Here is a 59657-nt window from a genome sequence, read left to right as displayed (position 1 = left end):
CTCCGGTCCCATGCGTTCGTTTGGGGCATCGCTCCGGCTGCTCCCTCTCCCGCCGCGCAGGAGCGATGCCTCTCTCTGGCTCTCCCTCCGCGCAGGCTGAGGGAGGGAGGGAGGGGCGCGTGTGACCCGTCTCTGCTGGGAGACCAAACCCAGCGAGGCAGAGTCGCGCGGAGGCGCCCAGGCAGCGCTGCCGGCTGCGAGGAGGAGCGCCAGGCAGCAGCAGGAGGCGCGGCCTCTCCTCGCCGCCGCCGCCCCGCCTCTCGCCGCCCGACTCGCCCGCCTCCCTCCAGGCATCTCGCGGCACACGAGGCAACGTCTCACGGCACACTCGTGTGCCGCGGAACACCGGTTGGGAAACACTGTTCTAATCATCTACTGCTGGAGGTAAGTAATTTTGACATATCTAGGAATCTGTAGCATGACTAGATCTTTCAGTTGCAGAGCATTTTGCCATCAAAGGAGGCTGGCCATTGGTACTCTGCATGCGTCACTGTTCTTTGCTTTCCTTCTTCAAATCAGGAGATACACTCCGAACACAGATTTATGCATAAACCTATTTCCAGTTGCATTCTACTCGCCTGAAGTTAAGTAACCTTTCCTCTCGCTTATCCTCAATTCATATAGTCTTTCTGTGCAATGATGACTCTTCTGTACCAGCTCCTTGTAAAAATAAAAACTTGTCAGCTTCCTCCAGGCCAAACAAGGCCCCAAAGTATAAACAAAACTCAGACAGGAGATAACCAATCAATCTTAGACATTTTAGAGCCCCGTCAAGTGAAATCACAGCCATCAATCTCCAGGCCTCAAGAGGCGTGTGACAAGTGGCCAGGAAACTGAGTCACCACAGGGATGCTTCTGCCTTCTGGACTCAATGTTGTTTAGAAGCAATTGGCACAGCAGTGTCATCTGCGTTTCGGCTGTCAACATTCAATTTCTTTTCGCCCTACCCAAAAGGAATAATCTGCAAACCGTGCAAGATATATAAGGAATGACAAGCAATGCAACAGATGGGGGAGCATGTTGGGTGGTCTGCTTCAGTGGTCTTTGGCTAGACCCCATGTGGAAGCTCTGCAAGAGTCTCAAAGCGGCAGAGAGGTGTGGGGACCACATTTCCCAGGAGTGTGGTTCAATGAGACACGGTGCTGCAGTAAGGTAGTTCATTAATTATTATTATTATTATTATTATTATTATTATTATTATTAATGGGCTTTGAAGACGCTCAAACTCAGGATGAAAGGGAAAATTATTATTATTATTATTATTATTATTATTATTATTATTATTATTAATGGGCTTTGAAGACACTCAAACTCAGGATGAAAGGGGAATTTTTTGCTAAGAGGAAGGCACGCTTGGCAAACCCTCAAGGTGATCACCTTCTGCCCAGAAACCTATGTCCCCAACTGTGGAAGGACGTGTGGATACAGAAATGGCCTCCACAGTCACCTACGGACTCACTGTTAAAACTGTGTTCATGGAAGACAATCTTACTCTGCTATGCTGCTATGAGTGATAACCGAAGAAGAAGGAGAAGGATGAGGAGGAGGAGGAGGAGGAGGAGGAGGAGGAGGAGGAGGAGGAGGAGAGATATAGATGTAAATAAATCTTACATCAAAGAAAATGACACCAGTCTCCATTTTCTTTGTTATAAGATCTATTTACATCTCTATCATCTATCATCTATCTATCTATCTATCTATCTATCTATCTATCTATCTATCTATCTATCATCTATCTATATCTATCTATCTATCTATCTATCTATCTATCTATCTATCTATCTATCTATCATCTATCTATCATCTATCTGTCTATCATCTATCATCTATCTATCTATCTATCTATCTATCTCTCCTCCTCTAGTTTGAAGGAGACCAAACCCAAAGTACTTGATTGTACCCATGAAATCTCTCACCACTCAGAGATTAGGGTACATACCTTGAATCCATTCCGGAAGTCCGTTCAACTTCCAAAACATTCAGAAACCAAAGCGTGGCTTCTGATTGACTGCGGAAGCCGTGGAAGGCCCATCGGATGTTCGGCTTCCAAAATTCTGGGTTAGCAGAGTCTGTAACCTAAAGCGTATGTAACCTGAAGCGTATGTAACCCGACTGTATTAGGTTTTGCTTGTCTCCACTGACTGGGGAAAGCCATGCTACCTGCCCAACTCCGTACTGCAAAGCAGAATCATTCCACCAATGCCCCAACAACAGATCAGCAGTCCCACATAACTGAGATCTTGACGTGCTACAAGTAGAGAACAGCTGTACATGCCTTCACCTGCCGCCTGCAGAAATTGCCTGTAAGGCCCGCAGCGCCAGTGACATTGCTATCCTGTTCCACTTTGCAGAGCTGACATTTAATTTGTTCCCCTCAAAATACTTCTGTCTGAATGTTGATCTCAAATATGGCCGGGCCCTTCTTCAAATATTTGAAAGTGTGCTGGATATTTCACATCTGTATTTGACATCCGGTGCATTCGATTCTTTCAATATTTGAAATCTGACTGCCATTTGAAGGCAAGCTTGTAATGATATGCAGCCGCACCGACGGTTTAGGATGAAATTTACAGCCTGGCGAGAATTGGAAAGGAAAACAAATTAAGTGAAGCCAATAAATCCAAAGCACCCAGCTTTCCAATCTGAAGGTGAAACAGACGGTTCGAGATGTGAACGAATTTGAAATTTAGTGTTCAAATTGGGAATGGCAAATGGTGGGAGTCTAGTAAATATTGAATCTCAGCAAATATTTCAGCTCAATTTTCAACCCTTTTCTGGAATAAATTGCAATTGTGGGGGTGGGTTGTTGTTTTTTTGCCCCTTTTCACCGCAGAAGCAGCTGGAGCTGGTATTTTCAACACCTTCTCCTCTGTGACATTAAAGTGTTGGACCTCCATGTAGTTTTTTTTTTACAGGCAAGGCCCTCTGCTTATAAGTAACTAGACCAAGGCTCACCAACTTCAATTGTCTGGTAGGAACATTGGGAATTTTGCAAGTGTACGATGGGACACCACCCCCTCTGGGTGCATCTTTCTCCCCTTCCCTAGGTAAGTCCCCCCCACCCCCCACCCCCAACACATTATACTCAGACAGAATGCACATGAGCAGCTATGCAGATACATGCACACCTTGTTGCTGCTGTTGTTTTTCCAAGGGAACGGGATAAAAGTTGGATCCAGGAGAATTAGACTGGATCCCGTGTTGAATTTGCACAGCTCAGTGGTAGACCAAACACTCTGCATGCAAAGGAACCCAGGTTCAATCCCTGATATCTCCAGGAAAATGCCAGCCTGGGACCCTGGAGTGTTGCTGCCGGTTAAGATGGGCTAGATGAACCAAGTTTGAGGCAGTGCCCTAGACATTGCTGACTAGTTTTGGGAAGGGGGCAGAAAGAGAGCAGATCATATGACCCGAGAGAACACTTAGTATGCCCTAGGCTGGGACAGCATAGCAGTACAGTGGTACCTCGGGTTACATACGCTTCAGGTTACAGACTCCGCTAACCCAGAAATAGTGCTTCAGGTTAAGAACTTTGCTTCAGGATGAGAACAGAAATCGTGCTCTGGCGGCGTGGCAGCAGGAGGAGGCCCCCTTAGCTAAAGTGGTGCTTCAGGTTAAGAACAGTTTCAGGTTAAGTACAGACCTCCGGAACAAATTAAGTACTTAACCTGAGGTACCACTGTACACCCTCACTTTGTGCAGCTCTGGAAGGAGCGAACATGCTTTATGGCTGGATTCTACCCCAAGAGACACCTGAAAAGGTGGTCGCAATCACAGGACTGGCCTGACCATGAGGCCAGGCAAAGCAGTCACCTTGAGTGGCAGAATCCCAATGGGTGGGGGCCCCCCCATAGCCAGTCCCTGCTGCAACAGCTTAATGAACCCATGTAAATGAGGCTTTCATGGAGCGGGGGGCAGCAGCACACTTCTATTTGTTAAGTTGTGGGTGAACATATCAGACGACACAGCAATTCTTCAAACAGCTCTTGTTTATTCACAGGCCAGAACTGAACTGAACTGAAGGGTTCAGCCAGCCAGCTTATATAGAGCTCCACTAGAACGCAACAGTAACCATTTTCTGTAACTATCCAATCACTGAACGTCACTTTCAATCCCTTATTTGCATATGTGGACCTGAGTGAAAACTATCTACAGTATCCCCCTGCTGGCCCAGGGTGAGAACTTCAGTACATAACACTATTGCTATGAGGAAAACTGCTCCTTTTCCCTTATGGGGTATTCCGGAGCCTGTATAGAGTCCTTAAATGGGTTACCCTGTCAGCAGGAGAAAAGAACAGAGGCCAACCAGAGTATACTGAGAAGCAAAGCGGCTAGTAAGCCTGATATTTATTAAAGGAACTGTTGCAACAGGGTCCCCACTCACCACACACAGGTGCGAGGAGAACCCTGAAAAATGGTGTGCACTTTTGAAATTGCCCACCTTGTAGCCCAAGACCCCCCTCCCCACAAAAAAACCCCCACATCACAGAAGGAGGCGGTCTACAGCAGAAATCCTGCCCGCCAGGATACTTGATAATGGGCACTGATTGCCTTACCTGGGCAGCCTGGCCATTCTTTTGTGATGGTTAATACTTTAGTTCCTGAGTCCAGGTCACAGGTTCACCCTATTCCTTCGCAAACACGCCCTTAAGACAGGATTTGCAAGCAAAAAGATCAAGCTGAAATATTTGATAATAAAGGGAAGAATCGGAGACATAATAGCTGAAACGTACAATTTAAAACAAGTTTTGAGAGAAGGTGAAGTATTGCTGAATAAGATTTTGAAACGGGAACACAGAGAAGGGAGATGTGAGGAGGTCGATGAAACAAGTAAAAGAAAGATAAAGTTATGGAACATTGGATGTATGTTTTAATGTTATTGTGTGTTTTTATGTTGTATTGCTGTATTGTTTTCTATGCTTTTTCTTTATTGTATTGTAATTTGTTTTGTTGTTTTCCTGCTATTCTTTTTTCTTCTTTCTGTAATTTTTAAACCTTTAATAAATATCATTTTAAAAAAAGGATTTGCAAGCAAAAAGACAATGGGAAGGCTTTCGCCATTTGCCTCCCTTACTGCAGAGAAACATTTGAGATCATGGGGAGAGTCGAAATGGCTTCAGGATTGCTCTCCCATACTATTTCAGACACATGGCTCCTATATTTAGATATGTGTACATTTATGAATATTTTTCCTTTATTTGAGACCTGAAAATTCTTATAACACTATTTTTTCCTCAGGTGGTGAAACAAGCCAGGCCACCGCTGTTTGGTTGACAGGCCCCAGTGTGATAGGAATTTTGAGGTCTTAGATTCAATGTTCATAAGCGTACCAACCAAGCACATACATAGATCAGCACAGGAAGACCGACCTGAAACCATTTTGATTCCCAAACTGAGCAAATGTTTTCTCTGCAAGGTCAAAGGAAAATGGAAAAGGATCCCCATTGTCTTTTCCTTCACAAATCCTGTCTTAAGGGTATGTCTGTGTTTGAATATGGTGTGAGCCTGTGACCTGGCCCAGGAACTAAGTATTTATCATTACAAAAGACTGGCCAGGCTCCCAAGGCAATCCAGTCAAGTAACCTGCCAGACAGGAGATAAACAACGAGAGGAGAAAAACAACATTCAGATTTCTGTTTTAGACCGCCTTTTCTGTGATGTAGGTATGATGTATCTGGGGGGTGGTCTTAGGTTACACCCCTTCTGTGATGTATGTATGATGTTTCTGGGGGTGGTCTTGATCTACAGGGTGGCAATTTCAAAAGTCCATATAAGGCCTTGCGCCCCATTGTTCTGGGTTCCTCCTCCTTTCCTGCGGGTGAGGGGAGCACCCTGTTGCAACAGATCAATAAAGATCAGGCTTACTAGCTGCTTTGCTTCTCAATATTCTCTGGTTGGCCTCTGTTATTTTCTCCTACCAATAGGGAACCTACGTAGGGACTCTATATGGGCTCTTGGATACCCCATAAGGGAAAAGGGCAATTTTTGTTTACAACACCAGCATCTGCCAAACCTTCCCAACCTTCTGTTCTGGCCATTCAGCCTTCCCCTAACCAGCCTCCCCATCCTATTTCCTTTCTCTCTCCCCCCCTTTGCTTTTCTGCCACCCCCACTGAAACCCTCACTTCCCTCTGCCTGCTTCACGTGTCCTACTTTGGGACAATGCAGCTGCGGCTGTAATTATGGCGCCATTTTGGATGGCCGCACAGGCAAATGCCATTGTGTAAACAGTACCTGGCCTGATCGGTATGCAACGCTTGCTGTTGATGTCAGGCATTTCTCCCAGAAGCCGGTGAAGGTGAAGGCTCCAGCCCAGCCGGGACGTACACGAGCCACACGCACGTGTTTTTACGATGCTTTCCCAGCAAGAATATTGAAAGTGATGTTTTAATGGAACAATCAATCTGAAATAAATTAGTACTACAAACTAATAAAAGCTTTTATTGCTCGCCTTGCCGAGATGTTCTGAAAGCTCCGTGCCGTTGGGAGGCTGAGGTGGGGAGGGCTGCTTGACTGCGCTCATGCTGAGTGACTCATTGATAACTCCCGCTCGGGCAGAGCAGGAGGGGGGCATTTCACAACTAGCTCCACTCCTTGGGAAATGTTGCCTGCACATACATATACACATGCATCTCAGCCATGGTGTGAAGTATTTGGGGAGAGAGGTTGAAGCTGAGGGAGGGTGCCTGAGCTAAACATAGCCTCCAACATTTCTCTGATGAAAATGAAGGTAAAGGTAAAGGGACCCCTGACCTTTAGGTCCAGTCGTGGCCGACTCTGAGGTTACGGTGCTCATCTCGCTCTATAGGCCAAGGGAGCAGGCATTTGTCAGTGGACAGCTTCCGGGTTATGTGGCCAGCATGACTAAGCTGCTTCTGGTGAACCAGAGCAGCACATGGAAATGCCGTTTACCTTCCCACCAGAGCAGTACCTATTTATCTACTTGCACTTTGATGTGCTTTCGAACTGCTAGGTTGGCAGGAGCAGGGACCGAGCAACAGGAGCTCACCCCGTCGCGGGGATTCAAACTGCCGACCTTCTGATCGGCAAGTCCTAGGCTCTGTAGTTTAGACCACAGCACCACCCGCATGCCTCTCTGATGAAAATAGGGACATCCTATTCCAGAATAAGAATAATTCCATTATTTATACTCACTGGGTTGCCCCAGTTATTCTGGGCATCTTCCAACATATATAAAAACATAATAAACATTTAAAAACTTCCCTATACAGGGCTGCCTTCAGGTCTCTTCTAAAGGTTCTATGGTTACTTATCTCCTTGGCCCAGGTGTCGCATAACTCCATACCCTCCAATGTTTCTCCGATGAAAATAGGAACGCCTTAGGAAAAGTGGGACATTCTGTGATGATGATGATAATGATGATGATGATGATAATGTTGTTGTTGTTTAGTCATTTAGTCATGTCCGACTCTTTGTGACCCCATGGACCAGATCACACCAGGCACTCTTGTCTTCCACTGCCTCCCGCAGATGATGATGATGATGATAATTGTATCCCGCCCATCTGGCTGGGTTTCCCCAGCTGCTCTGGGCAGCTCCCAACAGAATATTAAAAACACAATAAAACATCAAACATTAAAAATTCCCCTAAACAGGGTTGCCTTCAGATGTCTTCTAAAAGTCAGATGGTTGTTTACTTCCTTGACATCTCACAGGAGGGTGTTCCACAGGGCGGGCATCACCACCGAGAAGGCCCACTGCCTGGTTCCCTGTAACCTCACTTCTTGCAGTGAGGGAACTGCCAGAAGGCCCTTGGAGCTGGACCTCAGTGTCTGGGCTGAATGATGGGAGTGGAGATGCTCCTTCAGGTATACTGGGCCAAGGCTTTAAAAGTCAGCATCAACACTTTGCATTGTTCTTGGAAACGTACTGGGAGCCAATGTAGGTCTTTCAGGACTGGTGTTATATGGTCTCAGTGGCCACTCCCAGTCACCAGTCTAGCTGCCTCATTCTGGATTAATTGTAGTTTCTGGGTCACCTTCAAATGTAAGCCACATAAGAATAAGAATAATTTTATTATTTATATCCACTGGGTTTCCCCAGCCACTCTGGGCAGCTTCCAACATATATAGAACCATAATAGACATCAAACATTAAAAAACTTCCCTATACAAGGCTGCCTTCAGATGTCCTCTAAAGGTTGAATGGTTACTTATCTCCTTGGCCTGGACGTCGCATAACTCTATACCCTCCAATGTTTCTCTGGTGAAAATAAGGACACCTTAGGAAAGGTGGGATATTCTGCGATCAAATAGAAACTGGGATGACTTCTGTAAATCTGGGACAGCCCCTGGAAAACAGGAACACATTGACTAAAGGGACCCCGACCATTAGGTCCAGTCATCTCGCTTTATTGGCCGAGGGAGCTGGCGTACATGACTAAGCCGCTTCTGGAGAACCAGAGCAGCGCATGGAAATACCATTTACCTTCCCGATGGAGCAGTACCTATTTATCTACTTGCACTTTGACATGCTTTCGAACTCCTAGGTTGGCAGGAGCAGGGACCGAGCAACGGGAGCTCACTCCGTCGCTGGGATTCAAACCGCCGACCTTCTGATCAGCAAGTCCTAGGCTCTGTGGTTTAACCCACAGCGCCACCCGTGTTCCATCCCTGCCAGAATGCTTCTAGCAATCGGAAGGTTAGGTGGCATAGCTCAAACAAAGCATTACCACCTCAGTGAGAACTAGGTCTTTATTGAGAACTTGAGGAAGGCTGGCTGGTTTTAGACATGGTCTTCTTGGTTTCTGTGTAGTCTACTGGAAATTTTGGCAGTTCGTTACCACCAGCTGCAGCCTTTTCAATTTAAGCTATAAATCTGAAAAGACATTTTAATGGTGAATGTTTATATTTACAAGCTTGGTCCCTATCATTACAAGATTTTAACCCTGCCTGCAGTGCCAATTAATTTTCCCGTCCTTTTTTTACTGCGTCAGCTTCTGCTTTTAATTTTTTTTAAAAAATTATTCCTTTTTGCAGCATCCAGCATGCATAAGACCTTTCCAAACTGCCGAGGAACAATGAAATACGACTCCTAGTGCATATATGCATACAAAGTTTGATTCAAATATCTTTCTTTAATGGCAGAACTGTGTCTGGGGTGGGATCCCGCGTAACTACCAAACAGTTGCAAGTAGAGGAAGGTGCGATGTGCAGCAGAACTCAGGTGCTTAACCCTTCCTCCACCTGCTGCTCCCCCCCCCCAGCAACCACCTCCCCCCAGTGGCATACGGTGAAATGTTTTGTAGGAGAACATTTATGGCCAGAGGTGCCAGATTGCAAGGGCGAATGTGGGGGCGGCAACATCCGGACATCCTGGCATTGCGCCTCCCTTCCTAAGCCAGGCAGAAACGTCCTTCTCAGGACAGCAATACCTCAGGGACTGCCTCTTTCCTCTCTTTTTTAAAAAAATTTGTCCTTATTGATTTAAAATATCATCTTTTATATATATTACAAAGTTACATCAAAATTAAACACAAAAATATAATAGAAAGAAGATAAAGAAAATAAAAATAAAAAGCAAAAAAGAGTTAACAGTAAGAAATGAATATTGGTTCTAACATCCTATCTTTTCTAATAAAGTCTTCTGAAAGAAACTCCCAATCGTTCTCGTTGTACTTTTTCTATTGTCTTAATTTTATTGCACAGTTTGTTTTATAACTTTTCCTGTATATTCATCTAGTATATTTATTCCATTTGTTTATTATATACTAGTATCATTCAGTTCTGCTAGGATAGCATCATTATAGAGAGCCAGGGTGGTGTAGTGGTTAAGAGCGGTAGACTGGTAATCTGGGGAACCGGGTTCGCTTCCTTGCTCCTCCACATGCAGCTGCTGGGTGACCTTGGGCCAGTCACACTTCTTTGAAGTCTCTCAGCCCCACTCACCTCACAGAGTGTTTGTTGTGGGGAAGGAAGTGAAGGGAGATTGTTAGCTGCTTTGAGACTCCTTAAAGGGAGTGAAAGGCGGGATATCAAATCCAAACTCTTCTTCTTCTTCTTCTTCTTATTACAATATAATCTTATATATTCTTTGAATAGTCCCCATTCTCTGAAAAACATTTTATTTGGGGCTCCTCTGACTTTTCAGGTCAGCTTTGCTAATTGGAAGTACTCTAGCATGAGTGATTGCCAATCTATTATTGTAGGTGTAGTTTCACATTTCCAACTTCTGGCTATCAGTATTCTTGACCGCCTCTTTCCATATGAACCTACCTGGACCCTGAGATCATCTTCTGAGGCCCTCCTTCGCGTTCCTCCTCCTTGAGCGGTCCGGAGGATGGCAACACAATCAAAGAAGAATGGCAACTTAAGTTGACGGAACACGCACAACTTGCAGACTTAACATATAGAATAAGAGAACAAGAAGAACATACGTTTAAAGAAGACTGGAAAACGTTGATTGAATATATGGGAAATAATTGTGTGCAGCTGAAAACGCCGGCAGCATTAAGATAAATTCAACAGTGTAAATAAGTTTTGATGGATGCAATAATGGAATACTGAATGGTATAGTTTTTGTAAAATATGCAGGGATTTGCGATATGTAAAATGAACCATGGACAGAGAAGAAGGGAAGTCCTTGAGATCTTATTAATGTCAAATGAGAAAATTTAATAAAAATTATATATAAAAGAAAAGTTGTTTTGGCGATTTCTGCCCGCACACTGCAGTATTCCGGATATATGACAACCCTATTTATAGCATGTGCACTCTTTGTGTTGATTGCCAAATTCCACATTCCTGCCATGGCTGTGTCCACAATGGCATAATAAGCAGATGCAAACACCACAGAATCTTCATATAGTCCTCAGCAGTGGGTGTGGATTTCTCTGCCATTTTACAAAATCCAATAATGAAAATGAAATCTCTGGGCCTCTGTGTGTGGCTACCTTGACTGCATGCTGATTGCATTTCCTGAATGATGTCATTGGGAGAAACGCACACCACTCTCCTAATCTCAGCTGCAGCATCTGAGGGGCCTTTGAAACTTTCCATCTTCCAAAGTCACCATTATTCCCAGCAGCATCCTTCAGCTGCAGCACCGACATATCCTCGGCGATATAACAAAAGATATATGACCACTTAGAGGAAGGGTTTACACAAGAAGACGGATTTCTATTGCTCCCCAAACATCCAGCATCATCTGTTACCGTAGGTGACCTTATACATCGTCCGCATGTGTGGCTCCTCTTAGTCTCGACGATGAATCATACTTCCTTCGGAAGGGGAATGAAGCTGTATGGGAATGAGAATGGCTTTGCGGGCCTTCCATAGCGTAAGCGCTTTCCCTTAGAGCTCTGTTTACCATGTCAGGAAAGATCCAAGAGCTGGCTTGTTCATTTTGTTGTTTAGTCGTTTAGTCATGTCCAACTCTTCGTGACCCCCTGGACCAGAGCACGCCAGGCACTCCTGTCTTCCACTGCCTCCCGCAGTTTGGTCAAACTCATGCTAGTAGCTTCAAGAACACTGTCCAACCATCTCGTCCTCTGTCGTCCCCTTCTCCTTGTGCCCTCCATCTTTCCCAACATCAGGGTTTTTTCCAGGGAGTCTTCTCTTCTCATGAGGTGGCCAAAGTATTGGAGCCTCAGCTTCAGGATCTGTCCTTCCAGTGAGCACTCAGGGCTGATTTCCTTAAGAATGGATGTGTTTTATCTTCTTGCAGTCCATGGGACTCTCAAGAGTCTCCTCAAGCACCATAATTCAAAACCATCCATTCTTCGGCGATCAGCCTTCTTTATGGTCCAGCTCTCACTTCCATACATCACTACTGGGAAAACCATAGCTTTAACTATACGGACCTTTGTTGGCACGGCTTGTTCATAGAGGCTAAGAATATTGTTGTGATCGTTGTTAGGATGAAGAGAGAGAGACTTTTCTTGCAGAGCCTTGTGGTGGGGAGATAGAAAGGGGAGGATATGAAATTTGGGCAGGAAACTGCAGACATTGAGCGCCAGTTGGATCTAGCCAGGACCCCCAACTTTTATTGCCAGTGAATCCTCCAGGTATTCTGCCTCCCCTTTGGCATATCTAGCTAAACTTGAAGTCCCAGCTGTCCTTGAAGGCTGATGTAGGAAGATTGCTTATGTGGAGAGGCAATGCCCCTGTGACTCTGGACAAACAGAAACAACAGAGCATGTGCTTCTCCAGTGTCTTTAGTATAGAGACATTCATACTAGCCTCCTCTTACCGTCACAAACCAAGTGAAATGCCATGAAAATCCCTGAAACGAGAAGTAATTGACTGGAAATGACCGCTCCCCGCTTAAAACGGGGGGCGCCCTTTGCGTGGACGCGCGCAGCCCCTGGATCTGGAGCGGCTCCATCAGCATAGGCTTGGCTTTGCCTTCCCTCAGGTGGGATACCTGGAGGTCTCCGCCTACCTCAGTCAGTTGTCCAATCCCACCTGGGGGAAGCGTTGCCAAGGAGACCAGGCCAGGTAGGGGAGGGATTACCTGCCCACACAATAGAGGGAATCCTCACTTGGCTCCAGAGCTTATTATCTTGTGGAAATAAACTAAATAATAAATATCAAAAAGCTTCAGGGAAAAAATTAGAAAAACCTAAAATAAAACAAAGCCTTAACGAGATGCCGGCTACAAACCTCATTTCACTGAACTATTCAGTTTCTTCAGAAGGAAATAGAAAAATCATAAACTTTAAATGACCAAAATTCAAAAAAAGGGGGGTGGAACACCCAAAAATTCTGAAGTATTATAATCCTAGCTCAACCTAGGTAAAGCAAATCGCAATAATAAAGGATTGAGGACTCAAAAGTACAGTTTCTAATACCGAATTTACAAAAAAGGTTTGAAAACCTAAATGGCAAGTTTTAAACAAAGCCCAACTTGAAGAAGGTAAAGCACAGTAATAAAGGGTTGAAGACTCAACTGTGAAAATTCTAGTGCTGCTTTTACAAAAAGGTTAAGAGTTTTTAACATCAGCAGTAACATCTAGACCATGGGAGCGTTTCAGCCCTGTTCTTAAGTTTGTTTAAAATCTAAAACAGCTTATCTTGTATTCCTTTCTTTGAATTTGTGCCATTTAGGTTCTTAAACCTTTTTGTAAAAGCAGCACTTTCTGAGCACTCCGTATCTTTGGGGAAGGTGGGAGTGAATGCTGTCCAGAGACTGTGAATCTGTCCATGTGAGAGTTAGGGTAAAAGCAAAATCTTTGTGACATCAGCCATCACTACACCAATCTGACCCTAATCTCTTTTTGTCCCACGTCTTAAGTGCGCTGGTTGCTAGGTATGCAGAGTTTTCTGAGCAGAGGGTGGGTATTGGCCATATTACTGTTGATGTCACAAAGCCATGAGTATTGGGTAAGGTGTTTGTGACAGAGGAAGCAGCAAATGTGATGGAGACAGCAACTGCACAACAGACCTCAATGGGCAGGGTGTGAGGATGCAACCATAAACCTCAGAATTGGCAGAAAGAGGGTGCTATTGGGTGGCTGAGAAAGGTGGTGCTTTGGTGAAGTGCAGGACCAGCTCCAGGTATGAAGAGGCTTGAGTTTAGTGGTCCATTGGTGGCCCCTGGAAGGCTCACCTGGTGATGGGGGCGGTAGGCAGCAGCACTCAGAGCAGTGCCCGAAATGATGTCAGGAGCATTGTGGGAAATTAAAATGGCTGCTAAAATCAGGCTGCTCATGTCCGACAAGTTATTTTAAAGGGGGTGGGGGTGGCCAGGGACCATTATCAGCAATGGGGTCTGCTGGGATGCTGTCAGGCTTCAGGAAATCATCTTTCTCCCCTCGTGGCAGTAGATAAGAAGATCAAAGAAAGGAACGTCTTACCAATTAGAATCTTTAATAATCACAGTGAGAGAACAAAGAACCCATCTCCTAGAAACGGCGGTGCTCCCAATTAAGGATCACTCCCCCTCTCCGTCCCTATTAATCTACGTCACTCCTATGTCTTGTAAACTGAGCTTGTACCCTCTGTTTTTTTCTGTTTTGACACTTTCTGAGCTCTCTGTGACTTTGGAGAAGGGGGATGAATGCTGTCCAGAGACTGTGAATCTGTTAACCCTCTCTCTTCCAGTGTTTCTTCTTCTAGCTGTTCCCTATCTAGTATTTCCCAGCTTCTGCCTTCTGAACTATGCCCCTCTGCAAACCACTGTTCCAAATCTATACCATCCTCCTGCTCATCGGAAGATTCAGGACCCGGAGCAGGGGGTGGCTCCTACCATTCCTCCTCAGCACGGTCCCTGACACACGATCACAGACTAGGACTTGTCAGGAGAAGCAACGGAAGCTGCAAATCTAAAACTGAGCAGAGAAAAACAGAGCTCAGATGAAAGTGTGGGAGGTTTCCGAATTATTTGGGGGAGGCACAATCTCCAGTTGAAGAAGGGTTTATACCGTTCCATTTGGTGATGGAATTAAGCAGACAGAGGAGAGTTCAGATGAGTGAAATGTCGCCTCAACTCTAATCAAAGAAAGATGTTCAGAGCTTTCTGGGAATGCTAAATTACCTGGGGAAATTAACTTATCCACAAACGCAACATCTCTAAGGAAACCTTTGGCATATAAAAATGAACGATGCCAGGATGAGCAAGGGGAGAAATCATGAATTACTGTCAAACAACAATGTACAAGAACTGGTATTAGTTTTCTTCTCCAGATAGGCCCATCAAAACTTCAACTGATGTGTCACCGTCTAGGATGGGAACAGTATGTCTACAGAAACATGATGCCTTCTGCCAGTGGGGTATTCATCTAAATCAATTACTGACACAGAAACAAGATACACATATTGAGAAAGAGTAGATGGGAATCTTGTTTACTTGTGAATGCTTTCATCAACATATATCTAAGGCCAGACTTTTCAGGTTGAAACAGACCACAAGCCCTTTATAGCATTGTTCAGAAAACCCCTGAATGACTATACCTTAAGGACTCAAAAGAAAATCAAACTGCACAAAAGTATTATTTGGCTGTAAGCAATACATCCAGTAAATTTATGTTTGCCGCTGATGTTTTTTGCAGAACTATAAATCTTACTTTGAAGGCAAAGGGGGGGGGAGGCTTATTTTGAGGGACAGAATTATTAGATTTGTCAAAGCACACCTAGAAGGAAATAAAAGAATAAAACAAATCAAGGTGGAAGCAGAGGAACAGAAAACAAAGCAACAGAAAAAGGCTCTTTGAGAATGGAAAATGATTGGCCATTCAGGAGTAGCCAGAAAGACCAAGATGCCATGTCAGAGACCACATTTGCTTTGTTGGGGGAAACTTTCATATTACCCAAGCTGGCATGCATGTACCCAGTCTGTGCATGTAAGTTTTCCCTAACAGGACAAGTTATTATAATAGATAGATGTTAGATAGATAGAGGATAGATAGATGATAGATAGATAGATAGATAGATAGATAGACAGACAGACAGATAGATGATAGATAGATAGATAGATAGATAGATAGATAGATAGCCCTATACCCACAGGTCTCTGCCTTTCTCTCTCTCTCGGCTGAAATGTTTATTTGTTACGCGTCTTTTTTTTTAAAAAAAACATTTTTATTTGATTTTACAAATGTAAATTTATTGAGATTACCAAAGGTAAAGGGACCCCTGACCGTCAGGTCCAGTCGCGGATGACTCTGGGGTTGCAGCGCTCATCTCGCTTTATTGGTCGAGGGAGCCGGTGTACAGCTTCTGGGTCATGTGGCCAGCATGACTAAGCCACTTCTGGTGAACCAGAGCAGTGCACGGAAATGCCGTTTGCCTTCCCGCCGGAGTGGTACCTATTTATATACTTGCACTTTGACGTGCTTTCAAACTGCTAGGTTGGCAGGAGCAGGGACCAAACAACGGGAGCTCACCCTGTTGCGGGGATTCGAACAGCCGACCTTCTGTTCGGCAAGCCCTAGGCAATACCAAGTACATATCCATAAAAAGAGATTTCTCTGAATCTCGAGACTTCCCCCCATCCCCTCCATGGGTCCTATTGTCAACATTTCCAACTGCATATTATTTCAAAGTCTATATTTTGTATCTATCCATATTGCCCATAGCATTTGTTACATTACAAGTGAAGTTAAAATCCTGCTAATGTTTTCATCTGCTTACAGTGGTCTCCTACATAAATTAAAATTCTTTCTTAAAGCTTTTGTCGTCTTGGTTTCTGAGTTTTCCGGACAGTTTTGCCATTTCGGCATGGTCTAGGGACTCTTCTTTCCATCTCTGGGCTAGTAACATCCGTGCTGCTGTTGCCGCATACATAAAGAGTATTTTTTGCTCCTTTGGGATGTTGGTACCCACAGGTCTCAGGGCAGTTCACAAGATAAAATCACAATATCCACCACTGGCATGTAACAGCCCTCCTAGAAGGTTACACAAGGCCCTCAGACTGAAAAAGGATTTCATTTTTTTTGTTTGTTTCTTGTACAGGTGGAAATGATATACATGGGTGAGGGGAACTTAACCCTCCCCGTCCTCACATACCACATTCAATTACCCTCCCTTTTCCCCCAGGTGAGTTCTGATATCAGATGAGAACCAGGCTGAGAGAAAATTGTCTGAAGAGATAGGGATGTAAGGCAAAGCACCAAAAACCAGTGGTCAAGAACCAATATGGCTGCCTCATCCATGCCTACTTTGGCCCTCAGAGAAGAAGTACCAGTGTAGAATTTCTCCAGAACCTCCATTCGACTTCATAACACCGGTTACTGGCAGGCATGGAACTGCAAGGTCCTTTCGCTTGCCGTAAGAGAAGGAAACGATAGGTGCAATTTCACCAATAGATATAAAGTGTATATAGTAAAGTGTATATAGTCTTTAGCAGAAGGATGGTTGGATAAATATGTCAAGTAGAATTATATTACTGTTAAGAATTACTTCCAGGACATTTCAGCTCATACCTCAAGCCTTCATCAGCTGAGGTAAAATGAGTTGAAATGTTCTGGAAGTAATTGCTAGCAGCGCTGAAGAGATAAGAGTATAACTTCACCTGACAGGGCTAATCTCAGCGGACGCCTCCATTTGCCAGCCTTTAATCCTTCCTCAGATGAAAAGAGAGAAGACATCTATGGTCCCAGGCAGGAGTGCAGCTGATAGAGAAGGCTTCTGGCTCTCCCGAAACATCCTGAGGGAAAGTCTGGCCCAGATTTTGGATGTCTTTGTCAGTCTTGTCAAAAGAAGAAGAAGAAGAAATTGCTTTCAGAACAGTTATGTCATGCCACCCTGAACATGTTGAGATTTGTAGACTGGAAGAATTGGGACCGCCAGATTGTTTCCAGGAGGCATCTTCTTTTGTCACTACACTCGAAGGCAGGCAACAGAGAAGCCCTCAACTAGAAAGGATCGCCTCCTTCTCATGGGGCATGGACAACTTCCCTTGGGGTGAGCATAGACGCGCCAGAGTTTCTGCTTCTAAAACCTGCACTGCTTCCCCAGGCATGCTTCTTTAGGGGTTTCACAGCTCCAAGGTTGTGGAATTTCCTCCTGTGCAACAACCTATACATTGGGCTGGCTGCAGGGGTGTCAACTTGAATAAAATAGGGGGGGCAGGTAGGTCCCACCCTGCATAATCGATCCCATTTGAATGGAAATACCCATAAACTTAGGGGGCACCTATTTTCATCAGATAAATGTTGGGGGGTATGGGATTAGGCCCTCTGGTAGACCTAGATGCCAATTCTGTCCCCATATCTACTCTGGTACAGTCGTACCTTGGCTCCCGAACGCCTTGGGTGTCAAATGTTTTGGCTCCCGAACAATCGAAAACCGAACTTCCAACAGGTGACAATTCTACAACTGAAATCAAGTGAAACATGTCCATGGGAAATCAGAGACACAGAGAGATAGACAGAAGGAGAAGGAGGAGGAGGAGGAAGAGGAGGAGGAGGAGAGAGATCCATGCTTACCAGGCATTTAAAAAACCCCACAGAAGAGCTTTATCCCACGCTATTAAAATGCTAACTAAGGTTCTGTGAAAGCAAGGGATAGGTAGCCTGCAAGACAGACTCTAGCAATGCCAAATACCCATTAAGATTAAGGGCTGCATTAAGATGAAATATGAAAAGTGCACATCAGGTTAATGAAATTATCCAACAGCTACTCTCCATAATGAAACACCCTACCTGCCTCTCATCAATCAAAGACCACCTTTGTGCACCTCCAAGTCCTGGAAGCAGAGTCCTCTCTCTATAGCTTTATGCATGATGGAGCCGAGGGGAACTACTGAAGAAACATATTGAGGTGGAAACGTAGGCCAGACAAACAGAACCAAGCAGCAGTCATGATGCAAGCATGGAATGGTAAATGAGGAATCTTCCGCATGAAAAAAACAAAAACAAAGAAACAAACTGATAATTCTTCCCAAAGGGCAACGGATAATATACTTTCCTGGGGAATAGTCTGACTCAGTCTGTCTATGAAGACCAAGCACTTTTCCAAAACTCCACAAGTGTTCAGTGTAGCCTACTGAGAAGTATATATCTCAGTATACACACAATGAGAACACTTGCTAAGCATGCTAAGACTTAGACTAGTGTCAATTTTATCCACCACCTTCTTTGGCTTCTGAGATTTCACCAGCCATTGTCCGAATACTGCTCTGCATATCTTTCTATCCATAAGGGTTAGACACTTTAAAAAAACACCACACGCACCAAAAAACTGTGGTTCTCAGGAAACTGAATTCTTCAACCAATTCTATTGGCTGCTCATTTTCTGCCATCCTTACCCTTCCCACAAATCAAGAACATTTAAAAGAACAGTTCCACTGCCCTGACAATGACCCTGTAAGGCAAGTTGGTGATGACATGGGTGCTAGCCAATTCACACATCCTGCACAGTACAGCTAACCACACTGTAAAATTGCAGGATTTTTTATTTTTTTAAAAAAAGCTCTCAAAAGGACTGAAAAAGGCATGTTTGTACTGGACTGTGTCTCCTTCTCTTAAAAATTACATCTGTTTTCACAATTTGGTCAGATCCCCTTTTCGCCTAAGGTCTGAATGCATGATGAAAGACTTAAGTAGACCAGTGAAAAAGGAACTCTTCAGACTTAGGAAACTCTGAATTCACAAAGTCAAATGAGACAAGGCTGGGATTTGCTCGAAGCTCTGTGAGTGGGTGCAACTGTCTGCCACCACCATACATGACCGTATATAATGCGATTACATGGCTGCCGGATTAGCCACATAATTGTCCTTTTTGATTTTGCCGCTTTATAATTGTGCTCTTTAACAAGACAGGCTTTCAGAGGAAAGAAAAAGGATTAATCCTTTGGGCTGAGAAAGTAACCTTCAAAATGTGATCTCAAAAGTAAACCATTTCTTGGAATAATTCCTGAATCGGCAGAGAAATAAATGCAAACGACTTGGTGCTTAATTTTGAAAAAGGAAATTCTCATCTATATGGAAGCGGTGCCTTTTCCGCCTTATCAAATGCTGGAGCAGGAAGCAGAAGGGGAAGAACACAAGAAATTGTCTATATGTGACTGGCAGCAGGATTTCTGGCAGGAGACATTCCTAGTCCCACCTAGAGATGCCAGGATTACAGCTGGGACTTTTTCCGTACCAAACAGATGCTGTAAAACTGAACCACGGCCCTTCCTCACTCTCTGAATGTTCAATGTGACTGTTTTCTCTGTATTAGCCCATGCGACCCACAGTTAAAACCACGGCATCCAAACCATGCATATTCCTGGACTGAGCTATGGAAAATAGTTTCCATCAGCTGAGTCTTCATGAGTTCTCTCCTGCAATGGGCCTGTTGCATTTCTCTATTGGTTGGGAGGGGTGGTTTTCCCTTTTCTGGCAGCCCACCTGGTTTCTATGGTGGGTGCAGAGGAGGGCAGGCTGCCCCATCTCTCTTAAGCCAGCCTGCTCACTTGCCTGCATGGACTTCCATGGACTTGTCACTGATGGCTCCCAGGCAAATGCTTAAGCATAAAGGTAAAGGTAGAGGACCCCAGTCAAAGGTAACTATGAGGTTGCAGCGCTCATCTCACTTTCAGGCCAAGGGAACTGGCGTTTGTCCACAAACAGCATTCCAGTTCATGTGGCCAGCATAACTAAACTGCTTCTGGCTCAACGGGACACCGTGATGTAAAGCAGAGTGCACGAAAACGTCGTTTACCTTCCTGCTACAGCAGTACCTATTTGTCTACTTGCACTGGCGTGCTTTCAAACTGCTAGGTTGGCAGGAGCTGGGACAGAGCTCACTCCATCACATGGATTCAAACTGCTGACCTTTCGGTCGGCAAGCCCAGTGGTTTAGACCACAGCGCCACCCGCATCCCTTAAGGCTGTTTTAAGGTCCACAAGGCTGAATTCACTCCTCTGGAGTCATGCCAAGTAACAAGATTCTAAGACCTTTTTGTTCCATACTGTCACGGTCTGGTTCACGGGAGATTGAAGTCCCAGCTGGGGATGTCAGGACTGGGGGCAAGATGGCGGGGTGGGAGCAGGAACGGGGGTTCAGAAGCCAAGGGTCCAAGGGTCAGGAAGCAAGGAGTCATGAAGCCAAGGGTCCAAGGATCAAGAAGCAAGGAGTCAAGAAGCCGAGGTTCAAGGACTAGGAAGCGAGGAGCCAAACTCAGCAAGGCAGGAAGCATGTTGCTGTGGCAAAGAGCCGAAGGGAAATGCTGACCTTATATCCCTTCCCAGCTCTTGCCACCAAGTGCTGTGAGTTACCAATCAGCCTCAACTGTGGGGCCGCACCTTGCCTCTTCAGAACAAACTTAGGAAGGCCCCAGTCCTGCAAAGTCCTATTTGTCACAGGGCCTGGCTCCTGCATGCACACCTGACACATACAAGTGAAATGTCCCTTTGCTAATGTAACCATTCTCAGTGTCTGTGTTGCAGCAAAAGCAACAAGAGTCTTGTAGCACCTTGTTGTTGTTGTTTAGTCATTTAGTCGTGTCCGACTCTTCGTGACCCCATGAACTAGAACACGCCAGGCACTCCTGTCTTCCACTGCCTCCTGCAGTTTGGTCAGACTCATGTTTGTAGCTTCGAGATCACTGTCCAACCATCTCGTCCTCTGTCGTCCCCTTCTCCTTGTGCCCTCCATCTTTCCCAGCATCAGGGTCTTTTCCAGGGAGTCTTCTCTTCTCATGAGGTGGCCAAAGTATTGGAGCCTCAGCTTCAGGATCTGTCCTTCCAGTGAGCACTCAGGGCTGATTTCCTTCAGAATGGATCCGTTTGATCTTCTTGCAGTCCATGGGACTCTCAAGAGTCTCCTCCAGCACCATAATTCAAAAGCATCAATTCTTCGGTGATCAGCCTTCTTGATGGTCCAGCTCTCACTTCCATACATCACTACTGGGAAAACCATGGCTTTAACTATACGGACCTTTGTTGACCTTTGTGGCACCTTAAATACTAACAAATGTATTGTGGCATGAGATTCTGTGGACTAAGGTTCACTTCATCAGTCCAGGCATGGGAGACCTGTACCCCCTCCCAGATATTATTGGATTTCATCAGTTCCAACCAGAGTAGCCTATGTTCAGAAACCAAACAATGTCTAGAGGGGCACAGGTTCTCATTCCTGCTCTAGTCCATGAAATACCATGTATACCAGGGTTGGGGGACCTTTGGCACTTCAGATGTTGTGGCATCTCCCATCAGCCTCAGCAAGCATGGCCAAAGGGATGACGGAAGTTGTAGTTTTGGAACATCTGGAAGGTCAAGGGTTCCCCATACTTGATACATATCACCAGTGTCAAAGCAATGATTCTTCTTCAACATCAACTTCGTTGGACTGGTCATGTTGTGCGGATGCCTGATTATCATCTTCCAATGCAACTAACTTAAAAACGGGAAGCGTAATGCTGGTGGTCAACAAAAGAGGTTCAAAGACTCTCCCAAGGCAAATCTAAAAAAAATGTAGTATAAACACCGACAACTGGGAGACCCTGGCCTGTGAGAGCTCCAATTGGAGAACAGCCTTTACCAAAGGTGTCATGGGTTTTGAAGACGCTCGAACTCAGGATGGAAAGGAGAAACATGCTAAGAGCGAGGCATGCTTGGCAAGCCCTGAACGTGATCAACTCCCACCTGGAAACCTGTGTCCCCACTGTGGAAGAACGTGTGGATCCAGAATTGGCCTCCACAGTCACTCACTGTTAAAACCGTGTTCATGGAAGACAATCTTACCCAGCTACGAGTGATTGCCAAAGAAGAAGCCGTATCACCATAAATTAGTTAGGTGTCACAAGACTTTGCCATACTTCCTATTGTATTTTTTCTCTTAAATTTTGTGCACAAAATTAGGAACAAGTTAGGCTTAAGGAACTCAGAATGTCTGATATATAATGCAGCTGCCTCGTAGTACATAAAAGCAATGGCCCATTCAGCCCTGTTTCCAGATTGAGTCTCTGGTTTGGGGTCGCTCCCAGCCTTATTATCTGAGGTCCTTTGACCGGAGATGCCATTGATTTAACTTTCTGAATGCCAAGTATGCGCTGGACTGCTGAGCTATGGCCTCTCTCCAGCCACTTTCTCTAGAGTTGTGCCACCACCTTCAATAAAAAAAGGCATGAAAAGCATCCTGGGGCAGTGGGGGGGATTATAGTTTTACAATGAGCAAAATTCTCGAGGAATTTTACCCAACAGGGTCTATTTGCATTTGAAAACCCTAAAAAGCAATGCCCCCAAGTCCTGGAGGTTTAACTGCCCAGGCTCCCTTTTCTTATGCAAAACTGGCTCATAAAACAGATGTACATTGCAGCCATAAATTGAAGGCAAGGGATTGCTAGCAATAGGATGTGAAATTAAGCAGTGAGAATGTAACAAAAAGGGGGGGAGGATAAAGGATGAAGAGACAGATGCTGTTTCTTATAGAGGGGTTTCAGACAATGACTCCCATTTTAGTGTCTCGGGGAAACTTGTAAGAATACTGTCCTGGGTACACAGGGCTGTTAATCTCACAGTTCCTGAGAATTTCTACCAAATCCACAAGCTTCCAAGGCTTTGCTGGAGCAGCACACCAAATACTGACCTCTAGTGCTTTTTTTCTTAAAAAAATAATGTTTAGGGGTACTCTCATTTTCTTACTCATATTGAAATACTGCCCCTCAATGAGGCCAAACTTAGATTCACAAAATGTTTAGGGGTATGCGTACCCCTGCGTGCCCCCAGGAAAAAGAATTGCATGCATGTAAACAGCATGCTATGAGTTTTCAGTTAAAGGAAACAAACACTTGAAAGATTGCAGGGTTTGCCAACGTTTTACGTCCATTTGGGTTTTCCCCCTTGGATCACTTCTCTCCCACTTTCACAAAGAGATAAAAAGAGAGAACACACACACACACTGCCGGATTTACGTATAAGCTAAACAAGCTATAGTTTATGGCCCCACTCTCTTGGGGCCCCCCAAAAAATGCAAAGGGGGAAAAAGCTGGATGTAAATTTCCAAAATATAAGATAAAAAAACAAACAAAATAAAATCTACATACAGCAACAGTGTTGTGTATGGAGTTATTAGGCCCATAAATTACCAGATAGCATACAGTGGTACCTCGGGTTAAGTATTTCATTCGTTCCGGAGGTCCGTACTTAACCTGAAACTGTTCTTAACCTGAAGCACCACTTTAGCGAATGGGGCTTCCTGCTGCTACCACGCCGCCGGAACACGATTTCTGTTCTCATCCTGAAGCAAAGTTCTTAACCTAAAGCACTATTTCTGGGTTAGCGGAGTCTGTAACCTGAAGCGTATGTAACCTGAAGCGTATGTAACCTGAAGAGTCTGTAACCCAAGGTACCACTGTATATTCAACACAAAAAACAGTGACAATTTGTTGTTGACAAAGGACAGCTGGACATATAAAGGGCCCCATTACCTTCAGTAGCTTATGGCTTCATCAAACTTAAATCCGGTCCTACACACACACACACTTTCCTTTTCCGAGGGATCTAAGTAAAAGTTAGATCCAGCAGAATTTATCTGAGCCTTGGAAAGCATATAGAACTGAAAGAGGAAGTGGGGAAGAGGGTCACTTTTCCAACTTCCTTCTGCTCTACTTACTTTTCAAGGGAGAAAAAGGTAACCACGTTCACTGCATTGTGACCGAGAGGGCAGTGAGTGGAGGGGCTCAGAGGCTTCATGGGTGTCAACGGAAGATTTCAAGAGTGCCCCTACACCCATGGACACCACTTTGGCAAATGTGGTGCTAATGTTTAGTTACTCAACTCATCTCATCTCGAAAGAGGATACAGTCAATAGAAAAATCCACAGTTGGGCAAAAGCTTTATTGTTGTTGTTGTTTAGTTGTTTAGTCGTGTCCAACTCTTCGTGACCCCCTGGACCAGAGCACGCCAGGCACTCCTGTCTTCCACTGCCTCCCGCAGTTTGGTCAAACTCATGTTCGTAGCTTCGAGAACACTGTCCAACCACCTCGTCTTCTGCCGTCCCCTTCTCCTTGTGCCCTCCATCTTTCCCAACATCAGGGTCTTTTCCAGGGAATCTTCTCTTCTCATGAGGTGGCCAGAGTATTGGAGCCTCAGCTTCACGATCTGTCCTTCCAGTGAGCATTCAGGGCTCATTTCCTTCAGAATGGATAGGTTTGATCTTCTTGCAGTCCATGGGACTCTCAAGAGTCTCCTCCAGCACCATAATTCAAAAGCATCAATTCTTCGGCGACCAGCCTTCTTTATGGTCCAGCTCTCACTTCCATACATCACTACTGGGAAAACCATAGCTTTTACTATACGGACCTTTGTTGGCAAGGTGATGTCTCTGCTTTTGAAGATGCTGTCTAGGTTTGCCATTGCTTTCTCCCAAGGAGCAGGCGTCTTTTAATTTTGTGACTGCTGTCACCATCTGCAGTGATCATGGAGCCCAAGAAAGTAAAATCTCTCACTGCCTCCATTTCTTCCCCTTCTGTTTGCCAGGAGGTGATGGGACCAGTGGCGAGGATCTTCGTTTTTTTGATGTTGAGCTTCAGAAGCTCAACTGCACACTCACAGGGCAATTATTCTACCCTCCTTTCTGAAGACGATGGAAGCATCATTGAGAACCCTTGTCCAACGGACAGTTTAGCTCTGTCTCCCGAATAACAAGGTGAAATAGCTCCAGGGTTGACAGCTTCAGATGATGAGTAGAAGATTTGAATACTCTCCCACACTTTTTTTTTTACCCGAGCGGCAGTATAGAAATGTTTTTATAAATACATTTATAAATGGCTTTAAACACATCCAAAACACAGGAAACATAGCCCACAAAGTTTTAAACCTGCACTGAGTTTGGAAAGAAGGCAAAGTCCCAACCAGAGACCAATGGTTGTTGAAGATGATGGACTACGCTGAAATGGCAAAAATGACCAGGAAAATCAGAAATCATGAGGATAGAAACTTTAATAAGGAATGGGAAAAAATTATAAGTTTATACTTGTAAACAACTAAAAACCTTGGCAGGATTTGAGTAACACTTGTAATGTATTAAAAACTAAGGTAAAAAATGGACTGTTTTAAGAAAAATGGAGAAATTATATGAAGCTGTATAAAATGTTTGATAATGGAAACCATGGAGGTGTGGAGGGAAGTCTAAGGATTCGGGGAATCCTAAATGTTGATGATTATGATTAATGTTTGAATTCAAATGTACAGTGGTACCTCTGGTTGTGAACAGGATCCATTCTGGAGGCCTGTTCACAACATGAATAGAATGCAACCCACGTCTGTGCGTGCACGGGTCATGATTCGCCGCTTCTGCGCATGCATGTGATGTCATTTTGCACGTCTGTGCATGCGCGAGTAGCAAAACCCGGAAGTAACCCTTTCCGGTACTTCCAGGTTGCCACGGGACGCAACCTGAAAAAACATAAAGGTAAAGGTAAAGGGACCCCTGACCATTAGGTCCTGTTGTGGCCGACTCTGGGGTTGTGGCGCTCATCTCGCTTTATTGGCTGAGGGAGCCGGTGTACAGCTTCTGGGTCATGTGGCCAGCATGACTAAGCCGCTTCTGATGAACCAGAGCAGCACACGGAAACGCTGTTTACCTTCCCACCAGAGCGGTACCTATTTATCTACTTACACTTTGATGTGCTTTCAAACTGCTAGGTTGGCAGGAGCAGGGACCGAAGAATGGGAGCTCACCCCATTGCGGGGATTTGAACCATCGACCATCTGATCAGCAAGTCCTAGGCTCTGTGGTTTAACCCACAGCACCACCCGCGTCCCTGTGCCACCCATATCCCTATCATGAAGCAAATGCAACACAAGGTATGACTGTATAGTGTAAAATTGAATATATATATTTAATAAAAATAAAATAAAATAAAAACCTATAGTGAGTTGTGTTGTTGGAATGTTTTTGCATGAGGGAGCAACCTGAGATACGATAATGAGTGCCTTGGTAAACCATGGTTTGGGGCAACGTGAACTAGTAGCAGCAACCTCAAGCTTACATTCTCTGCTGAGAAGATTTGAAGCTTCCAATCCCACTTTTCCTTTTTATTAACCATGGCTTGCTTAAAAGCCAGATAAGCCCTACTTAAACAGAGACCATTAGCACAGCAGGGAGAACGTTCTTCCCTGTTAGATTCCATTCATTTTCAACTTACAGGGAATTTTCCTAACGTGGGAGAGCGTTCAGAAACGATTTCTCCCATCTGCAATCCCCTCTGCTACCTAAGAACATATTATCACCACCGTCCGTATGTGATTTGCTATGTCAGTCCGTGAGTTAAATTATTTTTCAAGTGGCTTTAAAAGAAGCAGGGCTGGATCATTTTCAGACAAGTCAATGCAGTTTGGGCATGCAACAGGAGCGATAAGAAGCACCGAGACCTCCTACTGCAGGATATGAGGTGACAGTTTGGGCGAAAGGAATTTCTCCCCGTGGACAGTATTGCAAAAGGAGCTAGGAGGGTTTTGCATACCTCAGAAGTATCCGGGACTGAGCAATGCAACAGACTGCATGGACCTGTTCTGAGCACGTCCAACACATTCAGATCCTACATCAGGTATGTGTTGGATTTCGGGTGCAGCGAAACCAGCTCTCTCATGGTAGTACAGAGGTGCCACTCCTTCTTTTTAACTGGATCTGTTCCTGTGCCTTTAAGAGAAATGGAACAGGAGAAGAAGAAGAAGAAGAAGAAGAAGAAGAAGAAGAAGAAGAAGAAGAAGAAGAGTTTGGATTTGATATCCCGCCTTTCACTCCCCTTCAGGAGTCTCAAAGCGGCTCACAATCTCCTTTCCCTTCCTCCCCCACAACAAACACTCTGTGAGGTGAGTGGGGCTGAGAGACTTCAAGGAAGTGTGACTGGCCCAAGGTCACCCAGCAGCTGCATGTGGAGGAGCGGAGACGTGAACCCAGTTCACCAGATTACAAGTCAACCGCTCTTAACCACTACACCACACTGGCTTTTCCATAGCCCAGAAATGGAAGCGAGAATAAATTCCGACGAAAGAAGAATGGCAGACGGAAATAATGGACTCTGCAGAATTGGACAAAATGGCCGGAAGGATTCGAAACCTGCGGGAACAGAGATTTACAGAAGACTGGAAGAAGTATACGAACTATTTGAAGAGCAATTGTAATCCACAAATTGCGCCGTTAGGACTGCAAGAAGTTTTGTAGGGAGAAATATATGAAGTGCTACAAAGTAGATAAAGAATAGAGATATGGGTTATGAGTTTTAAATGGAACAGGGAAAATAAGAAATGTATACTAAGAGATTAGATGGGGAAATTTTCAGACTGGACTGATGGAAGTCAAAATATTGAAAAAGATGTAAAAAGATGTTTAATTACTGTTGAAAATGGTATGTTTAAAACACACACACACACACACACACACACACACACACACACACACATATATATATATATATATATATATATGTATGTATGTAATGGGAATTGTAGTTGCTTGTATGTAAGTCACCGACTTCCCTAAACTGCTTGTTGTTTAAACCTTTCCCTAACTGAAGCGCACTCCTGTGAGTCTGCTTCAGTCGCTGGCAGAATCCATTAGTGGGTGTTTCCTAAATTTTTTCCAACATAAGAATTCCTTGACAGCCAGTCTCCGCCTAGCCTCTCTGCCCGGAAGCCTTCTGCGCAGAGTAGGCGTGCCCAGTGGTGGTCCGGCACTCTCCCCACTGATCTCACTGGAAGAGTCCCTGAGCCTTCCCTCCAAAGTGCTCTCATTCCCTCCTTCCTTCTTGGTGTCACCTTGATTCCCTTCCCCCTCGGAAACCCTCTCTCCTGCACTATCTCTCTCTGCTGGTCTCCGATGTCAGTTCCCGGACAATATATATATATATATATATATAAAGCTTTTCCAACCATTTAGGCCTGCACAATTTACGGTCCTGGAAACTAAATTCTGTCTACCAGCTATGTAATGAGGCAAGCCAAGGCACAACGTTACATTTTTTGCTTTCCATCTATATTCTCAGAGTACAAGTTTACAATTTCTTGCTCCTCAGATTCAATGGCTGCTATTCCAGGATGCAAGTTTTCAAGGCTGCAATATTTACAGACCATCCAACTGTCCCTATTTTCCAGGGATGTACCTGATTTAGAGAAGCCGTCCCGGTTTCAGATTTGATCCTGGAATGTCCCACTTTTCCTTCAGAGTAATGTTGCAGGGTATGGAGTTATCCAACCCCCCAAGCTGCCAGAAGGCAATCCTGTATAGGGAAGTTTTAAAAATGTTTAATATTCTACGGTGTTTTTATAGATGTTGGAAGCTGCTCAGAGTGGCTGGGGCAACCCAGTAGAATGTGTGGGGTATCAATAGTAAAATTATCCATATGGAATGGGATGGCCTATTTTCACTGGAGAAATATTGGAGGGTACGTTAATAATAATAATAATAATAATAATAATAATAATAATAATAATAATAATAATGTATTTATATCCCGCCCATCTGGCTGCCCCAGCCACTCTAGGTAGCTTCCAACACAATATTAAAATACAGTAATGCATCAAACATTAAAAGCTTCCCTAAACAGGGCTGCCTTCAGATGTCGTCTAAAAGTCCGGTAGATGTTGTTCTCTTTGACATCTGGTGGGAGGGCATTCCACAGGGAGGGTGCCACTACCGAGAAGGCCCTCTGCCTGGTTCCCTGTAACTTGGCTTCTCGCAGTGAGGGAACCACCAGAAGGCCCTCAGTGCTGGACCTCAGTGTCCAGGGTGGATGATGGGGGTGGACACGCTCTTTCAGATATACTGGACCGAGGCCATTTAGGGCTTTAAAGGTCAGCACCAACACTTTGAATTGTGCTCAGAAACGTATTTAGTCAACTAACAGAGAATACGAACCTTCTATTAGTTGGGCAACAGGGATTTTTAGTGCATGTGCTAAACATAAGACTTTGGACTAAGTAGGCATACAGAGTTTTAGATAACAAGCACTTCCAAAAACCATGGGTGAAAGATGGCACCTTAGAAGTGGCATTCCTCCTCTGTCACAAAACTTGGAATGTCTCTTCTAGGATGGTACCAGTGTTTGCAACATCCAAAAAGCACCTAAGAACAATTAAAGAACAATAGCTTTATTCATATGCAAATTTAAAGTGTATGTACTCATCTAATTAATCAATTGCTTATGCACCATTCAATTAATCAGAGATTTCTTACAAATTATAGGTTCTCCAATCTAGGAAAATGGCTTGTGGGTGGTGCCTTTTAGTATTTCCCAGCAATAGTGCCAACTACCCCACTAAAATAAATTAAGCCATCCCTTCAACTAGGCTGATAAAATATTTACTTCTGTTTGCTTTTATCTGTGGGAAGTGTTCGTCGCTATCTGTCATTACCCCTTTCTGAGATCCACTTTGGGAAAGCCCTGGCAGAGCTGATATTTCATTTATTTATTTTATCCCAGGGCAATAGTTGCCCGAGAGGCAACAAATCTAAGATGGGGATAAATCTAAAGAAGTTGAAAAACGGGGGGCGAGAAGCATGCAGTGGTTTAACACAATGGGGGTTTCTGCAATAAGTCAATTCTGTTCTTTTCATTTTTAAAAAAGCTGGTATGTGCTATTCCCACATTCGCCCAATGCCTATGCATATTTAAGTACTGCAGGATTAAAGCATTGGGGAAACAAAACTGGATAGGTGCCAAACTGAATATTTCAGCAGGCTTCAATGAAAGCATCATATATTTGGTATTTCAGCCCAATTTGAAAGTGCTCCAGCAAAAAAGGTAAAGGTAAAGGACCCCTGGTGGTAAAAGTAAAGGTAAAGGCAAAGGTAAAGGGGCATGGGTGGCGCTGTGGGTTAAACCACAGAGCCTAGGACTTGCTGATCAGAAGGTTGGTGGGTTGAATCCCAGTGACGGGGTGAGCTCCCATTGCTTGGTCCCTGCTCCTGCCAACCTAGCAGTTCAAAAGCACGTCAAAGTGCAAGTAGATAAATAGATACCACTCCGGCGGGAAGGTAAACGGCGTTTCCGTGCGCTGCTCTGGTTCACCAGAAGCGCCTTAGTCATGCTGGCCTTGTGACTCGGAAGCTGTACGCTGTTGGCTCCTTTGGCCAATAAAGCAAGATGAGCGCCACAACCCCAGATTTGGTAATGACTGGACCTAATGGTCAGGGGTCCCTTTTCCTTTAAAGGACCCCTGGACAGTTAAGTCCAGTCAAAGGCGACTATGGGGTTGTGGCGCTCCTCTTGCTTTCAGACCAAGGGAACCGGCATTTGTCCACAGGCAGCTTTCCAGGCATGTTGCAGAATGACTAAACCGCTTCTGGCACAATGAGACACCATGACAGAAACCAGAGTGCACGCAAACGCCGTTTACCTTCCCATCGCAGCTGTACCTATTTATCTACTTGCACTGGCATTCTTTCAAACTGCTAGGTTGGCAGGAGCTGGGACAGAACAATAGGAGCTCACTCGGTCACAGGGATTCGAACTGCCAACCTTCCGATCGGCAAGCCCAAGAGGCTCAGTGGTTTAGATCACAGCGCCACCCGCTCCTGTATGTAAAAGTGGCAGTGTCGGGGGTTCAGGAGCAGAGACGCAGGAAGGGGAGGAAACAGAGAGCGAGGGGGAGGAATCCGAAGGAAGGATGAGTGATGACGACGACCCGAGATCTCCGAGTCTTTCCAGTGAATCGGAAGATTCACAGAAAGGAGCGCCAGTGGTCAGAGCAAGGGGGGGACCTAGGGGGACACCCCAGGAAGAAAGGACCAGAGGGGACTCAGAGAGCAGCAGTTGGAAATCGGGGCCAGCGTCCCCGGCTGAGCGCAGCGGGGAGGAAGGGGGCCAGGTATCGGGTGCCGGAAGCTCTCAGCAGGAGGGAGGGCATGAGTCAGGAGTGGCCACACCTCCATCGGGGAGCGAAGAAACGGTTAAGCGGAAGGTGGAAGGTTGGGCGCGCGCGCCAAGTTCAAATGCAGCGGAAGGTGGCGCAGTAAGCAGCCCGGAGAGGGAGCCAGGTCCTAAAGCCCGCCGCAAGGAGACAGAAGGGTCCGGGGGGGTCCGCTTCAGAGGAATCCCAGAAGGAAGAGGCCATGGGGGGCAGAGGGACCCAGAGAAGGAAGGAAAGGCGTAAGAGGTGGAGCAAGGCGAGGGTATTAAGTTGGTGTACAGGAGGCGGGGATTCAGACGGAGCATCGCCGGTCTAGCACATAAGACGTAGAGCTGCACGCTGCAGCTTGAAAATGAAACTGTAACTCAATAAAGACTTTTATTAAATATACGCTGGCTAGCGTGATCCTCTGTGAGCTAGGATCTGGAAGCAGCTCTGACAGGCAGCTATCACTAAAACTGTCCGTGGGCACAATGGAAAGGAAAACAAAAGCTGACCTGGAGTTATCCATCCCTGGTGGTGAATGGGAAGCAGTTTGACAACAATAGCTATTGCGTGCTACATCTGCTCTGCTATGAGAAACTGCTCTGAACGTCATCTCTATATAAGTGCCAAATCATGTCTGCTAAGGATGCACAAGATCAATATGACCATCTCACCTAAGGGTCGGAGGGGATGCAGGGAGTTAGACTCACTGATTCAGAAAACTACAAACAGATGATTTGGGTGGATGATCTCAGAAATTACAACCCGGACGCTGGTTCCAGAGGCCGCTTTGGCCATCTTGTCTACACATATGATTCTGAAGAGTTCTGCATACAGACTGGGCCAACTATTTGCTAGCCATGGCTCATAGGGAGCTGGCCCAACACTGGAAATTGCAGGAGGGTTTTATGCTGAGAGGCTGGGTGACTAGGATTTGGCAAAGAGAACTGCACGAGAAACTTGCTCGGTGTGGTAGAATTAGCCAAGGGATAATAGCCCAAGATCACTTTATAGTAGGGTTACCAGATGTCTCCATGTCCTGGGGACAGTCCCCAGATTTGTGAATAAGTCCCTGGACAAATTCCATCCCCGGAATGTCCCCGGATTTCATCTAATGTCCCCAGGAAACGCAGCAGCGGCAGTCTCAGTAGCCCGGAGCAGTTGCCTCTGGCTGGCTTCAGGAGCTGCTCAGAAGTCCCCATATGATGGTGGTGCAGGAGCTCTCAGATGCAGCTTCCGGGCTGCCTCCACCTTCCCTGACCCCAGCAACTAAGCTGTGAAGGGAGGCTTCATGCTGCCTATCAGAGCTTGTGTGGAAGCAGGAGGGGGCAGGGACCTTTCAGTTACGCAACGGGAAGCTTCCCTTCCCAACTGAGGGATCCCCACCCCCTCTTGCTTGCACACAAGTAGGAATGGGATTGGGGCTGCTCCAATGGGAAGGGAGGCATCGTGCTGCCTGAGCGATCCCTGCCCCCTCCTGCTTGCACGTAAGTAGGAGTTGGGATGGGGATGCTCCGAAAGGCAGTGTGGCAACGCTTCCCCACCACCACCATCACCGAAGGACCAACACCTCAGGGGCTGCCCAGGCTCATGGAGAAAGGAGATAGAAGCCTCGGAGGAAGTGGAAATGTGGCAGTTGAGGTTAAGGCAGTGGCCACCCCTCTGCCACTGCCGTCGCTGCAGCATCAAAGTCCCAAATGTGTAGTAATTAATTAATTAATTAATTAATTAGTCCCCGGATTCATTAAAAAAAATCTGGTAACCTTACTTTACAGATACATGGGTGCTTTTCATTTGATGCAAACACAAGGACCCAGATTCTGCTCTGTGAGCCATGCAATGACTTTTTAAAAAAATCTAGGTCTCATGGGGAAGTTAATAAATGTTATCAATGTTTGCATGCTGCAATATAATTATAGAACAGCTATCGATGTTCTCTACAAAGGGGACTGTTCATTTATTCTTATGATTCTTCTGTTAAAAAAATTAAATAAACACTCTCTGTGGGGGGAAGGGGAGAGAGAGAGAAAGAAATAACATTTGAACAGACACATTGATTTGCATGGGTCCTGGAAGGAACCGGGAATGCAAAATGAAGAAACGGCATAAATAGGCCAGATCATACGCTGCTGGGGGAAAAAACTTCATTTTGACACCCTGAGAAGTTATTAGCAACTTGGCAGGTGAGATGTGTTTATCCTTGGCAGTGTCAATTTAAATACACTCGGAGGAGCGTGGCAATGCCTTTGCATTTATTTACCTCGCTTTGAATTTACTGTCCTTTAGGTCTTGCAATTTAATGGCATGTCTAATTGGGCAAGAAAATCAACACGAGAAAGGACTGGTGTTCTGTGTGCGCTCACTAGCGCAGAATTCAGCTGCTTCCTGCTTTTTTTTAAAAAAAAAAGGAGGAGGAGGGAAAAATTCAACTGGCACACAGGAGAAACCGGCGATAGACAATGCTTTACTGCCGTGTGACCTGGAGCTCCTCCGATAGAGGGTTGACTCAGTTCACTCAACTGGCCAAGAACAGACCCCTTTGTAGGCAGGGTGGCTGGATGCAGTGGGTGCAGAGGGGTGGTGCAGGGGGGCAGAGCTGAGGGAGGAAAGAAGCCTGCAAAGAGAAGGATGCAGCTGCAGATGGAAAGAGGATGGAAAAAGCCAAGCAAGCAAGCTGGTTGGGATGGAGAGAGGCTCTGGACAGCAGAGCCAGAGGCTGGATGCAATTCTGGAATTGGAAAAGGGTCAGAGGGTGGGAAGTCTTCATTACCTTCTTCTTCCTTTTTTTTAAAAAAAATATTTTTTATTTGATTTTACAAATAAAAGTTTATAACAACCCAAATCCACATATAGAGAGATTATTCCGAATCTCAAAACTTCCCCCCATCTCCTCCACGGGTCCTATTGTCAACATTTACAACTGCATATTATTCCATATTCAGCATCTTAAAAAGCAGAGCCATCACCTTGCCAACAAAGGTCCGTATAGTTAAAACCATGGTCTTCCCAGTAGTGATGTATGGAAGTGAGAGCTGGACCATCAAGAAGGCTGATCGCCGAAGAATTGATGCTTTTGAATTCTGGTGCTGGAGGAGACTCTTGAGAGTCCCATGGACTGCAAGAAGATCAAACCTATCCATTCTGAAGGAAATCAGCCCTGAGTGCTCACTGGAAGGACAGATCCTGAAGCTGAGACTCCAATACTTTGGCCACCTCATGAGAAGAGAAGACTCCCTGGAAAAGACCCTGATGTTGGGAAAGATGGAGGGCACAAGGAGAAGGGGACGACAGAGGACGAGATGGTTGGACAGTGTTCTCGAAGCTACCAGCATGAGTTTGACCAAACTGCGGAAGGCAGTGGAAGACAGGAGTGCCTGGCGTGCTCTGGTCTATGGAGTCACGAAGAGGCGGACACAACTAAATGACCAAACAACAACAACATATATCACCTGATTAAAAGTCTGTTGGTTTTACCAGTATTTTTTTAAAATTAATATTTTATACTGTTTCATAGAAACAGTTAACTTTTGGATGTGCGCTTAACTGCAAGACTGTCTCACATAAATAACCTTCTTGTTCATCAAAATCCCCATCTGAATGTTTTTGAAGTCTGCCTGCCAGTTTGGATAAAGAGGCTGAGCTGCGTGTATGTAGAAAGCTGGCATATTTTACACCTTGGGACGCTGGCAGCATTATAGAGTTTTCAAGCCTTTTATTGTTTCTTGTTCAGATAGGAGGTTCTTTTAAAAAAGAAAAGGAAAGCTTGTGTTACTTTTTAAACAAAGAACAAGAGAGACATTAGCCCTGAGGGCTTTCAGCGAACACCAAGCACTACAGATCAAGGAATGCCAAAATGCAGGAAGAAAACAGCATTTTTATGGCGCGTTTTGACAGTTATTGCTGCTGTTGGCCCAGGAGGGGGGAAAAAACTTTAGAGACATTTAGAAACACAATGCTGTTTAGTGAGATTTATATAAAAGCAGCAGATTCTGCTCTTTTGCTCAACCTGGGCCAACCCTGCAAGTCATCTGTGGCCAAAACAAAAGGAAGGCTTGCTCTCATCCATACTCTAGTCTAGACAAACTACTTACCCAATTGATAGGAGTACTTAGCAGTTAAGACAGCCCTTGTGATACACAGACCCTGCAGTATAGTGGTGGGTATTTGTTTCAAGACCCTCGATTATTTTTCCTCCTGGCAACTCCTTGCTTTGGAATTTTGCTTGCTCCATTCCCCCTGCCCACTGCATGCGTCTTCATAGCTCTCCATGGGCTAACTCTGTTCCAAGTTTTCCAAACTTGGTAAAAAAAGAAAGGTAAAGGACCCCTGGATGGTTAAGTCCAGACAAAGGCGACTATGGGGTTGCAGCGCTCATCTCGCTTTCAGGCCAAGGGAGCTGGCATTTGTCCACAGACAGCTTTCTGGGTCATGTGGCCAGCATGACTAAACTGCTTCTGGTGCAACAAAACACCATGATGGAAGCCAGAGCACATGGAAACACCATTTACCTTCCTGTCACAGAGGTACCTATTTATCTACTTGCACTGGCGTGCTTTTGAACTGCTAGGTTTGCAGGAGCTGAGACAGAGCAAAGGGAGCTCACCCCATCGTGGGGATTCGAACTGCCAACCTTCTGATTGGCAAATCCTGACACAACAGGTTTGGCTTGGTGGCTTGTTCTCAAGGAGACAGAACAACCCATCTCCTACTCTGCCACCCTGAGTTGTTGGTTTTGAGTGCCCTGAGTTGTTCTGCAGCTTGTATTTGTTTGTTTGCAGCCAGAGAATTTGTGTGGTTTCATGGTTGAAGTGCTGGATTAGGGCCAGGGAGACACAGCTCTGAATACCTACTCAGCCACAAAATGAAAACACATCAAGCTAGACACAAAGGCAAACTGCTTAAGTATCATCATCATCATCAGGGAGGCGGGTGGCACTGTGGTCTAAACCACTGAGCCTCTTGGGCTTGCTGATCAGAAGGTCGGCGGTTCGAATCCCCACGACGGAGTGAGCTCCGTCCCAGCTCCTGCCAACCTAGCAGTTTGAAAGCACACCAGTGCAAGTAGAAAATAAGTACTGCTGTGGTGGGAAGGTAAACGGCGTTTCCGTGCGCTCTGGTTTCTGTCATCGTGTCCCATTGAGCCGGAAGCGGTTTAGTCATGCTGGCCACATGACTGGAAAGATGTCTGTGGACAAACGCCCCCTCTCTTGGCCTGAAAGTGAGATGAGCGCCACAACTCCATAGTCGCCTTTGACTGGACTTAACCGTCCAATCGGTCCTTTCCCTTTACCATTTACCACCCATAATAGCACTTCATAGCAGCACCCAGCTGTGCTCCAACATAGATCTGGCCAAATCACATATACAATAGTAATGAAAGGACTTGCGAGTTTCCCCATCACACACTTGGACCAGCCTCAGACTGCTGGAGGGAGGTTTTGCGACGGCAACCAAGGATAGGATTACACTTGCAGAACACAAGCTGTGTTCACAAGTTATTTCATAGGAGGCTCAGTGGTCTCTCTGTGTTATTTCACCAAAGAACCCTCGCTCTCTAAATTTAATTAAGACTGGCATTCTGCATCGCTGTTTTCATTTAACAAAAAGCTGCCAACAAAAGACCATTGTGCAAAGAATGAGCTGAAATGATTTTGATATCAAATCTCTCCTTTATTAGGTAAATAACAGAATGTGCTGAAATGACTTTCTTTCCAATTTCTTACTGGGGTGATTAGAAATCAAAGCATAAGCCTTTGGGGCCATAGCTTCATGGGAAATGTATTTGTTTTTAATCATTAAGTATTATGATCAGTAGTTGCTATTTATTTGTTTGTTTGTTTATTGTTGTGTAGATTTATATCCTCCTTTTTTTTCCTTCATAGAGCAAAAGGGATTGTGAATGGAGTTCGCAGCTGGTCTCTCATCCAGGCACTGACCTGATCCAGACCCACTGTTCGACAGTGGAATTTGCTGCCAAGGAGTGTGGTGGAGTCTCCTACTTTGGAGGTCTTTAAGCAGAGGCTTGACAACCATATGTCAGGAGTGCTCTGATGGTGTTTCCTGCTTGGCAGGGGGTTGGACTCGATGGCCCTTGTGGTCTCTTCCAACTCTATGATTCTATGATTCTATGATTCTATGATTCTATGATTCACTGAGTTTTCAGCAAGGTGACTGCTTTCTGTGCCCATTGGGCATGATCCAGGACCTCCATACAGCTCTGTCCTGCAGTTTTGCAGTCTCATTGTATGGAAGAGTGCTGTCTTTGGGCTAGCAAAGGGGAAGGGAAAACTTGGCTCATAGTACAGACATGTGTGTGTCAGAGTCAGTATTCCCTTCACTTCTGAGAGCCAGTGTGGTGTAGTGGTTAAGAGCGGTGGACTCGTAATCTGGGGAACTGGGTTCGCGTCTCCGCTCCTCCACATGCAGCTGCTGGGTGATCTTGGGCCAGTCACACTTCTCTGAAGTCTCTCAGCCCCACTCACCTCACAGAGTGTTTGTTGAGGGGGAGGAAGGGGAAGGAGAATGTTAGCCGCTTTGAGACTCCTTAGGGTAGTGATAAAGCAGAACATCAAATCCAAACTCTTCTTCTTCTTCTGGGGGTGGCGGAACAAACCCCTCTGCTGATCTTAACACTGAAAAAGACCTTTAAGGATGGTAGTGATCTTTCAGATTTTTGGGGCCCAAGTCATTTAAGACTTTCAACACCAATGCATTTTGCTTCATTGGGGCCACCTGTCCATTTCTGTCATAGCAAACTAGTTGTCAATAGGCTTGACTATTCAGAATGAGGGCAGGGTCATGTATTCAGCAAAAATATATCTTTCTTGTGGTGAGATGGGAAGTGGAACCAAATGAACAAGTTGGGGGGGGAGTGTGGGAGTTGGGGGGAATTTTTTGGAGAAAATTCCAGCTCCTGTCCCTCAGCCCTCCTTTCTCATACTTAAAAAGTTCACTGAGCACGGATCTAGAACAAAACCTGACCGTCAGCTGACTTGAGTGAAGTCGTTCCTCTAAAATAAATTGAGAATATTGGCATGTAGACTGCATAAGCAACAACAGGCTAGACTTGTGGCTTCTATTAAATTAGACAACAGGCAGGCAGGCAGCCACAGAGTCAGACGACATTAACAAAAGCTTTTGCTGAATACGACACAACTGTCTATGCCTGAACTTGACCCATCACAGAGACACAGAATGATCTGGCAAGGCTCCGAATTGCTGTTACAGAGCCACACACAATGCATGCAAAACGTCAAACAAAATTGCACCTCAGGTAGAGTCAAATTACCGTAAAAAAGCTGGAAAATAACACCTTGTCAGGCATAGAGGGGTTTCCTTTGAAATGCTAGTATTTGTTGTTGTCAGTGTGGGTCCTTAGGCAGCCACTGAGTGTGAACCAAGGAGGAGGGATTATCAAGTCCAACAATTTCAGTTTCTTATTTTCCCATCTCAAGTTTACATTTCGACATCAGTCTGCAATGTTTTTTTCAAGTCCTCATGAAATTTCATAAGCATTTTAGTGCAAAATTCTGATATGCACAGGTTTGTTGAAATGATAGTAGTGAAAATGCAGCTAAGAAGCTGAAATCATATATATGATTGACATCCTTCTTTGGAAATTATACCAATGTCCAGATTGAACATTCATAAACTTTACTTGCAGAAACTTGTAGTTATAGAATAATTAAAACATAATATTTACAGTCACATGCTTCACCAAGCATGGGTTTAGTCTCTTCTTCTAACTTCCAAACAACTGTATTTTCCTTTCTTTCCAGAGCTCAGCACTCACCCTTCCATTTCTCAGTTAAGCCATGCCTTGCAGCTCCTGTGAGAGATTTCCACTTTTACTGTCTCCTGCAGCTTTGCTCTCTTTTTTTCAAGCAGAGGAGAAGCACTCCAACACTCTATTCAACTTAGCAGTGTTCACAGTGGGTGAGTCTCTCCTTCGCTAGATACCTCCCATGTGACCAGCATTAACCAATCACATGAGAATTGCCAGAGAACTCTCTAGAATTCAGTTAAAGGTAAAGGTAAAGGGACCCCTGACCATTAGGTCCAGTCGTGACCGACTCTGGGGTTGTGGCGCTCATCTTGCTTTATTGGCCGAAGGAGCCGGCATACAGCTTCCAGGTAATGTGGCCAGCATGATTAAGCCGCTTCTGGAGAACCAGAGCAGCGCACGGAAACACCGTTTACCTTCCCGCCAGAGTGGTACCTATTTATCTACTTGCACTTTGACGTGCTTTCGAACTGCTAGGTTGGCAGGAGCAGGGACCGAGCAACGGGAGCTCACCCCATCGTGGGGATTCGAATCACCGACCTTCTGATCGGCAAGTCCTAAGCTCTGTGGTTTAACCCACAGTGCCACCCGCGTCCCTAGAATTCGGTTGCCAACCAATCAAATTTAAAAACATAGTGATGCATACAAGCATTTACAATGTCAGCAAATTAAATTGCTATCCTTAACAAGGTTAAGAATAAGTCCAATGGCGGCGCTTGGCCCCATGCCCAGGGCATATATTGCAGGCTTCTCTAAGGAGTAAATCCTACACAAATCCAGAGTGGAGTCCAAAGGCACCTTGTACCACTCCTGTAGCCAGGCTGGTGACAAATATATTTCTCTGCTTTTCTTTGGACCACATCAGTGAGGCCAAGAGGAGGGTCTTGTCTTCTGGGCAGCCCAGGACTTCCACACACACTGCCCAGGCTTGCGCCCCAGAGAGAAGGCACACTCAATTGTCTCTCATGACAGATGGATACCAACAAGTGCAACAGTGCCCCTTCAGATGTCAAAAATGCAGTTGTGATGGCCTGGGACTCGGGTTCAGACTCAGAACCAGAGGAGTCTCAGTCCGCACTGGATCCTTTGCCTCAGGCAGCATCTGAACCGAGTCTGGGGCCTGATCCTGAAGAGTCCCAGTCTGCACAGGTTCCCCTACAACAAACACCAGCTGGGCCGAGTCAGGGGCCTGAACCTGCCCTGGCTCCAGACGCGGGGATTACTTCGTTGCCTTCAGCCGGGCAATCACTTACAGCTGCTCCACTACCGGTTGGGTCAGGAGAGGCTGAGGCGGCCTCTGGGTCTAGTAACCCACCGACATCTCCCGAGCTGCAGAGACTCAGGTCTGAGAGAAGGGGAGACCTGAGTACTCGCAGGAGGAGTGCTCGCCTTTGGGCGAGACAGGGAGGTGAGTCATCAGGGGATCAGGACCGTCCGTTACCCCGACAGAGATAAAAGGCTGTTGGACCCTGCCCCAGGTTGCGGGAGCAACATTGCTGTTTGCTAGAACCTGCCTGTGACCCTGTGCCTGACCTAGCCTGGTTTCCTGCCTTGTGACCTGCCTTGGCTCTGTTGGATTGACACCTCGCAGAACCCTTGGATTTGGGACCAGACCTGGACCGCGTTGCTCGGGTTAACCCCCGGGCCCAGCACAGCAGTAATATTGGGGAAGCAAAGCAGAACAACTGAAAAAAGTAGAATTATATGTGGACAGTCCAGTAAAATTCACCACTAATGCACTCTTGTTGTGTCAATGATACATTGCAGAATACACTTGCAAAAAAAACCCCCCACCCTCCAGTATGGAGAGGCCTTTCGTCTCTCTCTCTCTCTCTCTCTTTCTCCATCATACTTCATCTTAATAATAATATCTTAGGTCTAGAGACGCATCTAGAAACATATTGCTTCGGTGAATCAAGATGCAAAAACATTTATCGCAATCCTTGCAAATTGAATTAATACATTTGTTGTTGCATAACAACTCAAGGTGGACTTACTTCTTAGCAGCAGCAGATGGACTCTGTCAGGAGGACACTTTCCATAATTTATTCAGTGAAACAAAACCCAATTCCCTTATTCCTTCCTGTCAACAGATGCTGACAAGGCATTCGGCCGAGTTGGACATACAGTCTTGGCCAAGCTGGTGCCTCCCAGATGTTTTGGACAACAATTCCCGAAAGCCCCAGCCAGAAGATGCTGAGTTGTTGTCCAAAACATCTGGAGGGAACCAAATTGGCAGAGGCTGTTGCAGCACTCCATGTAGAATACAATGCTTAGATTTTAGTATGGTTTTTCTATCACCAGTCTTAAAGCAATCAATTATCAATGGGTGGACATCCCAAAGGTTTCTTTCAAATGGGGCAGTGCTTAAGGGTACGCAGTACTAGCACCACCTTACCGTATTTTTCGCTCCATAAGACGCACTTTTTTCCTCCTAAAAGGTAAGGGGAAATGTGAGTGCGTCTTATGGCATGAATGGCGCTGTGCAGAGAGGGAGAGCTGCACAACGCCCATTCAGTGAAGCGGAAGGAGGAACAGAAGGAGACTGCAAAGGAGAGGTCTGTGCAGAGAAGGAGAACTGTGCAGCGCTCCTTCAGCAACACGCCTGTCCTGGCTTCTGCCTTAGCTGCACGCAGCCTCTTTGGGCAGGGGGAGCCAGAACAGCCACACGGTATCCCAGAAGCCAGATCCCTCTTGCTGTTCTGGCTTCTGGGATTCAGAATATTTTTTTCTTGTTTTCCTCCTCCCAAACCTAGGTGCACCTTATGGTCTGGTGCGTCTTATGGAGCGAAAAATACAGTAATTCATTCTGGAGGTCCGTTCTTAACCTGTTCTTAACCTGAGGTACCACTTTAGCTAATGGGGCTTCCCGCTGCCACCACGCGATTTCTGTTCTCATCCTGAAGCAAAGTTCTTAACCCGAGATACTATTTCTGGGTTAGCAGAGTGTGTAACCTGAAGCGTCTCTAACCTGAAGCTCTGTAACCTGAGGTACCACTGTACCAGCAGCTATTTTTCTTTTTTTTAAAAGCACTGAATAGGGGTACCCATTGGGGTTTTCCTCTTCTTAGCAGTTCTGTGCACCTTAAAAGCAGACGTTGTTTTGACCATGAGAGCTGACAACCAACTGAAAATACATCCCACAAAATTGCACTTTATGCTGATGGTATGATTTTCTATTTATCTCATCTTGAAAGATCATTACCAGCAGTTGTGTTGGGACTTAATCAATATGGTGCAGTCTCTGGCCTCAAAATAAATCATTTCAAGTCAGAAAATATTGAATGTCACAACTCGGATTGAGACACAGGGATGTTTGCAACTACAATTTGCTTTTCAACAGACGGCAAAGCCATTGAGCTACCTATGCATTAACATAATCACTTCTGAATCCCAACCAGGCTAGAAGAATTATGATCCTTTGGGACTGTAAAGAAAGATTTAGCTGCTTGGTCAAATCGTCATTTGAACTGGTATTGTAAAACTGTTCACTAAGAACGACCACCAAAATTTATCTTTTGGTCTTGGGTACTTATTGAAGGGTGGGGTTCCCTACATATATAAATTAACGATTTTTTAGTTTGCTGGTTGCAGTTCCCCTAAAGTGATTAGCGAAATGATATGGCAAGTTGGTGAGCTCTATATGGGACAAACAACTTCCCAACATAACTAGGATAAGTTTGATCTGTAAAGGTGGTCTCACCTTTTCTCTCTTGGCTTGTGCATATTTCATACTGGGAATACAGGACGCAGGTGTCGCTGTGGTCTAAACCACTGAACCACTTGGGCTTGCCAATCAGAAGGTTGGCAGTTCGAATCCCCACAACGGGGTGAGCTTCCGTTCCTCTGTCCCAGCTCCTACAAACCTAGCAGTTTGAAAATACACAAGTGCGAGTAGATAAATAGGTACTGCTGTGGCGGGAAGGGAAACTGGCTGCATTCTGTACCAGCTGGAGTTTCTGAAAAGGGTTTTTAAAGTATAACACATTTCAGTAATCTTGCCTGGATGCGAATGCAGCTTGTGTAAAGGAGACTAGGTCTGCTTTCTCCAAAAAGGGCTACAGCTAGAGAACCAGCCTAAGCTGGTCTAAGGCACTCCAAGTCGCTGGTGCCACCTGTGCCTCCATCGATAGCACTGAGGCCAGGAGATAAAAGTAAGAGGATTTGCAGATTTACCAGCAGCAAGGCAGTTCTAGCAAACTTGAGGAAAAATGTTAAAGGTCATAGTTTTCAGTACTTGGAGGACTTCTGAGCCACAGCTTTCTGCAGAAGAATCAAAAGTTTGTCTCATCTAGCTTCCAAGCCCTTTATTCCATCTGACATGTTTGGTCCAGAACCATTCTGTTGCCATAAAGGGTCTTATCTCCAGAATTCACATCGTTCTGTTATGCCACAGCTTGGCACAAGCAATGACCTACATGCTTAAACAGGAGGTGTTTCTTCGTTTTGAGAGAATGGAAATGAGCAGATGGAAATCTGGAGGAAATGCAAATAAAAATTCATTCGTACGCACACTTTAAGGCTTGACAGGTATTCCTTCACTTTCTGGTTATTTGAGATTATAAAGAGTGATGTATTTATTTAAAGCCCTAAACAGCCTCGGTCCTGTAAACCTGAAGGAGCGTCTCCACCCCCATCGTTCAGCCCGGACACTGAGATCCAGTGCTAAGGGCCTTCTGGCGGTTCCCTCATTGTGAGAAGTGAGGCTACAGGGAACCAGGCAGAGGGCCTTCTCAGTAGTGGCGCCCGCCCTGTGGAACGCCCTCCCATCAGATGTCAAAGAGATAAACAACTACCTGACATTCAGAAGACATCTTAAGGCAGCCCTGTTCAGGGAAGTTTTTAACGCTGTACTGTTTTTAACACTTGATTGGGAGCCACCCAGAGTGGCTGGGGAAACTCAGCCAGATGGGCGGGGTATAAATAATAAATTATTATTATTATTATTATTATTATTATTATTATTATTATTATTATTGTATTCAATTTGTTTGCCACCCTTTCTCAGAAGGTCACAGGGCGGTTCACAACAGAAAAATACTAAATGAGATCTCAAGTTACTTGGCTGAACGAAAGCAGTCCATTTAGCACTGTGGCCAGGGTGGGGAAAATGAGGCATCGCCCCCTCCCAGGTTGTTCTTTGTTCCCCCTGCCAGGATTTTTTGGGGAAAATTATATATTTTTTACTTGTGACAGAACAATGAATTACAGCCTCCGCTTTTTCTTTCTTTTTTAAAGGCAGCTTGTTTTATGAACAGGAGCAATTTAAGAACCGGGCTCTGTGAAAAATTCAGTGAATAAGGCAAGGCGAATACACAACAACAACCTCATCTGGAAGAGCACCCCAAAAACTTGCTCAAGATTTTTTTCTGTCTGAGGGTGAACTTCTCATGATATACAAACACCATATACTTATTTAAGTGATCCTGGGAAACAAAGCCTGTACCATAACATACCCTCCAACATTTCCCCGATGAAAATTGGGACATCTTATTCAATAAAATAGGGACACGGGTAGCGCTGTGGGTTAAGCCACAGAGCCTAGGACTTGCTGATCAGAAGGTTGGCAGTTCGAATCCCCACGGCGGGGTGAGCTCCCGTTGCTCGGTCCCTGCTCCTGCCAACCTAGCAGTTCAAAAGCACGACAAGGTAAGGTAAACGGCATTTCCGTGCGCTGCTCTGGTTCGCCACAAGCGGCTTAGTCATGCTGGCCACATGACCCGGAAGCTGTACGGCGGCTCCCTCGGCCAGTAAAGCAAGATGAGCACCGCAACTCCAGAGTCGGTGACGACTGGACCTAATGGTCAGGGGTCCCTTTACCTTTACTTAGTCAATAAAATATAATAATAATAATAATAATAATAATAATAATAATAATAATAATAATACCCATCTGACTGGGTTGCCTCAGCCATTCTGGACAGCTTCCAACATATATAAAAACTTAATAAAACATTTAACATTTTAAAAGCTTCCTTTTGTAGGACTGCCTTCAGATGTCTTCTGAAGGTTGTATAGTCACTTACTGAGTCCATTCCCATTATGCAGTGGGATCTAAGAAATGGCCCGGGTCGAGACATGAACTCATCAGCTTTGACTTTTGCAAAGATGGCAAAAAGGGAGGGGAGGGAAAGGAAGGAAGGACTTGTTTCCTCCAATATGGTTTATTTCTTGGCGAATATTTTAAAAAAACATTCTGGCGTATGACAGAGCTCTGGAATATGAAACATATTTACATACTAGGATGATCGTAATTTGTATGAGGTCACTTTTCTGGTTCATTCTGCTCCTTGAGTTCCTTGCTCTGCTTGTTATTTTCTTTTAAAGTGATGGGATGTTTGGAGTGCTGTAATGAAGAAATCCTGCCAGATTTCTGGGCCGTAGCTTATTAGGGACACTTTCTGAATGCAAAACAGTTGATATACCCATACCTGTCAACCGTCCCTTATTTGGCGGGCAAGTCTCTTATCCCAGTGCCATGTCCCGCTGCTGTCCCTTATTGATGATGTCCCTTAAATTTCCTGGATTTCAAAGGAAGCAGCTCCTCTCCCTCCCTCCCTGCCGGCCAGGGAGAAGGGAGGCTCCCACTGTGTTGCTTGGCTGCGTTGCTCACCCAATAAGGAGTCTAAGAATGACTGGGGGATGGAGCTTGCATGCCTTGTGCTGATCAAATCAGCCGCGTTGCCTGGGGACTCTCCTTTGCTCAGCGCTTCCCAGCAGAGAGGTGACGGTGGTTTTCCTTCCTACATCCCCTTTGCCGGGTTGCTGCGCTGTGGGAACCACCGCTTGAGGCTTCGTTTGGCTGCTGGCTGGGCTTTCTGCCTTTGGCTTGGAGGGGCTCAGAAGTTGAACATACCTGTGCTTGGAAAATCCCTTATTTTAGCTACTGATCCCTTATTTTCGAGGCTGCTGGTCCCTTATTTTCAAATCTGTAAGTTGACAGCTATGATATACCATAAGATATTGGATTGCCTCAATCCACTGATACTGCAAACATCTGTAACGTACAGAAAATCGTCTCTTGCAAGGTAGCCATCACCTTTTACAAAAGGGGTTCTGGAGGAGTGTGGTTTTTGGCATGGGAGGTGTCTTTTCAGGTGTGCTTCTAGGGGGCCAAAGGTTCCTTGGCCTCCTAGAAATTTGTTTTAAGGGGGCAAGGCCCGCATTTCAGGTAGCCCTGAGCAAATTGCACCTGCATGACGGTCCCCACAATCTTGCGGACAACTTGGCACCTCTGAATCTTTTCATATAGCTACTGCGGGATTTGCCTGGTACATTCTATTAGGGCTTTAAAAAATAACAAATGGCTAAAATCTCAGCAAAAAATAAAATCAAAGAAAAGGATGACTTCAATGTACAGTGGATGCTCGGGTTGCGAACGGGATCCGTGTGGGAGGCACATTCGCAACCCGCAGTGCCACGTCTGCGCATGAGCAGGTCACGATTCAGAGCTTCTGCGTATGCACAAAGTGTGATTTAGTGTTTCTGCGTATGGAATGCTTTCTAAAGACACTGCGTCAGCTGTCCCTGCCCTGGTGCTTCCCCCTCCTCCTCCTCTCCCATTATTTCCCAGTTTTCCCCCTCATTTGCCTCTGAGCTTGTGACCTCCCTCCCAGTTGCAATTCTGAACTGTCTCCTTCTTCTCTGGAAAGGTCGGGCTGGGGAGGCGGTCTCCACCATTCCTCCTCTGCCCAGTCCCTGACACCCTCCCAGTAAGCAACCACAACCCACCTGTCAGGCAACCAGCAGAGAAGAGTTTGGATTTGATATCCCGCTTTATCGCTACCCGAAGGAGTCTCAAAGAGGCTAACATTCTCCTTTCCCTCCTCCCCCACAACAAACACTCTGTGAGGTGAGTGGGGCTGAGAGACTTCAGAGAGAAGTGTGACTGGCCCAAGGTCACCCAGCAGCTGCATGTGGAGGAGCGGGGAATCGAACCTGGTTCACCAGATTAGGAGTCTACTGCTCTTAACCACTACACCACACTGGCTCTCCACCCCCAGCAAGCCAGCTCTGGCTCCCATAAGAATTGCTGTGTGGAACATTCATTGTGATCCCTCTTCCAGCCAATGACATAAGGACAATGACCCAACAGTACGCAAGGACTGCAGCTTCTGTCCTCCTCGCCTTTGCCACCCGTTGGTGGAATCAAAGGCTCGGCTCGCTGGAAAGCAAAATACAAGCAAGGAGATGTAAAAACGGGTTTCCCCCTTTCAATGTGAGCTTTCTTTGCTTTGATTTCCCAGGCTGCCATCCTTGGCAGCCTCCACCGACAAAAGCCTCAGAGGGAAGCGAGTCAGAAAGATCCGTCAGTCCGGGGCATGTTTGAGCTGATGCTTAGTCAAGCAGGCAAACTGTGGCTGACAGATAACATCTTTGGAAGAAAGTAGCTGAGCGGGTGTCAAGGAGGCTGAAGAAGATGGATGAGAAAAAGGAAACTGACCAGCAGGGTTGGCCACATCCATATCTGGACCGATCCATTCCCAGCATGAAATAGTTTGGTCCTGGGCCAGAGCGCTGCCTCTCCCTGCTCTGCAGCCCAGCTTCTTATCTTGTACACTGTGTGAGGACGGGGAAGATAAATTTTTAGCTTGTTTGCTTTTTGGTGAGAAAATTCACACTTTACGAACAAACGCGCGGCTGTCCTTCAAATTCCCATTTCTCCAGATTTTGCACTATAGTTGCGTGGCAAGTTCCCTCCCCCAATGAAATGAAGACACAGGACACGTTAGTTAAGGTTAATGGGCGTAAATGGCCACAACTTTATTGATTACAGAATTGAAGGTATTGGCCTTAGGCATTGGCTCCTATGACTACCCGGCATGGGAACCGGGAAGGGTTGAACACAAACCGTGGGGGTGTCCTGCTGGAGTACGCCAGCTAGGACCCCCACGGGTGTCACCGCTCGTGGGCGTGCCGGCGGCCCTCACCTTACTAGGTCTCGGACAAGGCAAACGCCCCCGGAGTCCTGTACCGGACTACCCTTTCCTCGGGGGAAGGTGATGGCGTGTCCTTCCCCCCCATCCATTTGCATAACAATAGACCCCTGCCAATGCCTTCTCTGCTGCCGGGGAGTGAAGAGGGAGATCCCGGGGCGTGCCTGGCCTTAAATAGCCCAGGCCACGCCCCCCGGCCCGCCTATTGGCAGGCAGGGGGTAGGCGGAGAGGCACGCCCCCGGGGATTCCCTGGCTCTCGCGGGGCTAAACTCCAGCCCCGCGCTTGTGGGAGGGGCCAGCCCGCAACACCCTCTCCTCCCGAGGCTCGGAAATGGCTTTCTCTAACCAAACAATGTGTGCTAAAATGTATATTTTACAGAAAAGTGTGATTAATTTATTTTCATTTCAGATGTTCATACAGTTATACTGTTGTACCTTGGAAGTCAAATGGAGTCCATTCTGGAAGTCTGTTTGACTTCCAAAACATTCGGAAACCAAGGCGTGGTTTCTGATTGGCTGCAGGAAGCTCCTGCAGCCAATCAGAACCGGCGGAACCCGCGTCAGATGTTCAGGTTTCAAAAAATGTTCACAAAGCAGAACATTCCCTTCCGGATTTGTGGCATTTGGGAGCCAAAATGTTTGAGTCGCAAAACGTTCGACTTCCGAGGTACAACAGTACCGTATAATATTCAGAATTTCTAAGTGGTGTGCAAATAATGTTTTTTAAGAACCACACAGAGAACAAGAACAATTAATATTCATCATAGAAACAGAAAACACTTAAAATGAATGAAAATAGCACATTAAAATGCAATGTAATGGGGGGATTGCATGCAAAAATGTCTGGGTTAGAAGAAATTAGAATAAAGATGCTAATGAGTTTTCATGATGATTTATTATTATCATTTTTTAAATATAAACAAATTTGTAAACTGCTGCAGAAATGTAGAGGACTGAATTTATGATTGGAAAAATTAGAACTGAAAGAAACCAAAACTGACAAATTCATCCGTTCCTAACTCTGAGGAAGTAAAATTCCCCAATTCTTTAAATAACAAATGCTTAAAATTAAGTTTTCTAAACAAATTGAAATGCTTCTTTCATAGCTTTAGCTATCTGTGGCAATAGCAAGCCAGCTGTTTTGTCAACAGAACAGAATGGAAATAATTTAAGGCACTATAAAAACATCATTCTGCAAAAAGCCATGTTGATTTTCAGAAAAGTTGTCCTATCCCCGCTGCCCCAGCCAGGTAAAGGAGTATTGTAAATAATACCAGAGGCCCTACTGTTAAGGAGTGCTTCAGCTTTCCTCATATTTCCTCATATTCAGTCCAAATATCTGGAGGGCTAGGGAACCCCGACCATTGGAATATGTACTGATCTTTTAAAGTAGAAATTAAACTACACCTTCCATCAGCTCCAGTCCCACAGTGTCTGGAGGGTCACAGGTTTCAACATTTAAAAATATGGTTTCCAGAGGCAAGGAAGGAAATGAAAACTTTCTTTATGGAAACAGCCAACACAGAGTTAGTTACAGGAGATAAGTGGCTTGCTCTTCGATTCACATGGAAGGTCCTACTCGGCTCCTGCGGTGAAGAAGAATGATTGCAGTGACAAGCTCCCTTGTGCGGCTAAAAGAATTATTACTCGAAGCCAAGCCTCAGAGTGCAGCATCGTTAATAAGCTTCCTCCAGGAAAGACATCATTCAGCCAGGCAATGATCTGTAATCCTGATGGTTCCTTAAGATCAAGCTCTGCCACAGCAGGCACTGCGATGGCCGCCTCCATCTATGGCTTGTTTGCTGACTGATTGAGGCTACCCTCAGTTCAATAACAGAACAGAGGGAGCATGGAAAGGGAGGAAAGTGGGGAGAGGGGGTTATAAAATTATGAATATAGTAGTGGAGAGTGGGGCTTTCTTCCCTCTCTCACTCATAATATTAAAACTCTGGGCTCACTCCAAGCAAAAATGAACAGCATGGAGCTTGAGATAGAAGGAAGGAGCAGCTTCATACACTGGGCAGAATATGTGAGGACCAGTTCTATTCTTCTAGAAGAAGAAGAAGAAGAGTTTGGATTTGATATTCCGCCTTTCACTCCCTTTAAGGAGTCTCAAAGCAGCTAACAATCTCCTTTCCCTTCCTCCCCCACAACAAACACTCTGTGAGATGAGTGGGGCTGAGAGACTTCAAGGAAGTGTGACTGGCCCAAGGTCACCCAGCAGCTGCATGTGGAGGAGCGGAGACGCGAACCCGGTTCCCCAGATTACAAGACTACTCTAGAGCAGCCTTTCTCAACCTCCGGGTCCCCAGATGTTGTTGAACTACAAATGCGTCTCAAGGCCCCAAGACCCACCCCCAAAATAAATACACACGGACACTTATATTAGCTTAAGTTTTTGGGCAAAATTTTTGGCCACAACTTTATTGAAATGCAATCACGTGAGCGGTATTGGCTTAGGCATTGACTCCCCACTATGACTGGCTCCACCTCTCAGGGCGATCGTCCAATGGGGTAAACCAAACGGGGGAGCTAGGTCGATGAGGACCAACCGAAGCTCACCCCGGGGTTCCTGTGGTCCTGACCTGGCCCTAGCCCCTCAAGCGGACTTCGGACGAGATCCAGGACCCCCAGATTCCTTTTACGGAATACCCAGTTCCTGGAGGGGCAGGTGATGGCCGCACCTCCCCTCCCCACAATCCAACTTATAATGGGAATGGTGCCTACCTGCGAGGTGACCTCTGACCTGATCCAACATGCTTCTTCTTCTGCATGCCATGGCGCTCTATATTAATACCTCACCTGGGAGAGAATACTCAGTAATCATGGCTCCTCCCCCTTAGAACAGGACTGCATTCTCCTGCTTTAGAGAGCCACCGTTACTTCTGTGGCACAGGCTGACATAACAGCAATTCCCATCTTGATCTCATTTGCATTTGCATGCTTAGCAACCAGTATGCTCCATACTATCACAACATAGCATGTTTGCCATAAATGTCATGATAACTTTTACTACAATATTGTATTCAACATCTGAAAGCAATCCTGTTTAAGGAAGTTTTTTAATGTTTGATGCTTTATCATGTTTTTTGGGAGCTGCCATATGGGCAGGGTATAAATATATTATTATTATTATTATTATTATTATTATTATTATTATTATTATTACTATGGAGCTTCGAAATGTAGACCCTCCAAGTCTCCCTATTTTCCAAGGACAGTCTAGGATTTACAGAAGCTGTCCCAGTTTCTTATTTGATCCCAGAATGTCCCACTTTTCCTTAGTAAAGGTAAAGGGACCCCTGACCATTAGGTCCAGTCGTGGCTGACTCTGGGGTTGCGGCGCTCATCTCGCTTTATTGGCCGAGTGAGCCGGCGTACAGCTTCCGGGTCATGTGGCCAACATGACTAAGCCACTTCTGGTGAACCAGAGCAGCGCACGGAAATGCCATTTACCTTCCCGCCGGAGCAGTACCTATTTATCTACTTGCACTGGCGTGCTTTCGAACTGCTAGTTTGGCAGGAGCAGGGACCGAGCAACGGGAGCTCACCCCGTCGCGGGGATTCGAACCGCCAACCTTCTGATTGGCAAGTCCTAGGGTCTGTGGTTTAACCCACAGTGCCACCCGCATCCCCTTTTCCTTAGGATGTTGTTATTGTCATTGGAGAAATGTTAGAGGGTTTGGCGTTATGCGACACCTGAGCCAAGAAGATAACCAACTATACAACCTTCAGAAGATGTCTGAAGACAGTCCTTTAATGCCAGCATAATTCCTGTCCTGAAAAGGCAGTGGAACATCTTTTCCAGGGTCTGAGGTGAACAAAAGACACAAACTCTGCTCACTGTGCAGTCAGTCCCCTCCCCCTCTAGGAACCTGTCAGGATCCCATTGAACCCAGACCCTGGGGACCTTGGGAAGAGTGAGGGGCTGAAGATAGGATGCAACTGTCAGTAAGCAGAGGTGATGTAGGGATGAATGAATATGTCAATGAACCAATGAATATGAATGAATATGTCAATTTTGATTTGTCCCAGTTTCTCATTTTTCAATCATTTCCTGGTTTGCCACATTTCCACACTTTTTTTAAAAAAGTCAAAAATACATCAGCATTTCCTTGCGCTCTTTCTTTGACATACATTTCATCAATTAATTTTCCCTGATGCAACAGTTTTCTATAAGTTAATGATAGATGCAGTTTTAATCCACACTTTCCCCAGGGGTCAGTTTTGTACCCGTCATTTGGTTGGAAGGCTACATTCCCCCCCCCCAAAAAAAAATTAAGGGTGAACATTTTGAAGAATAGCTGTGTTTCAGCTTGGGTACTGTTTTGGGGAGAAGTGTGAATCCAGCTGGTTCCCTTTAAGATGTAAAGCAAACCAAATTTCTCCCCTACCCCCAATGGAGGCTTCCTCAATCTCGGCCCTCCAGATGTTTTTGGCCTACAACTCCCATGATCCCTAGCTAGCAGAACCAGTGGTCAGGGATGATGGGTATTGTAGTCTCAAAACATCTGGAGGGCTGAGGTGCAGAAAGTCTGCTCTAATAGATCAGGCTCAGAATCAGTACACAGAATCCTCTGGCAGTAGTTAGGGCCATAGCGCTTTGAAAGGACCTACTGCTACTGCCTACACTTGGCCCCTTCTAATCTCCCTCTCCAGTGTTCAGCTTTGAAACTATGTTGTGGACTGGCATCACCAATCAGAAGAGTGCATTTTGGTTGATGTCAAGTAAGCCATTTGTGGGTGGGTGAGTGTCCCCAGTAGTGATGTATGGAAGTGAGAGCTGGACCATAAAGAAGGCTGATCGCCGAAGAATTGATGCTTTTGAATTCTGGTGCTGGAGGAGACTCTTGAGAGTCCCATGGACTGCAAGAAGATCAAACCTATCCATTCTGAAGGAAATCAGCCCTGAGTGCTCACTGGAAGGACAGATCCTGAAGCTGAGACTCCAATACTTTGGCCACCTCATGAGAAGAGAAGACTCCCTGGAAAAGACCCTGATGTTGGGAAAGATGGAGGGCACAAGGAGAAGGGGATTATGGAGGACGAGATGGTTGGACAGTGTCCTTGAAGCTACCAGCATGAGTTTGACCAAACTGCGGGAGGCAGTGGAAGACAGGAGTGCCTGGCGTGCTCTGGTCCATGGGGTCATGAAGAGTCGGACACGACTAAATGACTAAACAACAACAACAACGGGTGGGTGTCCCAGTGGCATAAAAAAAGAAGTAAAGGTAAAGGACCCCTGCATGGTTAAGTCCAGTCAAAGGCGTCTATGGGGTTGCAGCACTCACCTCGCTTTCAGGCCGAGGGAGCTGGCATTTGTCCACAGACAGCTTTCTGGGTCATGTGGCCAGAATGACTAAACCACTTCTGGTGCAATGGAACACTGTGACGGAAACCAGAGTGCACGGAACCACCATTTACTGCCGCAGTGGTACCTATTTATCTACTTGCACTGGTGTGCTTTCGAACTGCTAGGTTGGCAGGAGCTGGGACAGAGTAATGGGAGCTCACTCTATCGTGGTGATTCAAACTGCTGACCTTCTGATCGGCAAGCCCGAGGCTCAGTGGTTTAGACCACAGCATCACCCACATCCCAGTGGCACAGGACAGGTTCACAAGTTTGGGGTGAAGAGAAAGATGAAATGGAAGCCGTAGGGAAAAGCAAGGTAGGAGGAAATTCAACTTGGAAAGGAAGTTGAGGGTGGCACACAGTGTATCTCCAGGACCAAATTTCCATAGATATCCATGTCTTAGTGGGCATTTCACTGCTTTTTATTGATTCTGAAACAGTATCTCCCCCAGCATTTGTAAATGACAGGTGAGACAATGAATGCAGTCAGCTAGACCAAGCAAATGAGTTATTAGCTACTCATTTCAAGGCAGAAACATCAACAGCTCAGCTACAGGCTCGTGAAGCTGCAATGCTTGGCTCATCCACACTGTCACATTCCGCAACAGGCCCCGGCACGTCCGCTTTCTACAACAGATTTAACAAGCAAACCACCAAGGGACGAGCCCTTTCCGTGGCAGGGTTCGCATGTCCCCAGCGGTAGCTCTGCGTTGAAACCATTTTAGGTGACACTGAGTAACAGCCTGTAGAAATTTGATGCACGGTAATTGCAAGCATGAGTAGTCCCACCACAGGGACATCAGTTCTTGGGCAGAAATTGTTGGTTATGATGTATTCCTATAAGAAAAAGAGAGAAAATACATTTCTTGCAACTCTACCAGATACTGAATCTATGTATTTTGCATAGAATCTAAGCAATAAGTGCTAAAATCTACCCAGTGAGCATCTCTGTGAAAGTCTTTGGTTCAAATCTCAACATAGCCACAGTTCTGCCTCGGAAATGTAGCCATCTATGAGCAGTTCTTTTAGCTGGGTAGCTCAGTTGGTAGAGTGTGGTGCTGTCAATGCCAAATGTTATGTATTCAGGGTCACCTTTGACTGGACGTAAACATCTGGGATCCTTTACCCCTTTACCATATGTTAAGTTGTGGGTGAACATATCAGACGACACAGCGATTCTTTAAACAGCTCTTGTTTATTCACAGGCCAGGACAGAACTGAACTGAAGGGCTCAGTCAGCCTGCTTATATAGAGCTCCAGTACAACGTTACTGTAACAGCTTTATGAAACTATCCAATCACTGAACGTCACTTTTGATCCTTTATTTGCATAACTATCTACAGTATCCCCCTGCTGGCCCAGGGTGAGAACTTCAGTACTGTACATAATACCACACACACAGAGAGACACACACACACGTATTAATAGGTAGACCCACGCCCATCCCCAAAGGACAAGACTTCAATTTCCTCATTTGTTAGACATAATGATGAAGGTTGAATAAGTTTTGCTTTTGTGCTCTTGCACACTACCTAGGATATATATATATATATATATATATATATATATATATATATATATATGCTTTCGTAGATTTTCACGGGTACAGGAATGCAGGTTTTGGTGTCTTCGGGTGTCTTCCCGTGTAAGAGTCGGGGTGTCTGGGCGACGTTTCGACGAGGTCTCACTCGTCATCTTCAGGCTGGTGCTTTCGGCTTCTTGTTACTGGAACAGAGCAGAATCTGGTGTTTGAGTTCCTATAAATACTGTTGAGGGGTGTGGTGTATAGCCTCCAACGTTCTGGGCAGAGAGGAAGTTCCTAGATTAGTGTGCCTTTTCTTCTTTTGTTCCTTAATTACTTGAGGGATATCTTGAGTGATTTCACGTACATTGGACAAACAAACAGACGAATAAATGCACGTATCGCAGAACACAAGAATGCCGTCAAAAAAGAAGAAAAAACTTCCTCTCTTTTCCAACACATGAAAGAAACAGGACACGAAATTAATTTTGCAGATTCCAAATTGCTCTTTAACATGGAACATCACCACAAGAGAATAATCATGGAAGCCATCGAGATAGAGAAACACCCTCACAACATGAACAAGCGTGACGACACGTCCCGCCTGCCAGACATCTGGAAATTAGCCCTCCCCACAAAAACCGACACCAGAACCAGAGGCACACAGAACGCCGTCACCAATCAACCACACCAGACTCAAACCCAGACCCTCTCCACAGACATATTACAGACTCCATCCAGTAGCCAAACTATAGTGGCACCTCCGGATGCTGCACCCCCCTGCAATCCCTACACAGATCTGGCTGGCACAAGGCACAAAATCACAGCTCGCCCCTATACACGAAGCCAAGCCAGAGCACAACTAAATGCAGCACAGCCATCTTCTCAGAAAAACTCTTCACAAGCTCAAGAGGTCAAGACACGAAAGCTTTAGCAACTAATCTACACTTAATGACCCACCCAGTGGTATTCAGAATATCACTCATGAAATCACTCAAGATATCCCTCAAGTAATTAAGGAACAAAAGAAGAAAAGGCACACTAATCTAGGAACTTCCTCTCTGCCCAGAACGTTGGAGGCTATACACCACACCCCTCAACAGTATTTATAGAAACTCAAACACCAGATTCTGCTCTGTTCCAGTAACAAGAAGCCGAAAGCACCAGCCTGAAGATGACGAGTGAGACCTCGTCGAAACGTCGCCCAGACACCCCGACTCTTACACGGGAAGACACCCGAAGACACCAAAACCTGCATATATATATATATATATATATATATATATATATATATATATATATATATATATTAGTTTTTTAACATATCATTTTCAACAGTAATTAAACATACTTTTACATCTTATTCATTTTTTTGACTTCCATCAGTCCTGTCTGAAAATTTTCCAGTCTAATCTCTTAGAATGCACTTCTTATTTTCCCTAGTACATTTCAATCTCATAATCAATATCTCTATCTTTTTCTACTTTGTAACATTTCGTATATTTCTCCTTACAAAACGTCTTGTAGTCCTACTAGCGTAATTTGTTGATTACAGTTGCTCTTCAAATAACACTACCTAGGATTTTTGAAGTGTGTGTGTGTGCACAGGTACATACATATTTGTGTCCATGTCATAAATGAGAAATGTGTTGTGGAGGACGAGTGATTCAGGCGAGACATTCCACCAAGCTGTGCTTCCTGGCCCTTCTGTCCATGACTGAGGCACTGTATTTTTCGCTCTATAAGACGCACCAGACCACAAGACGCACCTAGTTTTTGGAGGAGGAAGACAAGAAAAAAAATATTCTGAATCTCAGAAGCCAGAACTGCAAGAGGGATCGCTGCGCAGCGTAAGCAGCAATCCCTCTTGCTGTTCTGGCTCCTGGGATAGCTGTGCAGCCTGCATTCGCTCCATAAGACACACACACATTTCCCCTTACTTTTTAGGAGGGAAAAAGTGAGTCTTATAGAGCAAAAGATACGGTAATTAATACTGCGACCAGAGGGAAACAGGAGGGTGTGGGTGAGCACATGCAAATCATACACAGAGAGGGGGAAAACTGATCTTCAGGAGCCGTTTGCAAGATAATGCTCCCGTTTGTGTGTGTGTGTGTGTGTGTGTGTGTGTGTGTGTTTGTGTGTGTGTAGCAGGAAACATGAACAGGTGGAGGCTACACCAAGCAGAGACAGGAGCAGCCTGGGACGGAAGGGAGAAGCAGAGAGCTGCCATTGAGGTCACAGCAAAATATTGCTAACTTCCTTGCTTCCGCCCTGGTGCAGTTACGCACTCTCGGTGCCTGGAGGTTATAGGCAAGGACATGAGATATTTGCTGTACCAGGTTAATCATACACTAGAATCTGCTTCATTTCCTTAAATTCTTGATAAAAGTCTGAGTCACCGCACTGAGCTCTGTCAGTTTATTTACTCTTCAGCGTGGGCCAAAGAGGGAGGCGATGCGAATCTCCCAGCAAATAGCTGGCATAACCCAAAGCCTTTTGACTGTGATGGCTAATTTCACAGGAATATTAAACTTGCAGTACAACATGGGGAGGGCATTGGGAGGGGTAGCAATGGCCACAGCCACTTTATAGTCTGATAATTCATTCCTATACTAGGCCACTGAGTGTAGCTGGGGCAGGAAATGCACTTAAGAAAAAGATTCTCGTTCATTTGGCTCTACTTTCTCTCGGTGGACTTTGGTCAGAAGCTCCACTGACCTCTGGCTAAACACTCCCAACAGAACTTCTCGCAAGCCTTTCTCATTTATTTATTTTTTTGCCAAAACGCATCTAAAGGCACAGATCTCAACCTGATTTTTGCACCCTGCCAATTTAAGAGCTGGAGGCAACGACGTTCACACCGCCAGTAATTTGCTGCCAAGAATGCTCAGAATGCCTGGAACAGCTCCACAATGTAATAAAATAATTAGTGGAAGCAAAAAATTAAAAGAATGCAGAATAGACAGGGCAAAAGCCTGGGACACGTGTGAGGAAATGAGCGGTGGGGAGATATCATCTCTCGGCTTCTGCTTCTGCATAAAACTGTTCATGGAGCCCTGAATTTCAGGGCAAAAGAAGCTGCCATACACCAAGACAGACCATTGGTCTGTCTCGCTCAGTATTGTCAACAGAGAGACAGTGTGGTGCAGTGGTTAGAGTGCTGGACTGGGACCTGGGAGACCAGGGTTCAAATCCCCACTCAGCCATGAAGTTCACTAGGTGACCTTGGACCAGTCACTCACTCTCAGCCTAACCAACCTCACAGAGTGGTTGTGATGATAAAATGGGGAGGATGCCAGCTCAGCTCCTTGGAGGAGAGGTGAGATCTAAATGTAAGAAAGAAGGGGGGGGGGAGAAAGAATTGGTGAGTGGCAGCAGCTCTCCAGGGTTTCAGGCAGAGCTCTCACCCAGTGCCACCAGAAGATTCCAGGGACTGAACATGGGACCTTCTGCATACAAAGCAGTGGTGTAGCATGGTTTGCAGGTGCGGGGCAAGTGTTGCACCCCCTGGTAGATTAGGAACTGGCCAGTGCCACCAGAAGATGCCAGGGATTGAACACAGGACCTTCTGCATACATAGCAGTGGTGTAGCATTGTTTGCCGGTGCGGGGCAAATGTTGTGCCCCTTGGTAGATTAGGAACTGGCCAGTGCCACCAGAAGATGCCAGGGATTGAACACGGAACCTTCTCTATACAAAGCAGTGGTGTAGCATGGTTTGCAGGTGCGGGGCAAGTGTTGTGCCCCCGGTAGATTAGGCAGCTGGGTGGAGGAATGTGCTGGGGGATGGGGGGCTTCCACCCTGGGACACTTTCTTGCCTTCCTCCCTCCTTGGTGGGTGGCACCGGCAGTGCCCTCCCCCTCCCCCTCGGCCAGGCCTGGCAGCATGCAGGTGGCGGTGGCGAGGCATGAGGGTGGGGGGCATGCTGGCAGGCACCCACACTGGAAGAACTCAGCACTCTCAGGATCCAGCTGGGAGTCGCTGGTAGCAGCCTGAAAAGGGGCCACCCACCCACCCCCCGCCCAAACACACACTATGCCTCTAATGCAAAGTAAGTGTGCTGCTACTGGTCTGTTATGGTCTGAATTACTGGTCTGAATTATGGTGCTGGAGGAGACTCTTGAGAGTCCCATGGACTGCAAAGATCAAGCCTATCCATTCTTCAGGAAATCAGCCCTGAGTGCTCACTGGAAGGACAGATCCTGAAGCTGAGGCTCCAGTACTTTGGACACTTCATGAGAAGAGAAGACTCCCTGGAAAAGACCCTGATGTTGGGAAAGATGAAGGGCACAAGGAGAAGGAGATGACAGAGGATGAGATGGTTGAACAGTGTTCTCGAAGCTACAAACATGAGTTTGACCAAACTGCAGGAGGCAGTGGAAAACAGGGGTTCCTGGCGTGCTCTACTTCATGGGTCACGAAGAGTCGGACACGACTAAACGACTAAACAGCAACTGGTCTGTTGGCTCACTGAATGCATAGTATACTCCAATATTTCCCTACTATTAGAAACTCACCAATAACCAGTGATAGTTCCTTTAAGGGGAATTGGGGGGGGGGGTTGCCCCATATTTCTCCTTTGCCTATTGTCACCGATACTCATAGCATCTTCTAGATTTATGTGCATCTTGTTTTAATACCGTGCAAGTGGATGAAGAGTAAATGGATGAATTTTTATGATAATTGGGTGCGGGTTTTCGTTTTTAATGACAAATGCATGGGTTTCTCACGGAAAAAGAGCATACAAAGCCCAGTCCAACAATTTCCATTTTGTGTACTATTAAGTTCTATGCAATTCTCCGAGGTACGAGATAGCACTGCGCCATTAATTGACT

The 59657-nt window shown here is 45.6% G+C and overlaps 2 long non-coding RNA genes across 6 annotated transcripts; one reads left to right on the top strand and one right to left on the bottom strand.

Moving 5' to 3' along the window:
- The first annotated feature begins 13362 nt into the window (after nt 1-13362).
- LOC309522126 lies at nt 13363-44356 on the top strand. 5 transcript variants are annotated; one of them, XR_014214877.1, is made up of 3 exons: nt 13363-13517; nt 16497-16747; nt 44250-44356. It is a non-coding gene; the product is annotated as an uncharacterized lncRNA (long non-coding RNA). The 5 variants fall into 5 exon arrangements; XR_014214878.1 differs by having other exon boundaries at nt 16497-16712; nt 44250-44344; XR_014214879.1 differs by lacking the exon at nt 44250-44356 and adding an exon at nt 37111-37181 and having other exon boundaries at nt 16497-16712.
- A 5079-nt stretch (nt 44357-49435) lies between these two features.
- On the bottom strand, nt 49436-50785 carry LOC309521700. Its single transcript, XR_014214753.1, has 2 exons — nt 50695-50785; nt 49436-49534 (listed from the first exon to the last, which is right to left on the bottom strand). It is a non-coding gene; the product is annotated as an uncharacterized lncRNA (long non-coding RNA).
- Between the last annotated feature and the right edge of the window lie 8872 nt (nt 50786-59657).

This window comes from Podarcis vaucheri, assembly GCF_965113315.1.
Source record: "Podarcis vaucheri genome assembly, chromosome: 17".
In the NCBI taxonomy this organism is placed as follows: Eukaryota; Metazoa; Chordata; class Lepidosauria; order Squamata; family Lacertidae; genus Podarcis; species Podarcis vaucheri.
Note: the sequence above shows the minus strand (reverse complement) of the source record. Positions and strands in the feature narration are given on the sequence as shown.